The sequence below is a fragment of the Athene noctua genome, chromosome 1, assembly GCF_965140245.1.
Source record: "Athene noctua chromosome 1, bAthNoc1.hap1.1, whole genome shotgun sequence".
Classification (NCBI taxonomy): domain Eukaryota; kingdom Metazoa; phylum Chordata; class Aves; order Strigiformes; family Strigidae; genus Athene; species Athene noctua.
The window spans coordinates 263,710,172-263,781,493 of record NC_134037.1 but is presented as its reverse complement, the minus strand read 5'-3'; the positions used below and the strand labels follow the sequence as shown (position 1 = coordinate 263,781,493).

At 48.3% G+C, this 71,322-nt stretch overlaps 2 protein-coding genes across 2 annotated transcripts; one reads left to right on the top strand and one right to left on the bottom strand.

The window, feature by feature from the left end:
• Window positions 1–15,536: 15,536 nt before the first annotated feature.
• TPBGL (trophoblast glycoprotein like) lies at window positions 15,537–19,718 on the top strand. The gene has a single exon (XM_074933199.1). It carries the CDS (start codon window positions 15,544–15,546, stop codon window positions 16,615–16,617), a length of 1,074 nt encoding a protein of 357 aa, XP_074789300.1. The 5' UTR covers window positions 15,537–15,543; the 3' UTR covers window positions 16,618–19,718.
• Window positions 19,719–29,210: 9,492 nt separating this feature from the next.
• PGM2L1 (phosphoglucomutase 2 like 1) lies at window positions 29,211–70,330 on the bottom strand. The gene is made up of 14 exons (XM_074919337.1): window positions 69,941–70,330; window positions 53,076–53,243; window positions 45,928–46,034; window positions 43,625–43,709; window positions 42,598–42,681; window positions 40,824–41,017; window positions 39,779–39,968; window positions 39,450–39,544; window positions 38,448–38,628; window positions 36,617–36,710; window positions 34,562–34,691; window positions 33,032–33,221; window positions 32,352–32,485; window positions 29,211–30,134 (listed from the first exon to the last, which is right to left on the bottom strand). The coding sequence occupies exons 1-14, from the start codon at window positions 70,049–70,051 to the stop codon at window positions 30,032–30,034; spliced, it is 1,866 nt and encodes a 621-aa protein (XP_074775438.1). The 5' UTR covers window positions 70,052–70,330; the 3' UTR covers window positions 29,211–30,031.
• Between the last annotated feature and the right edge of the window lie 992 nt (window positions 70,331–71,322).

Sequence of the window (71,322 nt, the reverse complement as noted above, 5' to 3'; positions counted from 1 at the left end):
TTTAGCGTCACTTATATTATTCATATTTTCACTTTGCGACCCAGAAAATAATAAATCAGCTCCTGGGGTCTGGGCCAGCACCCCTGTGATTCCCATCTGAGCTCTCCACCTCCTCCTGGCCTGATGGATGCTGCAGAGAAGGGGAGCCTAGGATGATGTTTTAAAAAAAAAACACAAACCCAGGGGGGTCTTACCTTTCCTGGGAAATCATCTTTAAATTTGGTTGTAATTGCACCTCTTTCCCCACCCTGCGTGGCGTACAGCGCTGCTAATGAAGATTGAATAGAGCAGCAGCGTCTGCATGCAAAGCTGCAGAGGACGGTAAATCTGGCTGCTTGTACTATGCACATGAACAACAAATCTAATTGCCATTTCGGAGGGTGATTAGTGCTGCAGCAAGCTGTCAACCAGGGACGCCAAATAAACGGAGCTCAGCAAAACTGCCCTGGGAGGAAAGTTCACCGGGGAGGAAGGATGGAGCAGCTGATGAGAGCAGGGGGGGGTGTGAGATGCCACAGGGTTGGGTGGCCTTTGCCCATGGTGCAACCTCCCATGGGAAACTTCTCCCGGGGGTGGTGCAGGATCAGAGCCCACCCAACATCTCTCCTTCCCATGCCACGCAGCCTTACGGCTTCAGATGAGATTTAACCATCCCCTGAACCCAGGGAAAGGAAAAGGAGCCCTGAGATGTGTCTCCCCTTAAGTCACCACGCTGACCTCAGCCACGCACGAGGCTCTGGCTCCACTTCTCTGCCCCTTGCGTCTCCCCTCTGCCTGTGAAACTCCTGGGATTAAAGGAAACTTTATTAATGGGCACCGCAGAGAGTAAAGCACATGGTGGGAGAGGTGGCTAATCCTTCATGGCTGTGCACAAATCACAGCATCTATTAGCTTTTCAAACGCTGTAGGGTAACAAAAGTAGCCAAGCATGTAACAGTTGAGGTTAAAATTTCGTGCCATACTCAAGTAAACCACTTTTTCCCCCCAAATAAAGCTTTTACGTTTGCAAAACCCTCCAATTAATCTTGACATTTAACCACAAGCTGCAAAACTTAAAGTAGGGAAGGGGTAGTGTTTATTTCCATAACTTGCTGTGCTCAACGTCTCCTGTGCTTTATCAGCACAGAAGAACTTGACATTGGATAAGAGACTGGACCACAGGCTCCCGGTGTGATCCTAGACAAGGTTTTTGGGCCCAGTCCTTATAAAGCATTGCCTTGACTCGGGATAAGTTAGCTGCCTTAATACCTCAAGGGTGGGTCCGTATCCTTCATGAGTCTCAACATTCTCCAGATATTTCCCCTCTTTCCAGGTTTCTGGAGGTTTGTGCTTTGCTTGTAACGGTAACAAGCCAAGAAAGGTCCTGCAGAGGTTAAATGTTGGCACCCAAACAAAATTTTAGGGAAAGATAGCAGCTCCTCCGTGGGTTTAGGGTGGAATTGAGGGCATTTTCCCTGCTTGGATGGGCTGAGAAAGGGAGAAGTTTCAGACATCACTTGGTCAGAGTTGCAGGCATGCTGATTCTTCAAGGACAAACAACAATAACCTCACCTTCTGGAGACTTTGGGGTGAAATTGTTGTTTTTCAGTGAGATGCTTCTACTTGTTGCCTGGAAGGGAAAAAGGAACCAACCTCATGACTGACAGCCGAATAGCTCCAAATGCTGTGTATGTTTCCAAATGCACGTAGGTCAGGGGATCTGGAGGGCTGATCCTGCAAAGTCTGAAGTTTCAAGCAGTCCCACAGCATCTGGGAAAATCCTTGAGGCATGTGCTTATGTCCCTTGGGTTTTCTGAAGTGTAAATGCACCTGAATCCAGGCTAGGAAGGGTTCTTCATGAACCCTGGAAATGTGAAAATGGCTCGGTAGAAATGACCTTGCCTTAGCACAGGGACACGGGTGACATGGGGGACACGGGTGACATGGGGGACACAGATCTTTCCCAAACACATGGGTTTATTCACCTGCGCATCCTTGGACCAGCCACAAGCACGTGCTGCTCCTGTGTGGGGTGCTCAGCGGCACTCCAGAGGCATCGCTCCCTTTCACACAGCCTCAGCTCACCTATTTTCATTTATCTTAATTGAGCTGCATATCATAGAATCACTGAATGGTTTGGGTTGGGAGGGACCTCAAAGATCATGCAGTGCCACCCCCTGCCCCGGGCAGGGCCATCTTCCACCAGCCCGGGTTGCCCAAAGCCCCGTCCAACCTGGCCTTGAACCCTTCCAGGGAGGGGGCAGCCACAGCTTCTCTGGGCAGCCTGTGCCAGGGCCTCACCCCCCTCACAGGGAACAATTTCTGACTTAGATCTGATCTGAATCTCCCCTCTGACAGTTTAAACCCATTACCCCTTGTCCTATCCCTCCATGCCCTTGTAAAAAGTCCCTCTCCGCTTTCTTGTAGGCCCCCTTTATGGCTGAAGGCAGCTTCAGTTAAAAACATCCCATGCTTCTGAACAGCTCTGAGCTGCTCCCTGGCTGCCACCAAGCTCTTGCTGCCCTGGGGTCTCCAGAGTCTCCTGCTTGTGTTGGCATGTCCCGTAGCGAGATGCACGGTCCCCAGTACTCCCATCGCAGGTGGCCCCACGGGTCTACTACCATGTAAAAGCGCGGCCAAAGTCCGTGACCGCTTGCTCATCCCCCAAAACCTTGGGTGTCAGAGGCTGAGGAGTTTACTAGTCCGACCTCCAGCACATCAATCCTTTGCTGCTCAGCCTTAGAGGAAAGAGCATGTGGGTTTTATCCTTTACAGTAAACAGAGCCTTAATCCAGCCTTTAAGTCTGTCTAGATTTCGAAATAATTACAAGCAGCCTCCTAACTTGTATGAAGTTTGATTTAAGACTTAATTTAACAGTTTATCTGGAGAGCATGAAGTAAGCTGGCGCTGCCAATTAGGAGACATCTGTTTTCTCCTAATCTTTTGCAGGCTTCAGACCAGCAAATAGGAACCACCACGGCTGGACCATCACTTCTGCCGGTCAGAAACAACCCACCAGCTCTCTGCGGGGAGCTGCCTCCAGGGACCGTGTCCTGGGGTCTTCAGGGATGAGTAACTCCTTCCAGCCCTGGGGACAGTGGTGACCATGGCAAGGGGTGGGTGGGTTGCTCTGGAGAGAGGTCAAGGACCGACGTGGGTCAGTTCTGGAGAGGAGGGAGATGTTTCTTCAACAGAGACAATGGAGATGGTTGCTTTGAGCGGGACCTTACACCCTGATGGTACCTGGAGAAAGACCTTTAGAAGATAGATGGATGGGACAACCTTGGGTAGAGAGGGATGGACAGATTCCTCTTGCAGAAATAGCTGTTCCACACATCCCTCCTTACTGCAGCCCAAAGAGAAGATGACCACGAGCATCCTTCAGCCTGGAGAGGTGATGCGAGGGAGGGGCAGGACTGCCAAAGCCTAAATAACTGCCCAGAACAAGACACCAGGGACAGCCCCATGTCCCCAACAGCCAGCACAGGGAGGTGGCCTTCCCTGCTCCCACCCGCCATGTGCACCAGCTTCCAGGTGAGGACAGATACTGGCAACCAGAGCTGGCTCTGCTCCCAGGCCAGCTGGTCCCACGCCCTTGGTGCATCACCAGAGTCGAGCAATTCTAGCAGCTCTGAAGTTAATAATAACTCTGGACGTGATCACATCAAGCTTGCTCATCCCTAAAATCTTCTCCATGTAGTGGTTTGGTTGGTTTTTTTTAAAAAAAACCCTCTATTCTAAGCTCAGCATAAAAGCTATTTGGGGGCTGCTGAGAAGTATCTGTCCTTCCTGGTGTAGGGATCCTGCGGAGATGACATCTCCCTCAGCTCCCACGTCATCAGCAGAGAGTTCCCCCGGGGAGGTGACTCAGAAAATGTCTTTGAGAAGTCAAAAGTTGGGGGCTCTCCGTGCCCCCCCCCCTCCCCCGCAGCAGTTTCAGAGCAGCCCTTGCTTTGATTCTCAGAAGGTTTCATTGCAACCTTGATGAAGCTTGTTGAGGTTTTATACGCCAACCATTAAACAACAATAAAACAGCAATAACAGAAGGATCATTTACCAGATGTTATCACCTCCCTTGAACGCGTTTTCTCCTGCAAAGCGTTCTGGCTGCAGCATTTTGCTCAGGTCCCACCTCTGCTGCCCTGCCCGTGGTGGCACGGGTCTCTCGGTGGCAGAGGAAAGCCCACCCTGCTTGAGGAGCAGCAGAGGGAGAAGAGCCAGGGCTCTGCCCCAGCCCAGGCTCGGGAAGCTTTGGAGTGCGGATGCCTCGTGGGTTTTTCATGACTTTGATTCATGGTGCTAGAGATGTTCCTGCGGGAAATATCAGGTTGCCAGCTCTGCTGAGTCACACCGCTGCTTTCAACAGCGATCCCTCCCTGCAAGAGCCTTTCCCACCCAGCCGAGAGCTCTGTCCAACAACACCTCCTACCCCACGGGTTTTTGTTACACAGGGGCAAGAGTGGCAGCTACCAAGGGCCCAGGAGACCAGCCAGGCTTCTCCAGCCTGCCATCTGTCACCACACTCTCCTCAGGACCTCATAAATGGGATCTCTTGGTGCAGTTTGGGCTGAAGGACAAAGACGTTGGCCAGGGATGGTTGCGGGAAGATTTGGATGATGCTTGGAGACATCACCACAGCTGGAGAGAGGCAGGAAAGTTCTCCAAGCATGGATGGTGTGCAGCATCAGCCCTGCCACTCACATCTTGCAGACGAGGCAGAAAGGTCCGGCTGATGCTGGCTTCTCCAAGCACAGCGCCACAAGCCCTGCCCCTGTGGGGTGTCAGGGCAGCTTTTCCATCCCACAGCCACCTAGAGCTCTGCTGCAACTACGTGGTGACCATCCCAAACCCCCAGCCACCCTTCTGGAGCAGCGTTAATCCCCCCTGAAAGAGTTGGCATTGCTGGGCTGAGTCCTGCCCACAACCAAGCCCAACACCTCCTCTTTCCACCTGCGCATCACACCTTTCTCCCAAGTTACCCCTTGGGGAGGAGCTCCCCAATAACATCCACAAAAACCACCTTCTGAACCCCCTTTTCCTCTCAGTGTTGCCAAGGACAGAGTGTCCAAGGCCACAGCATCACCAGCAGGTCCCTCCCTGTGCCACCCTGCAACGTGGGACAGCGCCTGGGTGGCTTCATGGCCTGCTTTGCTGGAACACGTTTTGCCTCACCTTTATTCAAACAACTTATCCCCTGGGTGAAACTCAGGCGCAGGTCTGTCCTTGCTGAGCTTTAGTTTGTGAGTCTCCTAAAAGGCATTTGAAGCTGGCAGATCACTGCGGTTCATAAAAGAAAATGGGATTCATTTTTCTCCCCTGGTTTTTGCTGGGGTTTCAGTCAGCAGCGCCAAGCCAAAGCCCTTGAAGTTTTACAGCTCTCACTAATGCACTGGTACTTCCCAAAGCAAACTATTTATGACTGTGCCACAGAAGGGAAGGTAGAAGGTCCCCACGGCGAGTTATTTATAATCCTGCTGATCGCTGGCCTCTGCTTTTCCCCCGAGCATCCCTTCTGCAGGCAGGAGGCAGGAGTTTTTAAACATTACAATTAGCTCTGTTGTCACTTCTTGCTCAGAAATCATCATCAAATCTCCCTTAGGAAGAATTTGCCATAAACCTCATCTGCTGAGCCCAGGTTCATCGCAGGTGAGCTGCTGGATGTTACCCACTCCTCATCCCTCCCAAATCCAAGGTAGCCTCAAATACTACGAAAATCCTTTTGCCCGCAGGAGATGAGGAACAAAGTCTGAGCTATCATTTAGCGTCTCTGGGGACTACAGGACACTTAGGCCTCATGCTCCGCTTTGCAGAGGTCTTACATTAGGTTGTCCTTGTGTCTGAGGAGGCCACGTCTGCCCGGTCCCTGTCCAGAGCAGGACTCTCAGTGGTGAGGGTCACCTTCACTCACCTGCAAGCAGGAGTCTCGGCCTGGCCACAGCAGCTGAGTACATTTTACACTGCCTTTTTTTTTCCCTTTTGGACTCAGAGAGCACTTATGCCACCTAAATAATGCAAAACCAGGTCCTACCACAGTGTTTCAGCAGCTGAAGAGACAGGGTACAGAGACCTCCCCAGCTCATTGCACCCCAGTTTGGGACTGGCCACCAGCTCACTGGGTGGGATAAACCCTTAGAGCCTTTTCCATGGACCTCTCTAAGCGCTGCTGGACCTGGTGTCCCTCCGGAGCAGATCCAGGCAGGACCCGATATCCCCATCTGTGCTGTGGGGAAATGTTTCTGCACTCCAGGGACATCACATGTGGGTGGCCACCACCGAGCACCCCAACAGAAGCCCAGCTGGGACTAGGCAACACCTTCATCCTCAGCTTGTGCTAAACCCCAACCCCATGACCCAGCAGGTGCAGAACAGGCAGAGACAGTAGAGAGTAAAGCCACAGGACAGCCCCCCGCCCCGTGCCCCCTCCTTTTCATCCTCCACAGTTATTTTTTAATTTCCCATAGCAGGAAGGAAAAGGATTCGCAACAGCCTCCAGCCCATCTGCGCTTGCAGCTCTGAGCACTAATTTCCAGAACCCCCGCAGAGACATCCCTCACCATCATCACCATCATCATCATCATCACAGCCTCGGCGGACAGGACCAGCCTCCCCCATGCCACCCCCCATCCTGCAAGGATGGAGAGGGACACCTCCAGGAGCAGGTTGCTCCAAGTAAGGTGTCCCTGTGACTATGTCCCCAGGTGACAGCCCTGTCCCCAAGGATGCCCGTCCCTCCCTCCTGCCCTCACCGTGCCCACGGGAGGAGCTTTGAGTTCAGCTCTGCCATCAGACATCAAAACTTCACAGCTCCATGCTCAGGGTGCCCGGGAGCCGCAGCACTGAGCTTTAATTAAATATTCTCAAGGTGCCAAGGTGCTATTGCAGGTGAGTGTGTAATTTGTCATGTCTCCATTATTAATCGTTAGCTCCGATATGAGTAATCGTGGCCCCCTCCAGTCCCAACTTTGGGAAAATTTATAGCTTTTTATTTGCTTGGTGTAGTAGCAAGACCTCAGCTGGCTGGCGATGAAAAATATCCAGGGGAAGCACACGTCGGAGCTGCGGAGGGAGCGCGCGGCAGCCCCTCAGCTGCTTGCTCTCTAATTGAGTCACTCCCTTGGCTTCCGCTTGCCTTGAGAATTCGGGATGCTACAAGCAGCTTCACAGCAGCCATCGCCTGGGTATAAAGCTCAGCCCCGAACAGCGTGGGGTGGTGGGAGGTCAGGTTCCCCCCGGGAGCTCCACCGCCATCCCGCTCACCCTCTCCAGCAGACCACGTCATTAACGTGGTTTCCAAGCCACTCCTTAAACTCTGGAAATGAATTTAACACCCTGAAAAGCATGAAATAGTAGGTTCTCTGAAGCAATACGAAAAAATAAACAGGCCTGAAGGGCTCCGGGGGGGTGGTGTGGTTCTGCAGTGAGGAGAGAGACATTACAACAGCGGAGCACTTCGGAGCACTTCGTTTAATTACCCATCCCGCAGCAGCCAGAAAGTGTCAGGCAGATAATTAAACAGCATTGCTGTTATCAGCTGGCCTAGCTGAGGCAGGAGAGGGGGAATCGGTGACGGACGGAGGTGGATCTCCTGCAGCCCAGCAATTCTATTTATTATCCTTTTTGTATGTATGTTGATGACCTATGTTGCCTTATTCGATATATGAACTCCTGCCCATACAGACTGGCCCTGGTCTGGGTGATGGGTGGGAGAGATCCACTAGATAAATAATGCACATGGAATTTTACAGGGATTTTTTTTTTCCCCCCATTTTGGCAGCTCAAATATACAAATAGGGTCTGCTTGTCAGGATTAAGAAATCCTTCTCAACACAGACGTGGGTTAAGACTAACTGGACCCCGACCACATCCCCAAAAACCTTCCCCTTCGCTCCCGCTCCCTGCAGCATCACAGGTGGGGGCTCCCCAAGCCAGTCCAGGTCCTGCTATGGGCCCAGCTGAGGAGGGGTAGATGGCGAGGGACAGCCCATCCTCCAGCCAAGGTCCCACCTCGGTGTTTCCATCTCCAGCACGCACCACATCCTCCCACCAGCCGGGGCGGGGGGCCGCACGGCATGGGAGATGTAAACCTGCCCCCCCCCCCCCCCCCCCAAACACGGGGCAGCAGAAGGGCCAACAAAGCGATTTACTTCAGGACATGCAGCTCCTTAGTCCCCAAACCCTCCGGCTCCCTACAGCTCTTTTTAGCAGGTGGGGAATTTGCCAGATCCTTGAGCTGCATCACACCTGCACGTCCAGGTCAGCCCCCAGCACCGGCCAGACCTCCAGCATCACCCTTTGCAAGAGGGAAAACTCTGTGATCACCCCATTCCCAACTGACGCTGCCGTGTCCCCCTTCCCATGAAACACCTCCCGAGCCCAGGCGTGCTGCAGGACTGTTGTGGGGCTGTGGGACCCACTGGCTGGCCGGCCCACGCGCTGCCAGACCCACGGGCAAGAGCAAAACCCAAGAAAAAAGCCCAGCCAGACCATGACGCGCTGGGTTTGCTGGTACCTGACGCTGCAAGCCTGGAGCCAGGCTGGCACAGGTCCCACATCCCATCTCCGTGGCTCAGCACAAGGCTCCCCTAAAAGCCGGATGGATGAAGAGCTCATCCCTTTCCTCTCTCCTGAAGCAGAGCCACTTCCAAGCTGTTTGCAGCCGGTTGATGTATTAATGCCCAACTTCGGCAGAGCGAGGCTGTGGGAGGACAAGGGCTCGGAGCTGGCAGCCCCGTTTTCCAAGCCCCAACCCAGGTGTCCTCACCAGGAGGATGGTGGGCCCTGGGGTGAACCATTTACAGCTGGTACAAGAGGGTTTGCTTTGATTTGGGGTTGTGAGGACCCTTCTGAAGCAACGTGGGGTCCCCCCTCATGTGCAAACAAGACTGCCAGCCCGTGATTATCCTGTAACCACAGTAGCACAGGAGTCCCCTCCCCAAATGATCCCATGTCACATCCATAAATTCATTTGATCTCCTTTTCTCTCTGCACCTCGGGTGGGTGTCCATGCTGCCTCTTGGGACCGTCTGCCGGAATGATCCCGTTCAACCCCATCGCGATGGGGACAAGTCCCCCCTCCTCGTGATGGGGATGGGGCCACCCTGAGTCACAGGACAGTGACTTTTGGGGACCACATCCAGCTGGCACAGCTCCCTGCTTTTTCTACATCTGGGGGGGATAAAACCTCCCGGATCAGGGGGCTCCCAAGCTTCCCAGGGAACGTGAATGCCATGGAGAAGACTGGGACTCCTTGGGAGGGTCAGCCCCTGCAGGCAGAGGAGCACTGCAGGCAAAAATGCTGATGCAAGCAAATCCAGCACAGCATCAGGAGGAAGACTCTGCCCTCCGGACTATTTTTGGCTTGTTTTTCTTAACTATGGAGCCACTGATCTATGATATTGTCGCTGCTGTGACTCTGCAGTTGGAATTGCATCGAGCCAGAGCTGGAGAGAGGGTTCCACATGGGTCTCGGGGGACCGGTAATGGGAGAGAGCCCTTCACCTCCTGTTTACACTTTAATGCCCATCCAGGTTATTCATTATTTATTGCTAATGTATTTATAGAGCATTACTAGCATGCACGGTGCTTTGCAGACATTTGGGGAAAAGGTCTTCTCTCCTTCGGATATCGCTGTATAAATAGAGCTGTTAAACACAACACAGGCTCTGCTGACCCGTTGCCTTTGCTGTCTGACCACCACAACCCAGCACTGCGAGGTTACATTTATTTGGGGTGAAAAATCACCCTCATGACTCCGGGTCCCATGCCCAGGGGGTCCCGATTCGCTTGCCCCCTTCCTCTCCCTCCACAGCTCAACAGGAACCATCTCCACAACCCAACTCATAGCACAACGACCAGCCCCAGCAGAGCTGCCCGCCCACAGCTGCATTTACAAGTCCACAATATTTAAATGCAAAATCTTTGATACCATCTTAAAATATGCACCAATTAGCTCAACGGGTCCGATTCCACCCGGCTCGCTGGGTGCCGATGAATCAATTAGCAGAAGCGCGGGCGGGTTGGGATCCTGCGGGATGGATGGAGGCTGCGCTACAAAATGATCCTCATCATCCACTAGCCAAGTGGCATATGGGATCTGGGTGATACTAGCCAGGACATACGGACACGGGAGCTGTGGAGCAAGAAGAGGAGGTGGCATGGAGCATCCAGCAGGTCTCTGCTGGTGACCACCCATCCCGGGGAGGAGCTCGTGCCTGCGGCGATAGCCACGGCCAGCCACAGCCCGCAGGGACGTGCTGTCCCCACTTTGTTTCGTCTGCCTGTCCTGGACTGCCTTTTATTTCCCACTTTTTATCTGCTCGTGCGGAGCAAACAGGACAGGGGAAAGCAGTTTTTGCTGGGTCATGGGGAAACAGCTTGGCCATAGGACCGGGGAGCCCCAACCTGACCTCCAGCCCCAGCGCCCATCGTGTCTTTGCACCATCCCTGGAGCAAGACAGAAAATCTGGGACTTTTTCTCCCATTGCCCTGTATCCTGAGGACTGTCCCACGTTGGGCTAAAAGTAGTTTTTTACAAAACCTTTTGCAGTCCCAAGAGGGTGTAAGTAAGGGAGGGAGAGAAATCACCTGGGATGAAGCAAAACATGAAACAGGACCTCTCACTTCAGTGCCCAACCTCTTGCAAGTACAGGTGAGAGAATTTTTCTAAGAGAAACAAGTGTTGCTTCCAACAGCTTCACATAAAAAAATGTAAAAAGAAAATATTCCTCATTTTCCAGCATTATTCTAAGGATCATCCTGCAGGGAAATGAGCAATTCCAGTGTCACAGGCATGAATTTTAAAGGGATGTTGCACTCGGCTGCTGCCAACATTTGCTGTGCAAAGGTTAATAGCTGGGTTCAAACGCTGCAATTTACGGATTATAGGATTTCTTAGCAGCGAAAGGGCTGCTCTTACACTGCCCCAAAGTGTGTGGCCAGGGCAGAAAACCATCCCTTGAAAGGGACCATCAGGAACAGAAAAAAAAAAAAAAAAAAACAACAAACCCCAAAAACCAAAATAGGAGACAGAAGAAGGAGAAATGCCCCATCTACGAGGGCAGAGGAGGAAAAGAGCTGCTGCACGTGGAGAGCTCCATTCTGCTCCTTCCCCTCCATCCCGACACATCTCACGATGATATTGCAACCGGCACATCAACTCTTCCCCACCACCGATGCCGGGGCCGCACAAGGCTGTGCAAGAACATCCCCCTACAAAAACGATTCAGCCTTCGTGCTTGTGGAGTAAGACTTGAAAATGTGCCCGGCAGAGGCACAGTGGCCAAAAAATGATTATTTTTTTTTTTTAAAAAACATCATCTATTATGCCTTCAGAGCTTCCCCTCTACCCACGACTGTGGAACGGGGAGACCAAGGGTCACGGTTTTAACGCTGTTAATTGCCAATTTAGGGCTGGCGAGCACCAGAAGCGTTTCTGCGCCATTCACGGTCTCCCGCTCCGCTGCCCTCAGCACTCCTCTTGGAAGTGTAGGCAGGGAAACACCAGCACCATGAGGTGCCTCACACCCAGAGCTGCAGCTTTCACACTGTCCACAATCCACAAATAAAACACAAGCAAAAAAAAACCGTGGATGATTACAGAGCCAGGGACCCTGGGGTGGTGCGGGGAGGAGAAGAGCCTTCAGCCTTGTCTTGCAGCACTGGGAAATGAGGAGGGATGGAGGGGGAAGAAACGGTGCCCTTACCCCGAGAAGGAGCTGGCCAAAGCGTTTAATGCCTTTTTGTTCCAACCTTTGCTAAAAAGCCATCTGCAACCGACCAACAAGAGCAGTGCCAGCAGCAAAGTAACCAGGGTGGGACGCAGTGGGAGAGGAGCTGGGAAGCCCGAAGGGCTCTGACTGTGCTTGCACATCTCTGGGCCACAAAACCAAAACCAACACAAGCCATCATGGAAGAGGGGGAAGAAGAAGCAATATCACAGAGCAGGTGGCTTTACACCTGATACTGAAGACACAGCACAAGTAATAAATTCTCTTTGGAAGCCTCCAGAAGATAACGAGGTGATGAGTAACAGTCTGTATTGAATTGTAGGAACAAATCACATCAGCCCAACCTAATCTTGTCCTGTGACATGGAGCTGAACCCCTGGCATCAGGGCGATGCAGATCTCCTTGCCTTTAACAGCAAGAAGTCTTTGATGTTGCTTCAAATGCAGAATTATGGGCTGGGGGAGATGGTGTAGGAGGACACAAAACAGATCCATGTCCAGCAGGGGCTCGAAGTGGAGTTTGAATGCCTCCAGGATCCAGTGTGACCGTTAACAACTGGGAATGAAGAGCATCACCCTGGTGGTCAACACCGAGATGTCAGGACTGAGGTTGCAGACTGGTAAAAGGGGTGGAAAAGTGACCTGGGGCCATCCAGCAAGGACACGGGATGGTGCTAGAGAGGAGACCAACACACAGCACCAATAGGCTGGAGGGCAAGAGGAGACCGCGAATCCAAAAGTGGAAAAAGATGGAGCTGTTCTTCTGCTCCTTGGGGTGCCTGGAGGCTCAGTTTGGGGCTCTGCACTTCAGGAAAGCTATGACCCAGCTGGAGAGAGGCCAGAAAAGAGTGGCTGCGATGAGAAAGAGGGAAAAACTGTCTTCACTCCTGCATCTGAAAGGGTAGACAGAGGTTCTGAGCTGGTTTTGGGCTGGTCCAGGCTGAAATGAGGAGCAGAGATGCTACAAGGTGAAACGGAGGAGCACAGCCCCAGAACTCCAAAGGCTCATTTGAGATGATGGTTGCATCCAGCTCCCATGCTGGGGCTTCATCACACTCCCCCCAGGCCCCACACCTGCCATCCCCGGGAGAAGGCCAAGGAGGGCACCATGGGCCCACCAGACACGAGTCCCCACATCCCCAGAGCCACCCCACCACACTTCAGCACCAGAGCAGACGTCCCCTCCAAACCTGGGAGCATCTCCACCCATCAGAGTCAAAGGGTTCAGCTCCCTTTGAGCTGCAGAGAGCCTTGTGCTCCCCCGTAACCTCTAGTGTCACTCACCCACCGTGTTTTACGGCTTTTGGAGAGGGAGCGAAGGCACCTGGCCTCAACCTCCAATTTTACAGCAGATGCTCCTTCTCCGAGGAGCCATGGAGAAGGATTAAAAGGTGCCAGGATTTTCTGCAGCCCAGCCAATGAGAGCTTGCCAGGACCTCCACGTAAAGTGGTGGACCCGGCCCACCCACTGCCTTGTTTTCCAGAGAGCTATTGATTCATTAAATAGAGCGATTAAATGGTGATAAATGGCCCCCAAAGTGCTATTCTGCGCGAGGGAGGAGGCTCCATCCACGAGGGCTGCAGCACCGCCTCAAGCACAACGCACCGCTGCACATCTGGCTCTCCCCACTCCCCCTCCTTCAGAGGGGATGCTGCCCCACGCTTAAATATTTCAATATTTGATGGCACACAATTATCTGACATATTCCCAAATTTATTCTTCTCCTCCCGCCCCTCTCACAAGCTTCCTCGATTTTTCTGTCACTTTAAATATAGGGTTTGCCCAATTTCTGAGAGTGCAGTAAAGGGTGACCAGGGGCAGCTCAAGCCACCCAGACACATCAGCGTCCAAAATTTACCTGGTCCCTGCAAAATTCAGGAGAGCTTCAGGGGGAGGGAAGCCTGGGGAGGCGGGAAAACTCTTTGGGAAAAGGGCAGGATGAGAGGTGAGGGCAGGGAGGAGGGGAAGAATCAAAATCCAAGAGAAAATATGCCCAGGGTGGAATTTTTTTAATGCGACCCCCCAGTTTAGGCCCACGGAGGTATTTAGGCACCCAAAGGGGGTCCAGCACCCAAATCCTGCTGCCGACCACGCTGCTACATCTGGCTCCGGACACAGCACACCCAGCCCCTCGCTGTGCATCACTCCAGCATCCGAAAATCCCATCCCCACCCCAACGCCGACCCCCATGGAACGGGGGTCGTGAGCCCCAGGGTCACCACAGCCTGTGCACCCCCCCCAACCCTGGGCAGCCCCCCGGGCCGGCGGCGAGACCAAAGCAGGCTCTGCAGCGGAGGTAATATCTTTTATTAGCCTGGAGGAGACAATAAAAAGAAAATAAAGCCAGGAGCGCACAACGGGCCAGCGCTGCCTGCCCGACGCCAGTCGGGTTTTTTCCAAGCTGGTCTAATAAAAGCGATGACCTCTCCGTCCCTCGGCGGTGTCTGTCCCGGGAGTGTGGCCCATCCCGGTGGCTGGACCCCCCCCGGGTGCCTAAAAACCTGGGGAGGGGATGGGGACCCACGGGGGGGTGGGGGTGACGTGACCGGGTCCCAAATATCAAAAGCAGCGAGAACTTGGAGGCAGCGGGGATGGCCCTGCCTGCGCCTCTGCACGCTCAGGGATGCTGCGGGGGTGTCCGGCGGGGGGGGGCAGGTCAGGGAACGAGGAGCAGGGCTGGAAGGGGACCAGGACAGCCCCCAAATCCTCCCCGAGTTGGAAAGGGATGGTGACAGCCCCCCCTCCCCAGGTCTGGGGAGGGGAGGGGGGGACACGACACCAGGACAACTCACGGCAGGACCCCCCCAGTTCCCCCCATGCTGGGAAAGGACTGGGACAACCTCCAAATCCTGCCGGGCTTGAAAGGGGAGCGGGACAGCCCCCCTCCGGGGCTGGAAAGGGACCGGGACACCCCCAAATCCTCTGCGGGGCTGGAAAGGGAGCGGGACAGCCCTCACCCCTCCCGGGCTTGATGGGGACGGTGACATCCTCTAACCACCCCCCTCCCCCGGGTTGGTAGGGAAGCGGGCACCCCTCAAATCCTCTCCGGGGTTGGAGGGTGACCAGGACACCCCCCAAATCCTCCCCGGGCTTGATGGGGACCGGGACATCCTCTAAACGCGCCCCCGCCCCTCCACCCCGGCTTGGAAGGGGACCGGGACAGCCCCCAAGATCTCTCCGGAGCTGGAAGGGGAGCGGGACACCCCCCCCAAACCCTCCCCGGGCTTGATGGGGACCGCGACACCCCCTCCCCCCTCCCGGGGCTGCAAGGGGACCGCCCCCCCTCTCCCCACCCCCCGAGAGCGGCGGGGGCACGGTGGGGGCCGGCGCTTGCGAGCGGTGCCGAGCCGAGCGGAACCGAGCCGAGCCGAGCCGTGCTAAGCCGAGCCGAGCTGTGCTAAACCGAGCCGAGCCGTTCTAAGCCGAGCCGAGCCGTTCTAAGCCGAGCCGAGCTGTGCTAAACCGAGCCGAGCCGAGCCGAGCCCCCCCCCGACGGCAGCCGCCCGCCGCGCTCCTCCGCCCAGCCCGCCGCGCCAGGCAGCCCCAACCCGCCCCCCTTCCTCCTCCCCCTCCTCCTCCTCCTCCTCCTCCTCCTCCTTCCCCCTCTCCTCCCCCCTTCCCCCCCCCAGCCCGATTTGGGCAGCGCCGCGGCCGCCGCTCCCCGCAGAGCCGCCGTGTGCGGGCGCCGCGCCGGAGGCAGCTCAGCCCCGGGGGGGGCTGAAAAAAGGCAACTCCATCCCCCCCCCCCCAACCCCCACCCCTCCATCACCTCCCCCCTCCCTTCCGCTCCCCCCGGCCCCCCCCTCACCCCCCCCCCTGCATGCCCGGGCAGCGAGCATGGCCCGCAGGCAGGCGCGGGCAGCGGGCAGCGGGCGCTGGTTGCCCTGGCTCGGACTCGCCTTGTTGCCGCTGGCCGTGGCCCCCGCTGCCGCCCCCGGGGGTTGCCCGTCCGCCTGCTATTGCGTGGCCACCCCGGAGTTGGTGCAGTGTCGGTACGAGAGGTTGGAGGAACCCCCGAAAGAGCTCCCGGTCACCGTGCACAACCTCAGCATCGCCGGCAGCAACCTGAGCGTCCTGCACCGCGCTGCCTTCGCCGCCCGCCCGCTGCCGGACCTGCGCCTGCTCCGCTTGCGCCACGATAACATCCAAAGCATCGAGGACATGGCGCTCCAAGGGTTGCCCGCCCTCCGAACCCTCGACCTGAGCCACAACCCGCTGGTCGCGGTGGCCGCCGGCGCTTTCGCCGACGTGCCGCTGCTGCGCACGCTGCAGCTGAACCAGGCGCTGCTGGCGGCCCCGTTGGAGGAGCAGCTCGCCCTGGCCCTGCGCAACCTCAGCTTGAGGCGCTTGGAGCTGGCGGGCAACGCGCTGCGGGCACTGCCCGCCGCCCTCCTGCCCGCCGGCCTGGAGGAGCTGGACCTGCGCAACAACTCGCTGCAGCGGCTGGCGGCCGCCGAGCTGCGGAGCCTGGATGCGCCGGGGTTGAGGGGCTTGCGGCTCACCTTGGGGGCCAACCCGTTGAGTTGCGACTGCGCCCTCCGCCCCTTCCTCGCCTGGCTACGTGCCGCCGCCGCCCGCGTGCCCGACGCCCGCGGCCTGCGCTGCGCTGGGCCTCCGCCGTTGCGCGGGGCCGTCCTGCTGCGCCTGCGGCCCGAGGGGTTGGTGTGCGCGGCCTCCGAGGGCGGCGAGCCCGGTCAGCTGGAGACGGCCTCTTACGTCTTCTTCGGCATCGTCTTGGCCCTCATCGGCATCGTCTTCCTCATGGTGCTCTACCTGAACCGCCGCGGCATCAAGCGTTGGCTCCACAACCTCCGCGAGGCTTGCCGGGATCAGATGGAGGGCTACCACTACCGCTACGAGCAGGACGCCGATCCCCGCTCCACCAGCACCATCGGCACCCCCGGCCTCTGACGGCACCCTCGCCAGCCCCCCTCACCTGCCCGCCACGCCGCCCCTCGACGCCTCCGCTCCCGCCATCCATCTCGCCCCATCCCCTCGCCATTAAAAATTAACTTTCCAAGGACAAGCCATCCTCGGGGATGGGTGCTGGGGTGCATCAGGGTGGGGTGCACCCTCCCTGGAGGGCTCCACACCAGCTCTCCCTGCCCGTGCCCTAACCCACCCCGTAGCACTGATCCCCTCAGGGGACCAGGCTGGATCCGTTCCCCCCCATCCCAGCGCCCGCGGGCAGGGAGAAGCGCATCCGGATGGGTCCCGCGGGATGCCGGCGCGCACGCAGAGCCCCGCGTCCTCCTCCCGGGAGGACGCTGAGCTGCTTCCTGCACCTCCTCTCCTGCGGCAGGTTTCTCTGGCGGGCTGCGGGCTGCCGGCGGGGCTCAGCACCGCGCACGTGAGTGTTTGCTTGGCGCACCCTGGGAAGCAGCGGGCGAGACCTGAAACTGGCCTCCTGGATGTTCCTGGAGCCTGGACTTGACTTTGACCATGTACAGCTCTCTTTCCTATTAGATTTCTATTTCACAGATGCAAAACTTAACTTGATTTCTCTTTTTTTTTTTTTTTTTTTGTCTTTTTTGCTCCAAACACAGAGGAAAACACACCGTCCAGCTGCTCTCCCCGAGAAGCGACGTGCTTTTCCGAGCCCGTTTATCCATTTGGTTTTGTTCGATGACATTTCCAGCTCTTTCCAGGCACAAAACGATGCAGCTGTGTAGGAAACGCCTCTGCCGGTTGCGTGCATGTTCCCCAGGGCATGCGGGGGCAGCCCTTTTCTGACTTTTAAAATATATCCTAGACTAGGCTGTCTCAGCACTTTGTAATTTAAAACGAGCGAAGCAAAAGCTCTCGACCTAGTTCACCCGCCCGTGTTTGCTTTAGAACCGTGCCTGTTACTATATCCTAGAGCAAATATATTGAAAGCTGCATCCACTCTATTGTCTATTTTCTATAAAGCTTCTTGCCACGATTTCCGAATATCCCCTTGGCTGAGGCGATGTTATTGCGCTTGGTTTGCCGGAGGACAGTAGCCGTGGGCTCCTCTGTAGTTTTGTTGGTGTTTAGAAACTTCTTTTCCCGAGCTGGCTTGGTGGCCAGGGATGCAGAGAGGTTTTGCACGGCTTGTGCACAGAGCTCAGGCTCTACCGGTCCTGATCCATCCCTGGCAGCGGGGCAGGAACTCGGGAAAATTATCCAGGTAATAGGGTTCTAAAGCAGTTTTTACCTCCCGGGTTGTTTGGTACCTAATTCATGAGACACTGGAGTGCTGAGCATCTACGGACGCGCGGGGCTGCGACTCTCAGCGTTTCCCAAAATGATGCTGTTGCATTTGCAGTGTGGCAAAACACAAAATTTTGGTGCCGGGCTGAAAACGGCATTTTGATATATCTGTGTTTGCCTTTCTCTGTACCGGGAGGCTGATGCGGGTGAGCCGGGCAGGGGTGAGGATGGGGGCTGCATCCTCGCTGCCCCACAGCTGTGATGGGGCCAGCGCTGGTGTTTGCCCGGTGCTTTGGGATCCTTGACGTGGGGAGCAGCAGATACCTGGTGTATCGGGTTTGTAAATGAGAGTTTTGTGGGATTTACGGTCCCTGAGGCTGCGTGCGTGTGTACTCAGCTGCCGGGTGAAAAGCTCTGCTGGGGGAAAGCTCGATTATATTTCCACCCCAGGCGAGCCCGGAGGCCCTGGGAAGGATGTGACCTGGTGCAGGGTCCTTTGCATTTTGCCCCTTTGCTTTTTCCCCCATGGCATGTTACCCCTTTACATTTCCTCCCCTTGCAAGCCCAGTATGGAGGTGGGCAAGCCAGGAAGGGGCTGACGCAGAGCCATGCGTCTGGGCTGTGCTCAGGTAGGGATATGGCACCAAACATCAAAATGAGTTTTCCAGGCTGGTCCTGCTGAGCAGGGAGCTGGTTCCACACCAGAGCTGGGTCCTGGCTCTGTCCCAGTTCCCAGAAAGCCCCAGAGACCCCCATGGCTCACCTCTTCAGAGATCAGTAGCCCTGGCAGAAACTTGTTGCATTTTGGGGACGTTTCCCTGAGGTTTTCTCCCCATTCTAGGAGCTTGTCGGCTCTGGCCCCACCTCAACACCCATGCAATGAGTTTATGGAGGAGGAATTTCAGCCTGCCCCTCACCTTCATCCACCTACACACCTCCGTGCAGGCAAAACGCAGCCCCCGAGCAAGAGAAAAGGCACTGGGGTGGATTTGCCTACCTGGCAGAGCAATGCCGTGCCGGGAGCATCACGGGTCGTCCCTCGCTGCGACTCCACCGGAGCAGCATCAATGTCTGGGGACGATGCTGGGAAATCCTGGTGAGATTTAACATCTTGCAGCGAGGAGAAGAAGTGCCTGGAGGGCTTTGCAGGCAGATGGGTGCGTGTTGGACCAGCAGGGAACACAGCACCCACCTGGCAGCAGTGAAAAGTGACCAAACGCATCCTGGCCCCGAAGTCCTTTGGTAGCTGGTTGCTCTGGCTTTCCCCGAGGCCAAAGGGAGGGATGTGGTGACTTTTGGTCCCCAGGGATGAGGACACCGCTCCTTTCGGCACCGAGCAGCGGGAGGTTTGGAGCATCATCGTGCTCCCCATCCTCGTTGGGTGCACTGAGCCCCCGGGGTGCATTCGCCGACCCCCTCCGGGGAGGCAAAGCCCCATCAGCCCCATGAAGGCGACGTGCAAGCGGTCGGATGAGGGTGGGTGGGTAGGAAACCAGCTGTAGGAGAGTAATTCTTGCGGCTAGTTCATGTTAATATTATTCTGTGCAGCACATGCCCCACGCATGACAGATCAGCAGGATTAGGGAACCTTTGGATTAGCAAAACCAAGATTTGTCACCGAGCCGAGACTCAAAAATGTGCTTTTTGGGTTCCCGAAGACGGCCGCATGTTTAGAGAAACGCAGCTGCCGTCATCTTTCCGTGTGGTCCCTTTCCACAAAGGGCTCGGTGAGGGGGATGAGAACCTCCCTGCACCCCGAGCCTGCGGCAGCGAGCTGCTCCCCGAGTGGAAAGTCACCCCCAGAGCTCCCTGAGCCGAGTGAAACGCAGGATATAAACACTACCTGTGATACAAATCAAGCAAAGGATGCTCAGAGCCCTCATCACCCAAAAACTTGGGGAAAAAAAACAGAAAAGGGCTGTTTATGCCCTGCATATGAGATGCTTGTAAGCTGTCGGTGTTTTGCGCAGTCTTTCAAATCTACTTTTCCTTCCTTATTTTCCAAAGAGCTCAGCGGTTTCTTGTGCCGATCCGACCAGGAGGCAGCAGTGGGATTTAGCGGAGGGGAGGGAGGTGGGTGCAGCTGGAGTTGGGCCCTGCCTGCATCCATCCTCCCCCTGCACTCGTCCTTGTGGGCTTTAGGCGCTCGTGTCACTGGACCAGGGCATCCCGCGTGTGTTTTGAGAAGCATTTTTACTCAAGTTTGGTGGAAGTTGCTCCGTGGCACCCAGAGCTGTAGGGGAGACGCTGAGCATGGTCTCATTTAGTGCAGAAGAAGCCAAAAATACTGGCGTGGCGATCGCTGCTTGATTTATTTATCAAATAGAAATAACTGAGCTGGAGCATCGCCCTTGTCCCCACTGACTGTGGGGTTGTGACACCCCAGCACTTGGGCAGGGAAGAAAATCAGCCACTGGCCGCCTCCCCCTTCCAAAAATACACAGAATTAATTCTCTCCAAGTGGCTTCACCGCTGTGAGGCTTCACTCCAGGCTCCTTCATCCTCCTGTTAGCAGGGATTAACCCAAACCTACAGAGACATAAAAAAACCCCAACCAAACCCAAAACCTCTGTTTTTTATTTATTCCTTTAGAAAGAACAAGTGGGAGCTGTTACCCTCCGGCATTGGGGAAACTGAGGCACAAAAAAAGCAGGGCCAATTAACTGATAGCAGGGAAGGATTTGGGCAGAAAAACCATGGAAATGGATTTCAAACCTCAGGGGGGTTAAAACTTAAAACTCTGGGCAGCTTTAGGACCTCCAAGCCCCGGGCAGTCCCTGCTCCGTTTGTCCTTCCTCCAGCTCAGGGGTGAGCCCTGCACCTTGCCGAGGAAATTGGGAGTAAATAAGATCCCGACTATTTATCTGTGAGTGCTTCTAATCAGCCGCCCTGGGATGATGCTGGGGGACGGGGTCTCCCTGTGTGGCTGAGCACTGACACGCTCAGTGCAGTGATGAGCCCCCGGTGGCAGGCAGGGGGGGTTGGGGACCCATCCTGGGAGAGAGGGGCTGGAGGGGGGGGGACACGCTGATCAAAGCCCCCAGCATGAACAGTGGTGTGACCCCCCCCCCCTGCCCGGGGTGGCAGGGGATGGGCAGGACAGGCAGGGATGCCCAGGCAGGGCACCTAGGATTGATCAGAGCCTGCCTGGGGGGGCAGGTAGCTCCCCCCAACCCCAAAGGGCTCTGAGCCCCCACAGCTCCCCCAGCACCCCAGGGCACCCCCAGAGGTTGCAGCCCCACAGCCTCGTGCCCTCCGGGCCACACAGGTCCCCGACATGGGGCCACCTCGTCCTTCTTGGGGTGATTTTTCACGCCGGTGTGTGTCTGGCTCTGGGCAGTCCCCCTCAGAGACCTGGCACAGCACCACTCGGGGCAGATGGAGAAGGATGTGTTTCCACTAATCTACCCCAATCTGGATTATTTTTCAAAATAAATCTGCTTTCCCAGCTGTTTTGAGCAAGTTTTTGGCACGTTGGGGACAGGTGGGATTCTGGGGATGGGGGAGAAGCTGTGTCACCAGACTCCCCGTGTTTGCTTGGAGAGGGGGGACCAGAGCATCTTTGGGGTGTTTTTGGCAGCATATCACCCAGCTCGTGGGGCTGGGATCATCCCACAGTTCTTACTGCAGGCAGGGAGGAGGTTTGCCGAAATTTTCCCCCGTCAAAAGTCACTGAGAAATTATTTCTGTTGAGGGACAGAAGTCCATCTCTCCCTTCACCATCTCCCATCTGAAGCAGAGCTGGGATCTTCTGCAGCTCCAGTTGGGATAAAAATGCACAGAAAATGCCTCTGGCCAGGGATGTCCAGAATGATCCATGTCAGCCAGTTTCTGGGGGTTTGGGGGGGTCTCAGAGAGCTGGGGTGAGCAGGATCAGCCAAGGGCAGGTCAGTATTGGTCCTGCATCCTGGGTGAGGATGCGGCGGCACAGATAACCCAGCTGAGCTGCCCCATCCTCACAGCACATTTCCCCAGCACTTGCCAGCTTGACATTTACAAATACCTATTTTTAGTTGATCTTCATCACTCCTAATTGTTCAGGCTCCTCAGCCTCAAAGGACACATCTTCAGCTTGGATGGAGACAAAACCAGTTCCCTCCCTCCTCCAATCCTTCCCCCTCCTGCAGTTTACACCAGTGTGACTGGCGCCAGCCGTTGGCCCAGGCCTCAGTAATTCTGCCACTTCACAGTGCTCACAGCTCCATTCCATCCCCAGAATGGAACAATTTGCACAAACCCTCCTGCTTCAAAGGAAGCCCCTGAGAAGGACTTTCCTGTGATGCCCTCTTGGGGGAGTTTTCCATGTTCTTCATGAAGAGCAACACAAATCATGTCTGTAATGCGCAAGTGGAGATCCTGCACCCCAAAGCCATGGGGGATAACTCCTCTGCATGGGCGGGATGGGCCCCTGAGCCCCGACAGCCATGAAGATGCTGCTCTGTGTGGGCAGGATGGGCCCCGGAGTCCCCAACCCCATGGAGATGCTGCCCTGCATGCAGAGGATCAACCCCTTTCCGAGCCCATGGGACAGGTTTCCCGAGCAGGACAGCCTTTCCCTTGGGAATGGCCTGAACTGGCAGCCTCAGAGGTGGCTTCCATACTCCACCTGCAGTCACCCAGGAGATAGCTCAGACTTGGCAGGAAAGAGGAGCTGGGGACCACGAGCACCCCAGGAGCTCAGCCAGGTCCTGCCCAGCTCCCTGTCCCTTGCAGGCCATGGGGACATCCCTGCAGTGCAGCGGGGGATCTTGTGCCACTGGGGTAAGCACCCTAAAGACTAAATCCTAGGGGATTCACCTCCTGACCCGGCCCTCTCAGCTCGGCAGGAACAAGAGCTGCCGATGCCCAGCACAGCAGCAGCACCCCGGGATCGGCACTGCTGCCACCCCCTCGCCAGGACCCCGTGTGTCACCGGCTGGTGCCCCGTGAGCAACCCAGGGGCCAGAGCTGGTGCTCAGGGGACGAGGACTGAATGGGGCTGTACCGCTGGGCTTTTAGGTGGTGGTGCCTCAGTTTCCCTTTCAGGTGAAGGGCCTGCCCTTGACCTCAGGGACCACATTTTGGGGGCTGCTTGCCCTGCTCTGACCCCAAACCCTTTAAAGGGACGTCAGGTGCTCGAGTGTTCTCCATATGTTGCTGCATGCATGTAGAAAACGCGTTTAGCTTTCCCCCCCATCACTTCTGGCCACCCCAACGGACCAGCCCGCGGTCCTCCCCCCCAGAGCACCCAAGACACCAGCCATGTCCTCTGACGGTGAGATGGATCCAACCAGCAGGACAAAACCATGAGATGTGGGCTCCAGAGATGTCTCACAAGCCCCTGGAGAGCTGAGCCCAAGGGAGAGGCCCCGCAGATTAGGCTTGGCACGTCGGTAATTAATTTAGTTACTAAATTAACATTTAAATTGACAAGCCCTGAATGTGAAGCCAGGCACCGCCGTGTGCCAGGACTCGCCCTGGCCGCTCCCAGGATGATATTCCTGCATCCCAGTGCTCGGGCAGCAGCACGGGTGGGACCCTGGAGCCTCCATGAGATGCTCTGGCCCCCCCGACCCGCTCACCCTGCCCTGGAAGCGGCCGCGGGGGCAGTTCCCGCAGGAGCTCCCCGCTCAGCAGAACCTGGTCCCAAGGTCCTTCTCTCCCCGCCGAAGGACACCCCGCTGCTCTGCACCCCAGCTCCAGAGCCCGGGGGGGGCTCGGCCCGGCCCTTGGTTGTCCCCCCCACACTTTGAGAGGGGCCCAGCTGCAGCCCCCACCGGGGCTCGGTCCCCCTGCACGGGCTCACGGTGACATCCAGCGCCGGTTCCTGCAATTACAGACTGAGCCGAGGCTCAGCCACTGCTGACCCATGCGGATCCCCTTGCTCCCCCCACCTCCAGCCCCAGTAAAGCCCTCCCTCACCACCTCCTCCTGCTCTTTAATTGTTTTACAACCAGGTTGCAGGGGGGACGGTTAAGCCTCGCCCTGGAAAGCGCCGTCCCTTGCGCTCTCAGCGCAGCGCGGGGGCTAATTCAGAGCTACTTCTGGGGAGCCGGGAGGAGGAGAGCAGCCCTGGGATGGGATGGGGGCGGGGGGGGCAGGATCTTCAGCCTTGGCGAGGAGAAAAAACGATTCAGACACAGAGCCCCAAGGGATGAAGCCTGCAGCCATCACTGGAGGGATGCGAGAAACCTCCTGGACATGCCCCAGGAACCATCTTCTCCCAACCCTACATCAACTTAAAATATTAAAGCCAAGCTGGGGTGAAACAACCCTTGTCTCAGAGTTTATCAGTGAGCACAAGAACCCCCTAACAGCCCCAGCACAGGGTGAGCTCCAGAGAGGGACCAGCAAGAGGATGATCCCTCCTCCCTCACCAGCTTTCCTGGAGCCGAAACCTTTCTTTTGGGCAAAACCAAACCCCCCCAAACTCCCACCTCTCCTCATTCTGGCTTGTGCCCGCCCATCCCAAGGCCCCCAACATCCAACTCCCTCCCCGCCTGTTCTGTGGTGGCATCAGTGGTGACATCAGGTCACCCTCCGTCCTTGGTGCTCAGCCCTGGGACAGCTTCAGGGCCAAGCCCCTTGGAAACGGTGCCACAACTTGACAGCAAAGATGTCATTTAGCGTCATCGGAAGGACGAGGCTCTGACCAGCTTCTTCGGGATCCCTGTTGTTCCCAGGGCTTTGGTTATCACAGAATCATGGAGATTGGAAAAGCCCTGCAGCTCCTCCAGCCCAACCATGACCCTCCCCCTGACCGTTCCCAACTCCCCCAGATCCCTCAGCGCTGGCTCAGCCCGACTCTTCAACCCCTCCAGGGATCCCGGGGACTCCCCCCTGCCCTGGGCAGCCCATTCCAACGCCCAACAGCCCCTTCTGCACAGAAATCCTTCCTCAGAGCCAGCCTGACCCTGCCCTGGGCAGCTTGAGGCCATTCCCTCGGGGCCTGGCGCTGGGGCCTTGGCTCCAGAGACTCATCCCCCCTCTCTGCCCCCTCCTGGCAGGGAGTTGCAGAGGGCCAGGAGGTCTCCCCTCAGCCTCCTCTGCTCCAGACTGAACCCCCCCAGTTCCCCCAGCCGCTCCCCAGCAGACCTGTGCTCCAGACCCTGCCCCAGCTCCGTTGCCCTTCTCTGGCCACGCTCGAGTCATTCAATGGCCTTTTTGGGGTGAGGGGCCCAAAACTGAACCCAGGAATCGAGGGGCGGCCTCCCCAGTGCCGAGCCCAGGGCTCAGATCCCTTCCCTGGCCCTGCTGGCCACGCCAGTGCTGACACAAGCCAGGATGCCGTTGCCCTCCTTGGCCCCCTGGGCACACTCTGGCTCATTCTCACCCCCCCAGCCCCTCTCTGACCGGCAGCTCTCCAGCCACTCCTCCCCAGGCCTGTAGCCCTGCTGGGGGCTGTTGTGGCCCAAGGGCAGCCCCCGGCATTTGCCCTCAGTGAAACTCCCCCAGCTGGGCTCAGCCCATGGCTCCAGCCTGGCCGGGTCTCTCTGCAGCCTCCCCACCCTCGAGCAGACCAACACTCCCACCCAACCGGGTGTCACCTGCAAACTGACTGAGGGTGCCCTCGATCCCCTCGTCCAGATCACCAATAAAGATGTTAACCAGGAGCGGCCCCAGCACCCAGCCCTGGGGGACACCGCTCCTGACCGGCCGCCAGCTGGATTTAACTCCGCTCACCACAACTCCCTGGGCCCGGCCATCAGACAGTTTTTACCCAGCGAAGCGTGTGCCCATCCAGGCCTCGAGCAGCCAATGTCGCCAGGAGAATGCTGCAGCACTCTGAGCAGCACACCGTCAATATTCCTCCTACACCAAGTCAGGAACAATTACCCACCCACTCCAGTTTTGGGGTAATAGCGTTTGACTAAAGACCAAAGAAACATGAAGGGTTGCTACTACAAAGAATATTTTATTACTTATAACACTTCATTCAGCTAAATCCACATAGCAATACACAGAAATTCTTCAGAAAAGTGCAAATTCTCACTCTGTTTTTGTAATATGCCCTAGTTTTACAGAACAGACACAAGGTAAACGAGAGTACGGATCCAGAACTCCCCAGGATTCTAGACAAGGAGAAAGATGCAACTTCAGATCCTCGAATCACCTCGTACAAAGCTACTCTTGAGGGGCAGGGGAGAATGGAAAGTGTCCTGCCTATCACGATGGACTGTAACCACCCAGGCGTCTCCATGCAAAAATTCTCTTTCTTGGAGAGAGAAGGCCAAACAGGGTGGGGGAAGACAGAATGATGTTTTAAAATTCAAGAGAACATCCAAGTGCCTTCTAAAGCAGATCACCCCTTCCAGCCCACCACGAATGACAAAAACCATCAGTCCACCTGGTGGCTTCACCCTCAGTCCTCTGTCCCACAGAAACACGCTCCCTTTAATGAAACAGGAGCTCAAATCCCTCAGGAGCCAGGCAGAGAGAGGACACACAGTGCAACCGGAGTATCGCTAAATCAGGGAATAATGCCAAAAATCTCCACATGTGGGTATCCTCCGAGCAAAGCTACAGCAAGAGCTCGAGATCAGCCAAGAGCTGCCCAAGGCAGTAAAGGAGCCCAGGCAGTGTGTACTGCATGTTGTAAGTCACCTCAACGTCTGAAACACAAACATGGGGAGTTTTAATTTACTCCGTGGATGAAGCAGTTAAGGTTTTTCCCCTCTTCAAAAGAAAGAGCTGGGTATTTAAATTAAGGAAAAATTAGGAGACCCACTCAGGCGAGATCCTAGTTCTCCAGCCCAAGGGAAACTTGGCTCCTGGGAGCTGCCTCGTGCCGGGGCTGCGAGCGAAGGGCAGGGCAAGCGAAGCAGAAGTGGCTTACTGCCCGAGCAGGACCCCGCGCCAACGGGCTACGCTACTCCAGGCTACGACCAGAGCTGGGCTTGAAGCTTCCAGCCAAACTCTCCTCTGTTAAACCTCCTTCTCTTCCACGCAAGAGTTTAGGATTCACTCATGCCGTGGCAGGACGCATCCTTCAGAGGTGCCAGAAGAGATGCGAATAGCACTCGAGGCTACTTAAACCACGGACTGAATGCTATTAGCACAACTAGAATAAAAAATTTGGCCACAAGCTCTGTATCATAGACACTCAACCTTGCCTGGCGAATCTCCTGGACTTATAAAGGTCCTGTCCTAGGCCTACGGAAACACAACTTTATCACACATCTGAGAGAGACATGGATTAAGCCTGTCACATCAAAAAGGGAAAAAGACAAAACCAAGCCCTACTAATTTTATCAAATGCTTAACACAAATCGTTGGCTGTACGGTTACAGTTTAAGCCAATGTCTTGATGTAGACCAACCTCTGACAAGGCGGATGGTAACGGGAAGCGCCTAGTAAACATCCACAGAGTACTTTGATCTATTATCTGCTTCTTACTCAAGTTTGAAAAGCCTTTGTTCTTATCTGAAAAATAGTAAAGAACAGCTGACAACTGAAAGAGGGGTGTGCACAAGCCCAAACTCGAACACAATGTATAACACACAGTTACAGGGTGATGAAATAAGAGAATTACAGTCCTTCACAGTAACAGAAGTAAGGGAAGCAAGATCAGAGGGAGGAGATCAAGGAGGAGGTTCCACAAATGGAACAGTATAAATATATCAAACAGTTCAAATACAGTAGGAAAACAACGGTAGCAGCAGTTTAAAAACAGCAATAGTTATTATACCCTTAAAATACATTCAACACATCGTGCCTGTTGCTGTCATTCCAAAAGCACTACTACATCTATAACTTACTGCTCAAAGCTATCGGCGAGAAGAATCTTAACTCCCCGTATTTTTTTTTTTTTTATTCAAGATATTTAGACTAGGAACAGTTACCAACTTCCAAGAATGCTGATTTGAAAACGTAATCACGATTTTCTCCCTCACTGCATTTATAGCACTTGCCTACTGATATAAAGCAGATCTCTCTGGGAAATTGCAGATTCCTGCTCTTCGTAGAAGCATAAACATAACTCACGAGACGAAACTCCTAATGCTAATTGCTACGATATACACACAGCTGGCCTCATCGCACACACACTACGCTTTTTACAGTGTTTACCTTTGTTCAAAATTATGTTCCAAGTCACTTGTTCTCTTCTGTACTACTAGCAGGCTATTTAAAAACAAAAATCCAAAACGCCTAAGGCTTTAATCTGCTGCCAGTGGAACAAACCTCCTTCAAATCCAGCGCAGTCGGGATCCAGATCTGCACCTTTTTTGTGAAAACTCAAGACAAAGCAGCAGTTAGAAATGCCTTTACACCTTCCGAGACCTACCCAGCCCTGTACAATAACGTGGGCGCGCTCTAAGTGTAAATGCTTTCACCCATTTTCCCCACCACATCAGTCAAATGTACAATCAAGAAAAAAAAAAAATCATCTTGGCATTAGATACATTTCACTCAATTGCAGAACAATTTGGAAATATTTTCTCTTAAAATAAAAAATAAATAAATATCAGTGGCAAATAAGAATTTGTGCAACACAGACCTTCTTGCAGTACATGTACATTCATATACAGCAAAATACTTATCCACGGTTATAGTGCAAAGCTTCTGTCAGCATGAAATACCCAATACCCGCACAGACACAGAAACCTTGGTGCTCTGTAAAGCCATCTAGATGCAACACACACAAAAACACTCTGCGCAATCCTACGGCATCAAGCTGTAAGGGTATAATAGGATGGAGGACAGATTCAGCCATGTAACAATAGTGGCAAAACAATGGCTTTAACTTCAGGGCATCTTCCGTTCTTCTCAGGTACCCTTCAACACAGCGGTTAAGTGTTCAGTTTTGTTTTATTTTTTTTCTTTAATTATTGTGAAGTGATAGCGGGGAGATGTTCAGAACATCACTGACTTTATTCTGAGGGGTTATATTAGCAATGTAGCAGCACACATTAACAAGCAGTATTCTCAGTTAATCAATATGCAGTTTTTCTTGAAGTGCTGTTTCAGTTCAAGTATCTTCCACAGCTTTTCTGGGCCAAAACACACGGGTTTTATTTTCTGAAACCCTAGGTATCTACATGAGGATTTCTGTAGCAGTCTATTTTTCTGGAAAAAGTGATTAGCAGTATCACTTTCTCCTCAAGCAAAGGTAGAAAACAGACAATGGGAAGTTGCTGAAGATTTGTGCTAAGAGCTAAAGAATAATAGTATTTGTAAACTGTTATTCTAACAGAAATTAGCTTACAAGACATGACAAAAAATAATCATTATTTAGTTACTAAAAAAAAGTCTATGGTCTCAGTGTCTCATCTCCACGTTCAAAACCAAGAAAGTCACTAACTGGAATTTTCATACAGTTACTACATTTCTGAAACCTTTATTTAAAAAAAAAAAAAAAAAGCTTAAGACCCTTCAGAGATGTGGGACAAAAAAAATTGTTACAAAGCTTAAGGTGGTTTGAATGGGCAATTTAGCCAAGGAACAAACAAGTTTGCATTCCTCTGGAAGCCTCAGAAAGGCACTACACAATTCAACCCCCAGGCTGCATGTGTTGCCACTATTGTTTCACTATCGAGTAAATATTTTAAGATACACACAGGAAATACAATGCACCAAGAGCACCTTTACCAACGGAAGGATACTTAAGTAGCTGAAAAAAAATGTCATATTGAACAACTTGCCTAAACGAGAAATGCTAAGCACTGAACTCCAACGTTTTTGGAAATTAAGACCTGTAACAATGATACCTACACCCACACACAACAGCTAGGAAGAAGCAGTTTTGTCAGTTTGGAGTGATCGCTTCCTTCAACCACTGAGACTACCCGAGTTTAAAACCTTTTTTTTGTACAAAAAGGTATTGGGTACCTGAAATTAGTTTAAGACCAGATCTAGTGGCTAAGATCTGCCGCCTTAAACCTACATGGGCTGTTCATTTGCATTGGTGCAGGTGAATTTGGTCAAAAGGACAGGAAATTAGAATAATAAATTCCATCCTTTTCTCTCGCTTTCTCTCTTTATCCCAATTTTCTAGCCCAGACTTTGGTGAAAAGCCTGACAAAAGAATGCTGCTTCTTTACAGAATAAAAATGTAGCTGTTTAACACGCGCACACACACGCACACGTATGAAATGGAGTTCTGTTCTTGGTTCCTTTGTTTCACATGACGCAGTGCAGGCGGTCGCTTCTCTGAACACCAGTTACAGGAGGTCTAAGCTGAGCGCCAGATCAGTCCATTCTTATCAGGTTCAAGAAAATTCTCAATCAAAGCCTCGATAAGCTTCTGAAGTTCTTCTTCCAGAATGCTTCTGTCACTAGAAAGAGCACAATACCATGTCAGAGGTTTGATAAACACTATAAACATTTTTTTTTTTTAAAACCAAAAAAGAAAAATGTAAGATCTGATGGTGATGGACTAGCTGTTATGGCTCCTACCAGCATCAACGTGTGGAGACTCCAACCTGCTTGATTTAACATGGTACTTTTCAGTAGGGACTATTGCAGCATTCGTTTAAATTCATTTAATTTAAAAAAATAATCGCCACTAGAGGGCTCTAGGCTAGCAAAGGGGACGCTAATGACTGCAAAACCAGTGCAAGACTGGTCAGACAGACTGTAAATGGATTAAAAAGGAAGAATGAGCTACTAACAGAAGAGTTAGATCCCCTGTATTCTTCTCTACCCAGCGTCCAGATGCCCATCCAGGGTATGTGATTGTATTTTGACTCAAGGGCAATTTGGGGGATTGAGTAATCAGGCAAAGTGTCACAGCTCACAAGAAGACACCGTAATACACTGATCCTTTCCCTATTTAAATGTCCAGACATTCGTTTGAGTAAAAAGACAACATCCACAGGCACAAACACTAATGCATTGCGACACTCCTTTAAAAAAAAAAAAAGCCTAATCCCTCTCCTAGGCCAGGGGTCTCACTGGAGAGAGAGGAACTCAGTCTGTTTTTAATGGAGAACAAACAAAACAGGCTTATTTACATTTGCTTTGCTCACTTGTGGAACTGGCAATATATCGTTGCCCTTCAGGTCACCACTTCCTTTTAAAGAAAACACCCCAAAATGCTGCAACAACAGAGAATTTCCTGAGGTTCAGCTTTTAAGAATAATCAATAAACAGCAAGTCAGAGAAATATTTGCAAAGCTATTACGGAGAGGAAAGCCTTTTGAGGTTCCTACAGATGGTTTACACCCGGAACAAGGGAAGCTTGAAAGCTTTTCAATTTCATGTTCTGGATAATAATTGTCACTAACCACAGGTATTACTAAAATTAAAGGTATTTTTCTGACTTACCAGCAGAAGTCCAAATGATGCAACAAATCCTCAGGTAGTGTTTCTCTCCCCACTATTCTTACCCATCTGGCCTTCACTTGTGTTTAGGTTAAAGGCAATATTTCTAGCATTTATGTCTTCCTCGTTGGTGCAGCTCTTTGCCTCCTTATATCTCACATTTTTTGCAGCATTTACAGCAATTGGTACCTTGCCCACTCCCAGGTTTATGGAAGCATGTTCTAAACCGAAGTGAGAATTTCCATACCCACGTAACGAAGTGCATTCACATGCCAGACAATCAGAAAGCTCTCCGACCAAATAAATACAAGCTTCTGGCAAGAGCTGCCATTCAGAGAACTGGGATGTAGAACTCCTAACGCTCCTCTGACCTGTTATTCCATGGTCAATCCAGAACAATTTAAAAACATGGTTCAAAAGATGGGCTGTAGCTATGTTAATAGGCTTCATGTGGCAATAAAAGATGTTGTAAAGAATACTTCAGCAACCTGTGGAAAGCTGTCTAGGCATGGATCTGCGTATCCCCTCACGTGCACGTTTTCCAAGCAAAGGGACTATCCACTGACTGCCTAAATCTGACCAAAACATTCCGTGATAAAAATACACTCACCCTGAATTCCTGCCAATAAGTCGAAATAAATAGAGAACCAGAGGGCCCTTTATGTTATTTTCAATTCTCTGCTCCACAGAAATGTTGGGACACAAGTCTAAAAGGAGGGCTACTCAACTTAGGTTAGGAATCCCATTCAAGAGCCTGCTTCTCTCTGTCAGCTAGACTGAGAACCTGGGCTCCTCGTCCACACTGCTGATTTCAGTAAAACACACCCTGTTTTTATTTCCCCCCTTTTAAACAGAAAGCAGCTCAGTCCAGGTGGCTGTCAAAAGGGCACAGACCTCTAGCTACTATCCAGTAGCTCAGAGCAAGACAAATGCACCAAGAATCCACCTGGGTTTAAGCATACTTGCCAGCAGCAGCACAACTTTGTCACTTTTTAATTCTAAGTGAGTGAGGAATCGGGTTAATAAGAGAAGTCTCCTACTGTAGCAGGTGCTGAAAATTCAACTCTTGGTCTTATCCACTGCCGAGGGGATCCCTTACGAGCTGGGGTGTGCATGGTTGTGGCCAGTTTAAGAGAGGCTCAGTCTCTGAGGAGGCAGAGAGGTGTCCCCCTCCAGGCACACTGACCTGTGTGACACCGACAGCGCGTGCCCGCGGGCCGGCTACTGACCTCTGCTCGGGCAGTGCACACATCTCCGCGTAGTACTTGATCTTTGGTTCTGTTCCACTTGTCCGAAGGGTGGCAACACAACCATTTTGAAACGTAAAAGTGATCATCTGGCTGCTTTTACTCACTGGCAGCACCTACGTAAAACAACAACATTTTATTACAGAACACCCCAGCTAACACCAAAGAGGATTTTTTATAAATTTATTCTTTTTTCAATACAACATTCAGTACATACAAAGCTAAATAACGTGCTGATGTCCCCTGCGGTGTACATCCACAAGCCAACAGACTAAACCAAGTTATTTCATCCTGACAGGCCTATCGCTTCGATCAGACTCAATACTTCAGGGTAACGGGGACTGGAATTCCCACTCCCACTGGAATTTCAACCAACACCTGGAAGTCTGCTAGACAGCTCCAGAGTTGCAGGAGCATCAAGTTCACTTGAACTAATGCAGTTCATTCGTTGTTATATCAAAACAGTCAACACAATAGCCAAGCCATTTCACATTTAAGCAGTCTTCTCCCCAGTAAATGTTGTTAAGCAGTCTTAATAGATGATGGTAATTATGCTGCCATCTCAGCTGACATAGTAAGTCTTTCTGTGTAGTTCTTGGTGTGTTTAACTTTCAGTCTCATCAAAACCAGAACCCCTCCTGTAAAAATCCTTTGTAACTCACCGATTTCTTATTTGGCTGGCTGCTATCATAGCCAGTGGTAATGTCTCGTACGTGTAATATATTGTAAATACCACAAAATTTTGGGTAAGACTGAGGGGCATCGAAGTTCCGAAGTTTCTCAAATATCCGTTTGATAGTAGGAGGATCGTAGCACAAGAAATAGGAAGTCTTTGATATGTGGTATCCATACCTACAAGCAGATCAACATTTTCAGTGATAAGATTTAGAAGTTGTCCGCACATCTGGTATCTAAAGCAAGCCCCTGTTTGGAAAAGCAATAACAGAAAGAGAATGCAGTTCTCACAGCTGTGGAAACAGTATTTATAGGTAAATGTTTGGACTCTGAAGCAGATTTCACTGCATTACTCAGATTATCTTAAGCTATTTTTAAATTCAAGCTAAGGTTTCAGTTCCAAAGAAATAAAAGCCAGCCATTTGGCTAAATGCAGCCTTAGTAGCCCTCGGGAAATTAATATGCAGTATCATTCCCACACCATCAAAAACTGCCTGCCAAAGCAAAGCAAGCAGCCACAACAGATTATTCCAACAGCCTCCGAGGCAGGTGACTGATTATTTCACCCAAGTTAAAACTGCTATCCCCAGTCAGACCGAACGCGAGCACTCACGAGGTGCAGCGACCACGTGCACACGTTGGAATTTCAGCTGTTCTTCACCATATTCCACCCACTCCTCATTCCACAGAGATCCTTCTCTGCGGCTTCAAAAATTGTGACTGGAAAATGAATTATTATCGCTCTGACAGCTTTTCAACCCAGCTGTGCAGAATGGGTTTTGCTACAGTTTGCATATGACAGAGCAAACTCCCGAGTGCCATGAAGAGATAAACGCCGACCATCGTTTGTGCTCCCTCGTTCCAAGGTTCTGAGGGCCACAGTCTTTCTGCTGGGCTGGCAGGTAAAGGAATGGCATCTATGATTTGCTCTAATTGCACCACCAGTTCCGTTAAAGCACAGGAACTTCTGCTGATGAACTGGGCTTGTCACAGTGCGTGACTTAATTCTGACATAAACATGTTCCTTATGTTATTGCTGTGAATTGTGTCCATAGCTACTGAACACAGGCCATTCCTTCAACCTCTGTTCTGTTACAAATACCTGCAAGAACAGCACAGGACCTTCTAACAATCCCCAGAGCGTGTTTAAGTGAAATTAGTAACTGTTTAAAGAGAAGCACACAGACCACAACTAAAACTACCAATCAGAAATAAGAGAAGTAACATAGCATGAATTAAATAAGAGAAAAAAAGCTTGCCCTGCTGGAACGCTACACAAAATTCTACTCTTTCCCAATTTATTGCAGAAACATGATAGGAAGGGCCTCTTTAGTCCTTTGGGAGATCTGACATTCAAGTGGTAGCTGTAACACTGACGACTGCAGTCCATCACAGCATCAGAAAAAAAGCCAAACTACAATAACAAAATGTCTGAGGGATGCATTAAAAATATTTACAAGATTATGCCCAGCTCCAAAACAGTTCTCTAGAACACGCTAATGAAAAACACAACTTACGTTTCATATATCTCAGTGAGTTTCTGTGCCAGCGTTAGGTTCTTGTCTTCCAGGTAGGTTGCCATTTCAGCTATGACCACAGCTGCGCTTACACCATCTTTATCCAACACTGATGTGCCACACATGAAGCCTAGAAATAAAAAAAATTGATTGTGGAAAAAATGACCTGGCATATTATTACATTGATTTAATTGATTGAAGGTTTAATCTTTTTCCTGTAAAAGAAAATTGGCCGATACATGTAAGTTGGTTTTATTACTTTTCTAAGAAATCTAATTAACTTAGGGGTTATAGAGCTGCAAAGATACATGCTATAATCAATTAATTCCAGATTGATAACATCTGCATCTCTGAGGAGATGACAACCCCAGGCACCACTACAGGCTCGGGGAGGGGTGGCTGGAGCTGTCTGGGGGAGAAGGGTCTGGGGGTTCTCACTGACCAGCAGCTGAACAGGAGCCAGCAGCGTGCCCGGGGGCCAAGAAAGCCAACGGCCTCCTGGCTTGGATCAGCACCGGTGTGACCAGCAGGAGCAGGGAGGTGACAGTCCCCCTGTGCTCGGCACTGGGGGGGCCACACCTGGAGGGTTGTGTCCAGGTTTGGGCACCTCAATCCCAGAGAGATCTGGAGGGGCTGGAGCGAGGGCAGAGGAGGGCAACGAGGCTGGGGAAGGGCTGGAGAATCAATCCTGTGAGGAGGCAGGGCAGGAGCTGGGAGTGTTCAGGGTGAGGAGGAGGAGGCTGAGGGGAGCCCTCATCCCTCTCTGCAGCTCCCGACAGGACATTGCAGAGAGGCTGGGGCTGGGCTCTGCTCCCAGGGGATCAGGGACAGGACAAGAGGGAACGGCTGGAAACTGCCACAGGGGAGGCTCAGGCTGGGCAGGAGGAGAAAATGTTTCCCAGCAAGAGTGGTCCGAGAGTGGAACAGGCTGCCCAGGGAGGGGGGAGTCCCCATCCCTGGGGGGGTTTCAGGGCCGTTGGGATGAGCTGTGCGGGATGTGGGGTAGGGGAGAACTTTGTAGAGTCGGGCTGAGGGTTGGACTCGCTGACCCCGAGGGGCTTTTCCAACCTGAGTGATTCTGATTCAGTAAGATCTCTCAAAGTACAGCACTAAACAAGAATTTGCTTGTTTTGTACAAGCACACCGATACTGCAAAGAGTCTTGCCTGTCATTTGAACCAAAGGAACCCCCACAGATACAGCCTTGGTAACCCACACACCAGTGCTCCCCAGTACTGCCAAGACGCCGTGTTTCTAAAGGGATGTGCGAGCAAGATCCTAACTCCTTATGGTTAAAAGCTTCTTTAATTTTGTGAATAAAGCCAGCACGGACACACACCCTCTTCAGCGGGTGCTTCTTTTTTCAAATGCCATATTACATGTGAATATGCTGTCCCAGAAAGCTGCCGTTTGTCTGAAGAAGTGGAGAATTCCTGTAGCTGAAACGCTCACTACACAGTTCTCTGCAGATAAGTGGTGTCAGCAAGATGACCAAGGTAAGCAGAGTGCTCAAGGCAAGGTCAGCAGGAATATTCACACGCTTCCATAGGTATTTAATGTAATTCCTGCACATCTCTGGCTTCCTCACATATTGTCCTGAAGCATGAGGGGACAGTGTGCAGCTCCTGGAGGAACCACACTACTGCTGTGACAGGTAGTGTGGCCAAAGCCACCACCTCCCAGATCCACAGAGCCGTTACAGCAGGGCCTCGCAGAGAGGACCTGGAAGACACTGAACTGATTAAGAACAGATCCTGCACTTAATCTCAGCTCAAAGGCCACAGATGGCTTTGGCATCTGAGGGCTTTCCACCTGTATCAGAGCAGGTTTGTATGGGGCTACTGCACAAGCACAATACCAGAATCAGAGATTCATCTATCAGTTGTTATGACAGTTGGCAAATTGATTTGATGAGAGCAGAATTTCAAAAGTAGTAAGCGCAGAAAGAAAAATAAATTTCCTGTGTTTCATTTCATAACCAAGACCACTCCTTTTCAGTCACATTCCCCCCCTCCTCAGTTCTCTAAGTATCTCTAAATGATATTAGCATCCATACCAATAGACTCTTCAAATGCAAAAAGAACTTCTTTTCCATTATCTAGGAGATCTTTTACTCTGCTTCCAATCCACTTAAAACCAGGGAGTGTTTCCTGAAACAGAAAAAAAGAGTGCATTAAATATACATTTTTCTAATTTAGTTTCAAGTCAAAGAAGTGTAGCTACTATTCCCTTCATCTTCAGGATGCTTCAGACTCAAAAAGAAAAAAAAGAAAAATATTATCCTGAATTTTAGCATCAGTGGGAAAGACTGCTGCAGAGTCAAAACACTAAAGCTTAAGGACATTTTTCCGTTTTTCTCAAAATCATTTCCCTGAATTTAAATCTAATTAATTGACAGACAGAATATGGACAGTAAAGACAAACATTAGACAAGTCATACCTTCAGTTTAGATTACAAATCTAAGGCAAAGAGACACTGGAAAGCATTTTACTAGTGAATACTCAACGAGGACATGAATATCAAATCAAGGAGTAAGCGTGTTTGAGAGACTGTGGTTCTCTCTTAAGATCTTCCGTGGTGCTTATCAGATGAGACAACAGTACAAGGTTATTCAAAAGGAAAAGTGACAGAAACGTAAACAGCAATTTTGGGTGATAGGAGGGAAGAGCACTCCTTGTGCTCTTCAAATCATGCAAAAGCAATCAAACACTTAGAAACTGTCCTTCTTGGAGAGAAAGAAGGTACAAAGAGGGGAAGCTTTTAGAGGAGACAAAGGGGTTCTGTAAATTCCTACTTCTTTTCCTGTCAAACGTGTCCCTTCCCAGAAAAAGAAACAGTATTTAGTGAGAAAATGAAACTCACTAAAAGGCAGTGATATTCAACCCAATCAGGCATATTAAAATGGTTTTCAGAGTTGCTTTCAGTTTCAGTTTTTAATCCCTCAGCACGTGGCAAAATTTTTTGTTGTATCGCACACGGATTTAACTAAAACATGTATTAAACAAGGCCTGGATCTTTGTGTGGTCGTGCTAAGCTTTAGCCATAACAGATGCAAGTGCTCTAACATCCAGCAGGCTCAGAAATCTGAGCAAGTACTTAATTTGAATGCAGGAACTAAACAATAACTGTCAGTCTGCGGGGGAACCTCCCTCCATTTTCTCTTTTAGCAAGTCCTTAATGAAATTACATTAAAGATCGGAACATAAGGGTTCCTCTGTCTGTCACAATTTGAAGTAAAACCAAATTTAAAACCTACTAGGGATCTGAGCACCTGAAGGAACACTGTGTAACCTGTGTTTGTTAGAAATCCATCAAAAAGCACTCCATTTTTGTAGTAAACACGCCAAGTTGCACACACCTTAATTCTATTAGCCAAGAATTTATCTCTAGGAAAATAACCAAGACAGCAGCATTTCTATTATATGTAATCCAGGCTTTAATTTGTGCCACGTGTTACGGTCTCTTCGCAGCTTTGCTTAAGTTGATCTCACAGTCTGCATTCACTGTAACAAGTGTTGAGAAACACTGCAGAGGCTGAAACCAGGCTTGCCCGGGTAAAACAGTGTTCTCTGCAAGTTGGAACACTGAGAAACTCCCAGCCAGAAGACTGGAAGCCATCTGTTTATTTTTCCATTTTGTAAAGTCGTAAGCAGAGGGGCTAGATGGAGAACATGGCAGAGTAAAATCTGATTGCCAAGAAGACACAGAATCACAGATTATCAGGCTGGAGGGGCCCTCAAGGATCATCTGGTCCAACATTTCATGGCAAAAAAGCAGAGTCTAGAGAAGATGGCCCAGCACCCTGTTCAGCTGAATCCTAAACGTGTCTAATGTTTAGGGGAAAAAAAAAAAACAAAAAGAAAAATATCGTAAAACCCAGACTTACTTCAAAGTGAAATCCCTCTTTAAGTGCAATAGCCCTCAAAATTTTTGAGGAGACTGTGGTCGCTAACATGTAAACATTCTTCACATCAGCATCTTCGGAGCAGTTTTCCTTCCAGCAAGAAAACATCCACCACCCAAACAAAGCTGCTAGCTCGTTGCCAGTGAACACCTTCCAGCAGCCACTGCAGACAGGATAGAAAATGTTAAGAGCTCTTTCAGGTTTCCCAGGAGCATCCACTCAGGGGGAAATGCTTTCTGCAGTCACTGGAACAACAGGAATCCGAGCACACTACTGACAAGCTGCTCTATACAAAGCCACCGTACCAACAGGACTCCACATTTACCACGTCTCAATGATTTACAAGCCCAGTGCATTCTGTTAGCAAGCAAAGATACCAATTAAGTATCCTTACTGTCAGCTTTAAAACAGTTCAGGTCTTTTTAATTTATCAGACAGAAGTACAGCAGTCTATACGTTGCAGTCAGGCAATGCCTGAGCAATCACGTATTATAGACAGTTACACAATGATCAGAATTTTGGCCTGTTAGTGGAAGAAAAATAATTTCTATTCAATATGAAGATGCCAGGGGGGGGGAAAAAAAAAACAAAACAACAACACACCAAAAAACACCCAAAAAAAGCCTACAACAGCTAACTGTCCCAAGGCAGAATTTGTTTGCCTAATAAAAACACCAGTAACAAAAAGATTTTACTGCCTTTAGTCACCATGCAACTTTTCAGTTAAGTTTTATTTGGTCATTTACTGTAACACTGGATAAATTTTTAATCTTTTCTGAGTTATTAACTGATTTCATTGAAAAGACATTATTTCAGGTGGAGCTATACCAAAAGATGAAGCTAGGAAGAAAAATACCTGAATAACTAAGTCACAACAGGAAAGAGTGGGTTGAAGGTGTGTGCCCGTCTACCATTTGGGGACATTCTGCAATTTTCACCATCTCTTCTGCAGAAAGAGGTAAAATTTGAGGGCCCATCACTTACTTCTGCTGTTCTGCCACTGCTAGTCTGTCTGCATCTGGATCAGTAGCCACTACAACTCTAGCATTTTCTTTCTCTGCAAGCCTCAATGACAGCTCCTGGTGGGAAAAGACGGGGGGGAATGAAATCATGTGAGAAAATAAATCCACAGTCTTCCTACTTACAAATAACATGGAGTGAAATAAAATCTCGTATAGTTTGCCCACTGTATTAACAAAGCTGAAAGTCAGGTACTTCCCATTCTCATCTTTTGTCTCTTTTTTTTTTTTTTTTTTTGCCAACAAAGTTTCATATCTAAACAGAGAAATGTGATGAAGTAGAAACAAAAATACCAGCACAGATTCTCCTTCTTCAGGATTTGGGCATTTGACAGTAGAGAAGTCTGGATCTGGATCTTTTTGTTCAGGTACTGGAATGGGGGGCTGAAAGCCAAACGCTTTGAAAGCCAACTGCACGTAGTCATGTCCAACTCCATGGAAAGAGGTATGAACAAACTTCAAATTTGTTTGCATGTTTAGCTCCCTGAGAAGGAAAAAAGAATTTCAGTAAGATTTCAGTTATTTAACAAGAGTACTTTCATGTGGGAAAGCAAAAGAAAATGCAATTACACTTTGTACTATTCTGCTGATTTCTGCATTCATTTCAAAGTAGGAATGAGTGAAAAGTGTTCATTTGGACTTTCACTAGAAATTGCTGGGTTAAAGCCTCTCCTGGAAAAGTAGATATTTACCTTCTGCTGAATGGGCTGAAATTCTCCCAAGAATGAACTGTTAATTTCTGCATCAAACCCAAGCTCTTCCACCACCCTCAAGATCTTGCTCTGGCTCTACTCTACCTACATTATACATCCTCCTCCTTTTATTTTTGTCATCTGCCCCACCCAACCTTTAAGTTAATCTTCTCACCTCTGTTCCACACATGTACACCTCACCTTTACTCTGAATTTCTGCCTTTTATTCACAAAATGGTTCACATCAGGGTGCTTCACTGGAGCTTAGTGTCCGAAGGTTTTATTATCAAGTATGGTTTAGTCCTAATTTAATGCCACATCAGAGGAGGGACAGGGCGAGACAGAACGGGGAGATGACCAAAAATTATTGCCACCATGAAGAGCACAGAACAGCCGCCTCAAGCAGACAGTGATGTCTGTGGCAGAGTGGAGCACTTGGCTTCTGTGAACCATAAGGACAGAAATCGAGTCGCTGTAATAAAAACCACTACAGGCAGGTCTGAAAATATTAAAGTTTTGGAAGACTGCCCAACCCCTACACTCAAATCAGAAGCTTTACTATCGAAGTCTATCTGTCAGCAGTTAGTTTTCCACATGTCACCCAGAGCTTATTTAAAACCATCATTTAAGTACATTTTGGTTTATACCTATGATAACAGATCCTTTTCAGATCCTCCATGTAACAGTCACAAATTTTCTTCAGAGGATCCTGTCTAAGGGGACTGGTGTCTACTAGATTCTCATTCCAAGAGCCATTCCACGGTTCAACGCACTCTTCTATACATTTTATAATTTCCTTATCGTGAGGAGAGGTGATCTGTGCTCCATTTTCCCAATAAACCTGGTATAAGTTTAAGGAAAACAAGACACAGTTTATTTACAAAGATTATTAACTTGATAAATTCTTTTAGCTGTAGGATTCTGCATACTTCCTGCTTCCTGAAGCCATACAGAAAAGGCTTGCATCAGACTGGTTTGAACCTCAAAAGTCATTTGGAATCCCAGTTGATGTGATGATAGCTACTCAGCAGCACGATCTATTTTCAAGAAAGGTGGTATTGAGCTGTTATGACTGAAATCATCAAGACGTGAGAAACCGAAACCGGGCACTTACATTTGAGAGAGTGTTGTGCAAACTGTAACAGAAGAAAAACATTACCTTCTACATAACCTGGCATTCCTTTTGAGAAAGAAGCACAACTTGTTTTTGAAATCAAAGCAAAACAGATAAGCAGTGTGCCAAGGTACATGTTTTTCCATAACTGAACAACTGCGATCTTTCAGCTGGAAACACTATCAAATCCTGAACTATAAGAAGTCTTTGTTAGAGAATTATTTAGATGCTGATTTTCCCACAGTTTGTTTCCAATAGCACGGTTGAGTTCACAGTGCAGATCTTCTACTCAGACCAATCTGTCTCTCTTTTCTTACCCACTGGCTTTCACGAAACCCGTAAGTAATCAGTTATCTGCAAAACTATGGGTTTGTCAAACTAGCTTAAAATTGTCCAAAACCTTCAGGAGCTGCTGAATTCACACGGGAAACAGTGAAAGATAAAATGATTCTTGTGAAGGACTAGAAAAAACAATAACCTGATGAGAATAAAATGCTTTATATCAGAAGACACAAAGAGAATAGCTTCCTGATAAATGAAGCACCTGGAAAACTGATGTTGCTTATTTTCTTACTCATTGCTATAGTTACACAAAAGTAAACACTGGTGAAGTACTCTACAACTTGCGCCACAGAGGACAAGTGCAGTACAATCACCTCCAAGAGTTATCTTTGTGCAGAGCAAGTCTGGTTTTCCTATCATTGCCATTACTCACCGATCTGTTACTAAGCTTCTAGAATGCTAAGCTTAGTAGAAGTTTAGAGTTTAGTTCAGATTCTTATAAAGTTTAGAAAGAAAATACTGTGTTACAATACTGCATAAGCAGTATTTGCTATTTTGGATGGTTATACTATTCCAAGCTTTCAAAATGAAGCCACCCATCTCTTTCAACGCCCAGAAAAACCTTACAGGAGCAACACACTACTACAAAGTTTTATTATTCAACACTTAAACCGTCACCATCTTCAGCACAGTTACCTACTATTTGGACTAATTCACCTAAGTCCTAACTTAGTTTTAAAGTAATTTTTAAGTCTAAGACAGGAACACATCATAAATTGCTTAAACATTTCTTCAGCTGCTGATTAGACTCTGGAATGTCACAAGAGACGTGCTCAAGATACACAGTGTGGTTTTAAATTCCAGTCGCAGAAGAAAGCGTGTGTAATTCAAGTTATAGAAGGATTAATTACTTGAAGTCATTTCTAATGTACACACACACGTGCTCCAGAAGCTGCAAAGGCACGTAGGTAACACCGGAAAGGAGCCGGCTGTGACATGCTATGAACTTCAAGTTCAAGCCCTACCTTGTATCCATTGTCCTCCTTCCTGTTGTGGGATGCTGTGATCATCACACCAGCCACAGCTTTGAGCTGCTGAACAGCATAGGGCTACAAAGGAAACCCAGAAATGTCAATTGACTCAGGAGTTCTGCCGCTGGCACAAATAACATTATATTATTAGGACAGTTATGCAATAGGATGCTACGGGAGAAGTGGCTCTTAGTGTTTCACCAGTTTATTTGAAATTGTAGACATGAATGCTCCTCATTCTGTTTCCTGTAGCTAGTAATAGAAAGAAAACTTGTATTCTCTTGCATAGGAACATTATTCTATTTACTAATTACATAAACACAATTGTTAACTGGCCAACTAAAGAAAGTCTACGCTCAGATTGCACATTTGAGCAAGAGAAAACAGTTTGGAACAGAATGAAGGAATTCACCAAAAGGCTTGTTGAAAGACACGTCATGGGTATTTCCAGCTAAAGAGCATCTGATCCTTTCAGCCCTCCCCTCAAAACAAGACCCACAGCATACACAGCACACTAGAGAAGTTTGCAGAATAGAAAACAAGGATTTAAAACCCTGCAAAAAAAACCTTCTGTGGCTAGAACAGAAAGCTGGGGTTTGAGATATCAGAAGTAGAGACAATCCTTCATCTCTTCCACTCTAAGGAGTTCCAGTCATAGTCCCTATATATGTGTGATATTCCCACACATAAATATCATCTTTGGCCCTTACGACACCCAGGTGGTTACGCACCAAATACAAGAGGCGCAGAATGCTTCACCTGTAACTCACAGAGCAAACCCTGGACTGCAATAACTGTTGCCCTCACGCAGCAGCTTAGGGTGAAGTGTGATTCTATCTGCACACAGGACAATTCAGCAACATTCTTGTTACAGCCTCCTTGAAGAGCCAAACATACCAAGCAAGCTGTATTTTTTTTGTTTAAATAATGGAATTTGAGAAGAAAATTGCTAGTTCATGTTTTTAGTAAATTTTAAAGACTCCCTTAACTGGTTCAACAATACAAAAAGAAGATGACTCACCACAAAAGGTGTAGGGACATACGTGGAAAAGAAGTATACGGGTACATCTTTAGCCAGCAGGACTGCTGCAGTGAGTTTTGCAAGTCTACCAACATGCAAAAGAAAAGAGTCAGTCATCCCAACTCCCCCCAACAATCCAACAGCCATATGGCGTTACCATAACCTTCCCTTCATTTGTTCCTGAAATCCCTCTATTGTTTTTTAGCTTACACCAAGAGTAGTATCCTACAGTTTGTAAAACCAATGTAATGCAGTTTTCAGGCTGTAGAATCCAGGTCAGTGCTTTTTTTTTTTTTTTTTTTTCCCCATTGCTTGAGGAGCACAAGGCACTTCAGTCAACCCCGTAAACAAACCAGCGATATCAAAACCAAAGATACAGAACGTACTGGTGTGACACTTGTCCTTTATTCAAGGACAGAACCAATCTCCCAGAAAGTTTAAAGTGCCAGATGTCTGCAACAGCAGGGTTGGAAAAAAGGTTCAGCATCCCACACCACAAAGCTTGTTTGCCAGCCTTGCTCAGCAGCTTCAGACAAGATCCATGAAGCAGATCTATTCCTAAAATATACTTCTGCAAACCCGCACACTCTTATTCCAGAAAGTTTAAGAACAGTAACAGCACCCGTGTTTTTAAACCTTGCCTTTATAATAAACTTTTAAGCAGCAGGGAAACTCATTCTCTTTCAGGTAACTGTTTGATATGAAGCTGTTCTTTTCAGGTCAGGTACACACAGCTTGGCAGTTAATGGGAAGTCTCAGAGTCAAAACAGATGAGAGATTAAACAGCAGAAGTTTGCTTTTCTCGCTCATTTTTACAGGCAAACAGGAATACTTGCTTCCTTATCTCCCATCATGAGTGTACTGTAGTCGAAGTTTCAGTTACTCAGAATTTCACTACAGCGCCTATCAAACGTAACCTGAAACCACTTTAAAAGAGTTTAAAGAGCTCAGCTGGTAGCTGAAGCTTCTGAAATTTTGCTCGTGTATCACAATGATTTACGTCAACTTAATTACAGGATACAGCCAGATGTCTGTCATCTCCCTCGGCACTGGAACTGATGCAAAGAACGGGGCTCTCCTGCTCATAGTGCTGGATAAACACGCTGATCCAATTCTGGGGTGGTTCAGTTTGAGTTTAGCACTGCTGTAACTCTGTGCCATCCCAAGAGGGGCAAAAGAAACACGTAGCTGAGAAATGATTTGCTCCTTTGACAGGTGAAACACTGCGCTCTCACCGAGTCTGAATTCCGAGCTTTGTGTGGCTGAAAAGGAATGGCTTTTGTATACTTTCACATTTTTAAGCTGTGCTTAACCCAGACAAGTTGGGTAACAGCCTTGCAAACACAGCGTAATAGAGGAGTTTAAAATCCTTATGCCAAAGCCTGGTGGATAACGTGCCACGTGTATCTGAAGAGCAGGCAGGCAGGTGAGGAGAGGCAGAATGCAGGGGAACGGAGAAATTTTTAGTCACTAGAGTCTGTGATCTATTATACCAAGAGCATTTACATCCCTAGAATATGACATGTTGACAAAAATAATAATAAAAAATAACTACATTAGTTACAGCAATTAACTACAATAACTACATTAGCTACAATAATTAACTACTCATTAACTAAATAATAATTAGCTACTGGGTTGGGTTTTTTGTAAGGCATGCCATAACATCATGTGTTTTGCTCCCCCAACGACAAGGGATTAGGATTCCTTACAGAATTTAGGAAGCAGTTCTTTCACAGATCCTCTCTCCCCTTTTCTTGCAAAGAGCACAATTTGGCATCACTGGAAGTTTACATTTTAAGGATTCCAAGTAAAATATTCCCAACGTGGAAATACACCGAGCTCACAGACTAGCATAAGGGTACCAAAATACGGGGTTACAGTAGGCTGCAGGTAGAATTCTTCTGCCCCAAGCAAGCTTAAATTGGATGCATAATACAAAGGAACAACAGCGTTAACAATAGCGCATTAATACTTAGTGATTTCAAGCTAGATATTAGTATTCTGAATTTACCTTCACATTCAAATTTCTCTCCGGGCATATCAACTTCTTAACGACTGCCTAATGTTCTTGTGCATTTAGACTGTAAATTCTTTGGTGAAGTGACTAGCCTTACATTCCACATTTGCTGGCAAGTGGTATTACAGAAGCTTTAGTTCATGCCTCTCTTCATTATTATTTAAATGGACTAAGGGAAGGGAAAGAGTGTGCACAGTTCATGACAAAAATATTCTGATAGAACGGAATGCATTTAAAGCCACAATTTAATTTCTAGTCTTGCAAATGTAATCAATACTCATACTTCTTACTGCTGCAGTTGCTGGTCACCTGACCTCGTGTGTCATATCCAACAACAAAGCCTCTCTGCTTAAAGTCTGAAAAACACCTCTCAAGATACTTGTAGATCCCCTGGAAAGAAAAAAAAGAGAGAAAAAAAAAAAGTAGGGAAGAATTAGCTCTAGTGCAGCACACAAACATTAAAAATTATTTTTTACATAGGATTTATAACGTCAGTAGGCAAATTATAGCTCAGCAAAAACGTCAATAATGATATTCACAAAAGCAGCATACTTCTTTTTCTCCAAAGCGTTCACAAAAAGAAAGCAAGTAGATAAACAGCTGCGGGAAATAAAACCAGTACAACAATAAGTGACCAAACAGCATAAACAGAAAGCTCAAGCCAGCAAAACCCTCAAGCAGCAAACACTTGGTTTCAATCTGTACTGTGCTGTTACATATTCAAACCATCTTCAAGACCCAGTTTAGAAAAATCCATTTTTTTGAAAGTCCATCCACTGAGGCAGTAGAAGGTTAGCAGCAGTCAAACACCTTTTCTGCCCTGCTTCCATGGGGGGAGTTCTAATTGTGCACTCAAAGGATGCTTCCTCCTTACCCACTTCTTCAAATGAAAGTTTATTACTAGTGACCTGTTCCAGGTAGACAGATTAAAGTCTTAAAGTCCTCTATTTATATAGTGTGCCGATACAACAGCACAAATACAAGTAGAGTCTTCTATACATCGAGGCAGAGCATTTCCAATGGCAGGGTATCAGAGAAGACCCCCGTGTGCAGGGAGAAAAAAGGGGAGCATCAAGGGAGGAAAATGTTAAAACACATTGGGGGCGAGGAGAAATATGCACCAAAACGTACACAAGAGAAAAACAAACAGCCCCTCAGCCAGCCACCCCTTCTTTTTCCAACCAGGAGGAGAGAGGTGCTCTCTGAAAGAGTGTGTTACGCGGTGTTGCAGCCTCACCTTCCCCGGGGCCCTCACACCCATTCACTGCCCAGTTAGAATCTCGCTGGAGATCCAGCAGAGAAACAACCCAGGATGGATTAGCAGGTTTAGACAAGAAGATGGATGCTCTACGGCTAATGGAAGTTTCCGGAGGCTCCAGCCTTCCCCAGCACCCTGAACTTACCACAGCCAAGCTCATCTTACAAAGGCTCTCTCTTACAGGGTATAAGCTTCCTCTTGATAGAAGGGGGGCGGGTGTTTTGCACTAGAATTGAACAGATTTTTTCCTCCAGAATTAAGTGCAATTCTCTGCAATGTCCTTATCTGGATCTGACTCAGCATCACCGATCTCTCCACTGGAAAGTCAGCCTGACTCCTACCCATGAAATCCAACTGAGCTCATTTTTTTTTTTTAATGGTTATTTCCCTTTCCGCCAAAGAATGTACTTCAAACACAAACAAGTGGATATTGGCATCTCTTTGGAGAACCATTTCAGCCACAGATGTAGTGTTTCTACAGAGGGATTCACGGAGAGGAAAAAAAAAAACAAAACCAAAACCACAAACAAAACATTTTAAATAAATAAAAATCTTTGAACCCTGACAGAACTGGAAGCTGAGCCATGGCATGATGGCCAGCTGAAATCACCTTCACACCAAACTGAAACGTGTTGATATACAAACATGTTCACGCTGCCCTGACAACTTTAAGAATTTTCATTCACAGTTGTAAAGCAGTATGAGACAGAGGAATGGGAAAAACTTGCTCAAATTAGACTTGAACAGATTGACTAACACTTAAAGAGATGAGCAACAGATTTCTTATCAACAGATCCTTATTTAAGCTAGCAGTAACTTGAGATCAGAGGAACAATGCAGAGTTTTAGCTGTACTAGTTCTTCAAATCTCAAGAAACTACACAGAAAAAGACGTGGAGGAGCAGCAGGATCCTATTAGACAAACTGGTACTCATTAGAAGCAGAAAAAAAGAGGCATATGAACTTTTTGAGAAGCAGCATGAATCAAGGTAAATTCAGCTAGAACAACTAACACTCTCATCCACATAAAGTCAGTACACTACAGACAACACACCACTCTTTACAAAAGCACAAGCGTTACACACGATTTCCATTCCACACCCCCTGCCCAGGAGCTCTCCCACAACAGGGGCATCCCCAGGATTCTGCACATCAGATTTCCTCCTCACCCCTTAATTCCCAACAACAACCACCATAGCTGGGTTGGCTTTTTGGCTCTAATACATCTCCCAGCTTTCTGTTCCCTCCATTCCTCAAACACAGAAGCCATTTATTTTTGTTGCAAAGTAAGGGCCTATATTGATTTTTATAGTAGATTTGATCTTCTGTACTTTCTCCCCCGCACCTCATCCCAGCTATTTCTGCCTGAGATTTTTTTGGCAGCTACTGGGTGCCACTACAATCTAACACTCTCCCCAAGGGTGAAGTGAGATTCTTCTGGACATCCTCTTAAATCCGCTTCGCTGTTTGACAGGGATCAAAGATTTCATATGAATAACAAAAGGAACGTCTTTACTTTCTGCCATGAAGAAGTTTTGCTTGAAATTAAGACAACACAATATGCAGTATGAGAACAAAATACCTTAAGCTTAGCCAAAGATCCCACAGCTGAAATTAGTCTAGTCCTACAGCACTTGTTTACTATCCAAATACCTTTATTAAATAAATAAAATACAAAATTTTAAATATTAGGGAATAAAAAGGAAATTAAAATAAAAATAAATTTTAAAATGACAGCGAGAGGAAGTGAATGCAGAGGCTCTCCACTACCTGAACCATCTACTCAATTTATTTTTCTCCAGGTTCCATCCACCCGTCCTCAGAGGGTCGTTAGTAACTCCAACACCTCTTGGGATAAGTCCTTTTTAAATTAAGTTTCTCAATTTAAAGAATTCCTATTTCCTTTTTATAAGGATAGTGTCCCCATCCAATTTCACCTGGGGTAGCTACTGCTTCTAAATTGAAGATACCCAACATCTTGCCATTATGTACCTGGTGAGAATGAATAACTTATTAGCAAGTGTCAACATACAAATGTACAGCCGTCTCGGTGGATCTAAAGCCAAATTCTCTTTAGGTGCACTGAAGTATTACAAATATTTGTAGCACTGCACAGTTGAGGTGATTTCTCTATATAAAATTCACAGACACATCTAGTCTGCTTCTACTGCTATATTTTAAATAATCCTCTTGTGTGTCCAGTCCCTTATGATCAAGAGAGAAGTGATGATATCAAGAATGGGATGGACAGGTTGTTGGTTGATGAAATCAAGAGAGATAGTAACGGCTTTATGAAGTCCAGTATCTAAACCCTTCAGCTATTACCTTTAGCTTTGCTTATGTAGCAACAGGAAACTCAAAAAATGTTCACAATGACAAACCAATCGTCGGCCGGGGATTACTTACCTCTTAATGAAAGCAATCAGTTCAGCAGGACAGAAGCAATACTTGGGCAGGAAAATGTAGGCTTTATGCCTAGGCTGTGTACCTACGATCTTCAGACGAGTCAAAAGCAACTGCTGGATACTCTGTACCATTCTGGATCTGACTTCTCGTGGTATCAATATCATCGTGCAATGAAGAACACAGCATGCACTTAAGCATGCAACTTAACTAAGGTTTATTTTAATTGACTGAATTTACACCGAAGTCTGGTTTTTTGAATGGCCATTTATTCTTGTAGCAGGTAAGGACAAAGAGAGAGAGACGGAGTTGCCCATTTTAAGATTAGGTTCAGCAAAACTTTAATGTCCTTAGCTTCTGAAACAAGAGTACTCAAACAAAGAGATTAAATCTGATGCTGTTTACTTCAGAAACGAGCTCTAATCCTCTTCACAGAGATTGCTTTTTCTAACTTGATATACAGCTTTAATAAACAACTAAAAATAGAAGCTCCACAGAGGGAGCAAGCGAATACAACCCAGTTTGGTGCTTCCAGAAACCGGTAATACCCATGAAGCTGAACTTACAAACACACTCCCCGCTGACCAAAATGAAACTTTTCACTTTCTGCCAAGAATGTGTATCAGTCACCCGACCCGAGTTCAGTCCTGCTTCCACGAGACCGGCAACACAAAGGCAGCACGCAGCGCCCAGGCGCTCGGAGCGTGAGCGGCTCCAAGTTCAACAGACTGCACGGGCCAAAAAGTAAAATCACTGTTTCTTCCTCTGCATTATCCAAATGTTTACTCTGCCTCAACGCAAAGCGGGCTTCTTTAAAGCGACTTTACTACTCTTAACGATTCCATTGCTGGCAACAAAACTACTAGTTTTTAAACGATTTTTTTTTTTTTTTCTTAATCACTTCATTTTTTCCACTGGACCACATCAGCACGTTTTGTTCATACCATCACAGTATTTGTGGCAGATGAGTTTGGCATACTCAGATCAGTAAGGCCAGAATTAAAGGAAGCATCATTCTAAGATGTGTCCAGCTTATAGGTTCAAAACCTAAACAAAGCTTTCTGTTAGACCCAAGATGATACTGAAGAGAAAAAAAATGGTCAGATAGACGGTTGGGTTTCAAACCCTGCAATGAGTTCCAACATGTTACTTCTCTTTTTTCCAAGGCCTGTATAAACAGCTGATTGGAATTTGGTTTCACCACAAGAGTTTGGGCTCCAGTTGTACAACTCTGACATTAGCAGTATGTCAAACAGCTCAGGAGTCCCAGCTATTCCAAGTTTTAAGCACACCACTTCACCCTGAGCCAACAGAAAACAGATTATTTCTGTCATGTCTACTGAGGGACTTCTGTCAGAGTACAACCTCCGTGTTTTAAGTATTAAATGAGAGATTTTATCATCCCTTTGTAAATCATGTAATAAAACACCTTTTATCATAAGGCTGAAGTTCCATTTATAAAAAAGTACTTGACAAAGTAGATAAGGTTTAGTTGGTTTGTCATAACAAAAACTTTTTATTGATGTTCCAAGTACAATGGTTACAAATATATCAGTTCATTATATTTCCAACAGTCAAGACTAAAGGTGGGAACAGATAAGATGTTTAAGTATATTTAGTATGTTTCAGTATATTTAATATGTTTACAGTCCAAACCCATTATTTTATACCCATGTATTTTTATGTTGATAAGGAAATACAGAACATCATTTACTGACTCAGGCTATTGGTTTTCAAAAGGATTCAACAGTTGCCTTTCCTTGCCTCCCACTACCTTCAGTGGGGTGAGAGAAAGCCGTACTTTGCAGATTAAGAATCCAACTCCTTTTTGCTTAATATTTACCACAACAGATAGTCATTCTTGCACATACTTCAAGTCAGGAATGATAGTTTAACAGGACTACAACCCTAGATAAATCAATGTTCAAATTCAGACTCTTCTTTCATGTGCTCCAAGTATGGATAATATCAGATCAATTGCAAACGTACTCCGAATCAATTTTTTAATGAAGTTTAGTTGTGAAGAGTAGTTATTCAATCTACTTGTTTGGGGGAAAAACTGATAGAGGAACACATCAGCTGAAAAGCATGCTGGTACTATACAATAAGCAAATTTAAGAACAAACCCACTATAAGGCAGCAATGTAGAAAAGGAGCATGGCCTGCTTTTGATCAAAAACTAAATCAACACCAACTGTTCCTTCCAAAGGTGTTTATCAAAAAGGTGAGGAAGGAAATAAGACAACTGGGGACCAAGTTCTTGGAGAAAGAATGGATCATCTGTCCTTGAACAAAACAGTGCTTCAGTGAAAAAGCAGAGATGATTAAGCCTTATATGCATCAACAGGTTGATTCATTCAGACAATCAACACACAACTCATTAACACTGCTTGGAAGAGAAGCCGGGAGGGAAACTGAGAATAGTCTGATCCATTTTCCAGCCCTCTTCGGGCACGCAAGACCAAAGCCAACAGAGGAAAAAGTAAAAGATATTGAAGAAGTCCAGAAAATCGTATTTCTGGTTGTTAAGCAACTTAAACAGCTCACCTAAAACATGGTTCAAGGAAAAGATGTGTCAGAAGTGAGGAGTCTGCCAGCAGTCTTCCCCACCACAGCACTGCTATCAGCTGTGACCCCATAGCAGCCTCTGTCCAGCTCAACAACACGTACCAGTTTTTGTGCCCTTCTAAATGGCCATCTAGTCCCAGCAGAGCCTAATCTCTGGCAGAAGAGGAGGAAATTAGGACTAAAGCCTCCCTGGCCTAAACTTTACCTCACAGGCAGACCCATCCCATCAGACTCTTTTCAACAACACTAAATACAACTACCAAAGTGGCAGTCAAGAGCTACGTCTAAGTTCCAACATGTGTCTGTCTGTATTTAAATCAAGAAGTCCATCCTAAAATACTCCAACAAACTTCAGAGAACTAGTCCTCAAAAAGATCAACAGCTGTCTACAATGCTTTCTTAGCAAGTAATTCTATAATGGTATCTTTAACCCAAATACACAAATCTTAAATCCTAGATAAACCACGAATCACTGACCCCTCTGATACAATAGGAACATAAGATTTGACATGTGAGAGTTTAAGTTCATATCTCAAATTACTTTCTTGCATCTCTACTTAAAAAAGCACCAAGAGCTGCAGACAAAGCTACACTAATGCCAGGGCACTTAACCACAGTATTTTCTACAACTATCCAATCCAGTTGTAGGTAACACAACGTGTGTTACTGGAAGGATTCATCAGAAATTAAACAGTTTACAATACAGATGTTCTTCAGTCTGTCTATATTTTCTTTTTCATCTTACTTCCTGTTCATTTTCTTAGTAAAACCTGCTATTTTTGTATATAAAATTTGGCATACAAAGTTGTATGTTTGCAACTTTGGCTAAAAATGGAAGAAAAGGCTTGTTTGGCTAGAGGTTGGTTTGCTTTTGGGGTTTTCTTGTTGGTTTTTTTGTTTAGTTTTTGCCAAATACTAAAAGTTCTTAGGACAGCTAATGATTTCCAACTACAGAGCAGTAGAATAGACTTTAATTACTGGCCAAATTCCAGTGGAGGTGATTATATTCTGCCTCCTAGGATGCCCAGTTAAACCTGTTCAAGCTACTTTATTTTCTTTCAGCGCTAAATATTTCATGCTATCACTCTCCTGTTGAACGGCTGCCGCGTTTCACCCCCAGCTTGCATTTCACCCGTACGCTGTACGGCCCAAACGTTTACCGTGAAACCATTCTATCCTCTCCTGTTTAACTACTCGGCTTACCTGTGTTGACTGGATCACCGTGAGATCATTGATGTAGCAAAAGCCTGCTCCCATGGCAGAGCGAAGCCCAGCAGTCCCAAAGGTCAGCCTGCAGCAGAGACGATCCCGTAACTCTTTATGCTTTCCATTCTGTAACAAGCTTTCAATCTGTTCTTTCGTTTTTTGGTTCTGCAAAAGAAGATTAAGGTCTTCATTTAGTTCTTGACATCGGGATCTGAACTATAAGCTTATTGTTTTCAAACCCATCCTATAAAATGCCTGTCGGAACAACCTAGCCTTCGTTGTAACTCAAATTTCTATTGTATTCTCCTTTCTGTAACATCCTTATTGATAAAAGATTTAAGAGCTCTTGCTGCCGTTGATATGATGATGCTTTTGCCTAGTCATTAACACACCTTCCAGCTACACGAAGCTTGTAAGTGAGGAGCACGGGCTTTAGAACAGGTTTTTCCAAGGCAAGTAAAACGATTCTCGATCTGTACTGCTGAAAGACAGACAAGAATTCCTAACTTCAAAGCAGTATTTCCTTCCTCCCCACCCGCAGGAAAGGTCTGTAAACAGGTACAGTAAAATAAAAGTGACACTGTAAATCCAAAAATAAAGCTTGTCTTTTCAAATTCCACTAATCAATAGTGAAGTGGGTACAAGAGAGTCAAAGCCCCTATTTACCACAAACTCTTAAATAAAAATAGGTATTTCTGACAGAAAATCCCAGTCCTTTTTGACACTTTCCCTTCTCAGTATATACACTGCATATGAGTGGGTTAAAAAAAAAAAAAAAGCCCTAGTCTTAAAGGTATAACATGCATCATTATAACAGTCACTTTCACTACTCTCCAAACTTCGATTTTTAACTGTATTTAGGAAGGCCTCAAGAATCTTTTCAGTAAAACCCTGATAATTAAAAAAAATTTCCCCAATTACTTAAACATTCAGAAAGCATGCATTTCCCACACAGCGTGTGATACGGCCCCTAAACAAAGAATTCTCCAAAGTATCTTTAAGAGCTAGCATCTTTCTGCAGAAAAAAAAATAAATTCTGTTCCTAAAACCAGTACTTATGTGAAGTGAAACATAACTTTATTGCTGGTCTTAGAGAACACAAAGGTGACAGTTGCTTTACAACTCGCCCTGAAAACCAGAAAATATATGCCCACTAACCTACTCAGAGGAAATATTTAAAAACAAAATTCTAAATAAATCAGTTAGCTTGATGTATATCTATATATAAACAATCTTATGGTCATATGGAAGAGTCAGAGGCATTTCACACACGGTACATGATACAGCCACTAAACAAAGGATTCTCCAAAGTAACTGAATGCATCTTTCTGAAGAAGAAAAAAAATAAATTCTGTTCCCAAAAGCAGTACTCATGTCAGTGAGATAATTCTTTGGTTGGTCTTAGAGAACACAAAGGTAACAGTTGCTTTACGATTTTCCCCCAAAACTAGCAAAATATATACCCACTAACCTACTCCCAGGGAACATTTAAAAACAAAATCCTAAGTGAATCGGTTAATTTGATGTGTATCAAATACATCCTATAACACGTTTGTCGTCGTTTGCAGCTTTGGCTAAAAATGAAAGAAAAGATTGGTTTGGTTGGAGGTCGGCTTGTGTTTTGGATTTTCTTGTTGGGTTTTTTGTTTAGTTTTTGCCAAATACTAAAAGTTCTTAGGACAGCTAATGATTTCCTATGAACAAACAAACAGTCTTATGGTTCATATGGAAGAGCCAGAGACATTCTCCCTTTCCGGTCTCACCGTTTTGTAACCGACAGCTCCCTGCCGTCACGTGCCGATGCCTGCACAGCGCGTATCGCAGCGGGGACTCGCCTGTCGGCTGCTCTGCCATTACCTGACAGAGGCTGCACCCCGTCAGACCAAAGGGCTGGCGAGTCCAGCACCCTGACAGCAACTGTCAGCAGATGCCTAGAAAAAGGGCAAAAGGACAGCGCAACCACGGCGGGAAGCTGGGCAAAGATGCAAGGGTGAGCTCAGTATTTATTACGTAGGGGAGTTCCTGATCTGCACAGGAGGGCTCCTTGTACCAACAAAAGGGATACAAACACCAGACAAATCGGGACAGAACATTTTTAAAAAGGTTGTCATCCCCGTGCCTTTAGCATCTAAAACCCGTGACTGAAATGAATGGCCGCTTGACAAGGAAAACGTTTGGCTAAATAGAACAGTCGGAAGCAATTCTGATCCGAAAGCCATTCCATTTTAAACAGTCACTGCATTTATGAAAGAATAGCAAGTGTTTGTCAGTTCCACGCATAGAGAATACACTTACCCCCATCCATAGTTGAGCTGAGGGAGTGATTATCCACACCTCTGAGCGGCTTAATTTGAGTATTTACCATAAGGTAGGAAATGCTACAATCCTTTGAGGGTTTTAAAGTCAATTCTATGTAGCACACAGTATGTTATGCAGCAGGGTGGGTAAGAGACACTGATTATTGAAATCTCCCTCTGTCCAATCAGTATCTTCCTAAACTTTCATCCCTGTCAAAGCTATGAAATCCCAAGTGTACAAAACGCACCTACACACACATTACTTCTTCTTCAGAATTATTCTGCACTCTCAGGTAATGCTGATGCTAGGAAATAATGGGACAAAATAAGAAAACTTGATATTAATTACCCATGATGATTAGAATTGGATAGTCATAGCAATACCAACCACACTATCCTGGACATGCTTGGGGAGCCCTGGGGGAAAATGAGAGAAGTTGGAAAGAAAAAAACAACCCAATGATAGAAGAGTATTGATGCCTCTCCTGTTACGTACCAACAAGGAGCAATTCACCCACAGGATGCTGTTTTGAAAGAAGAACTAAATACCCCTATTTTGTAACACAGGGGTTTTGAAAGCTCTGTAAATTCATTTGGTCATCAAGAAACTCAACCTGCCTCATGACATCCAGTTTGGACAAGACACTTCCCAGCTCCTATGAACACTGCATAGCCCAGGCAATCGACAAACAGCTCTAAAAAACAACGACTCCAGCTGTGTAACAGCACAGCTCAGGCTGCACAAGTGCTTCTCTAAAACAGTGTTGTGCCAAGCAGGGTCCCAAGGAACAGTTAAAAAAGGCAAATGGAATCTGAAGGCAAGGGTGAAGCACCTCTGACATTTAAAATAGAGGTCAGCCAGCTTCAGTTCCCACGCTGCCTGCCACAAGGCAGCCTCTGCAGCACAGGGAAACACGGGAGGCTCTTCAGGAGGGTTTGAAAAATGCTGGGAAAAGCACAGTGATACGACCTGCACGCTTTCATTCAGATTAAAAAAAAAAAAAAAAAACCACCCTCAATAAAGTTTCAGATTTTTTAACAAGCTATTTCCAAATGTTCATAACAGGCCTTGAACACCAGCAGGATGAGATGTGAATTTAAACCAAAGTTTAATTTCTTTGGGCCTTGAAATAAAAAGGCAAGCCATTATTGTTCAGGCTCTCAGATGGCTCTGCAACCAAAGCAAGCCATTACTCACAACACAGCTGAAAAAAGCCTAAAAATAAAACAAAAGCAATGGGGCACAACAAATATTAAATCCCAGAAGTGAAAGCTTCTCTTTTTGCTGTTCATAGGCAGTCAACCAGAAAACAAATGACTAATCTGAAAAGAATCTGAGGCAAGACTACATGAAAACCTCATTTCACACTATCATAATTCAATACATAATTTTGCTTTAAAATAAGGTTATTCAATTACACAGCATCTTTAACAGCTTTTTAGGATATGCCATACTGCTTGCCTGCAAAAACAGAATCACGTGTAGTATATTACATAGTTTATGGTCTGGAGTTTTGCAAAACCAAGGCGAGACTTTCCTGAAGCAACAGCGCAAAAATTTACTTCACAAATAGATTAACATGCATTTTTTATTGAAGTTACTTTATTTATTTCTTAGGGAACAAAAATAAGTCACCCAAAATAGCATCCAAATAACATTTTAATTTGCTCAGGTCACACTCAGCTAAAATTTCCTGCAATCAGAAAAGAATAAAGGATGAAAAAAAAAAAAAAAAACTTACAAACTAAAGAAGAAAGTCTCAAAGCTTTCCACAGATGATCTGAAACTCCCGAGGTGACAAAAAGAAGGAATTTTACAAGACTTGGTGCAAATTTAGATGCGGTGATGATGTGTCTCACGCTCCGGCTTACACATTCAATAGCATGAGAAGACTGATCTCAAAACTGCAGTTATTGCAACCGCCTGTGGCACAATCCTCACTGCTTTTCACTGTTTCCTGCTGTTCATTTTTTCTCTGAGTTGGAACTTCAAAGCCTACAGAACAGCTTCTTGCAACATACTGCTTGGGTATGAACACCATTTACCATACTAAACTGAGAAATTCAAAAGGCACTGCAGTCAGGTAGGGCTAAAAGAGCTAAAGTAGCTTCCACCATTGAAGTTTAACCCTATTGCAAATTCTCAAAAGACAAAAAAAAAAAAAAGGGGGGGGATTTTTTTGCCGTTATGCTTCACAGTTATGAAATAAAGTAACACATCTGAAAGTTTCACAGTAGCTCTTATGAAGGTTCATTTTTCAAAGTGTAATTGTTGTAATGTTAAAACACACAACAGACTTTAACATTAGAGACTGGGATTATGAAGGAGGTCTAAGCATACCCGTACACAAAGTGGATTTTCTGAAGTCCCTGGTATCGCTGCACAGTCACTCTCTCCATCAACACTAACCTTCCCGTCACGTGAAGCGGGACGCACTGGGAAGGTGTATCAGATTAGTCAAACCATGCAGCATCCTTTTGTACTTCTCTAAATTCTGAGGAAACACCATCAATCTCACCTACCGATGAAATTACGTGATGCTGAGGCAACAGACTTACCTAGAAGCTTTAAGTAGTTCATTGAGCTGCTCACGGATCGGGGCAACCCCAGGCACAAACCCAGGCTGGGCCAGGAGGGGCTGGAGAGCAGCCCCAAGGAGAAGGACTTGGGGGCTGGGGGTGGAAACTGCCTGTGAGGCAGCCCCGTGCGCTGGCAGCCCAGAAAGGCCCCGTGTGCTGGGCTGCACCCAGAGCAGGGGGGGCACAGGGCCAGGGGGGGATTCTCCCCTCTGCTCCGCTCTGGGAGACCCCCCTGCAGGGCTGGGTCCAGCTCGGGGGCACCAACAGCAGAAGGACACGGACCTGCTCCAGCGGGGCCAGAGGAGCCACGGAGATGCTGGGGGGGCTGGAGCCCCCCTGTGAGGACAGGCTGGGAGAGTTGGGGGGTTCAGCTGGAGGACAGAAGGCTCCGGGGAGACCTTAGAGCGGCCCCCCAGGGCTGAAAGGGGCTGCGGGAACGGGGGGAGGGACTCGTCATCCGCAGGGAGGGAGAGGATGAGGGGTGATGGTTTTAAACTGTCAGAGGGGAGATTTAGATGAGATCTGAGGCAGAAATTGTTCCCTGTGAGGGGGGTGAGGCCCTGGCACAGGCTGCCCAGAGAAGCTGTGGCTGCCCCCTCCCTGGAAGGGTTCAAGGCCAGGTTGGACGGGGCTTTGGGCAACCTGGGCTAGTGGAAGGTGGCCCTGCCCATGGCACAGGGCTGGCAGTGGATGGTCTTTAAGGTCCCTTCCAGCCCAAACCATTTGCCAATAGTTATTTTTTAATACATAGAATAACAGATCACTGCTTAGAAGATAATTTCTCAAGTTTCTGAAGCCAAGAAAGGCAGCAGTACGGTGTTAGTACCAAACTCAATTACCTTAGAAACACAAACTCAGAACAACTGAAGTGCCCACTCTTAACCACTGCCTTGATTAGTACATCAGCAAACCCCGTTAATCACAACTCAGAAGCCTAGCGTAAGCAAAAGAAGTTCCTTAGAGATTATCAACTACAGTGTCTGGATGTTGGTTTTAATATCCTTAAAAAAAACACCCAAAGAGCACAAGACTGCCTAAAGCTTCCTGTTTTAAGCAGAAATAAACTTGGCTGTTTCATACAAAACTAGTCATTTCTTAATAAAAGCAATGCTCTAAGATAAACTTGCATCCCCAGTGGCTCAAAGCAACTCAAATTCTTCTCATGGATTTAGTGCTTTGGATAGCCCCCGGAATTTAGTGCTTTGTCTACAGTCAAGCGGTACATGAATGTTTGGTGATATGAAAACAGCATTTATTTCAATACCCACTAAACGTGCCAAATCTCTGCACTGCTGGCCAACAAGACTTTCCAGAAGAGCAGCTGAAGCACCCAGAGAGAGCAGAGCAGCTCAGGGAACGCGAGTCAGGGTACAGACAGCAGGCGCTGTGCCAGCAAGAGCAGCATCGCTGCTGGAGGCACAGAGGTGGGAGACGAGGGCGAGGGTGCTGGGGTGAGCTCAGTGCCTGTAGCCTTACCCCACCAACACGACTTGTGGCCTTTCTTAGGGTCCCCCAGCTGCTCCAGAAGCCCTGGTGATTCCTCTGGATGGACACCCCGAGGGGTTCAGGGGCTGACTAGCCAGGTACTGGTTTCTCTTTCACTGTCCTGTGAAGCTGAGCAGGGAACATCCCAGGACCTAGGCTGTGGGTGCCATCCCACGCTAAGGAGTGGCTAGGGAAGGGGGAAAAAGAAGAACCAGAGTCCATTTCAGTACCACGGCGTTGGCAGGGTCTGCCTGCTGCAACAGGAACATGTGTGCACAGGCCTGAGCCCAGCACCGGGCAGAATGTGTGGCAGGAGCAGCACTGATTCTCCCCAGAGAAAGGAGAGATGGTCCCTTCAAATCCTCAGAGCCCCACGTCACCACTGGTTTTCACAGGATTACAAGGAAAAAACATCTGGTGGAGAATAGGGTCCTTCAAGCCCCCAGGGACTAACCTCCCAAAGACAAAAGAAGGCAGGGACAAGGGCAGCACAGGGAGAGAGGTGAGAGCCACAAAGCCACATCCTACAGAGATGGGGCACCTCTGTTGTCAGCCAAACAGCTCTGCATGCATCTGACAAGCAGCCACCACGCCACAGGGCCCCACCCCATGCAGCCACACACACAGACATATATATATATAGGTCAGGAGGCAGGACAGGGCAGCAATCAAGAGGCAACAGATGCTGTTCCTGCTGCTCAGGGTGGGGAAGGGGCCCTGGCCACTGCCAGCAGTGTGCTAGGAGGTGACAGATAAGGTGACAGCAGCCAGGAGGCCCCTAGGAAGAGAGGCTCGTGCTACCTGAATGTCCACTGCTGGAGCCAGAAAAGGGACAGGGAAAGGAAGAGGTGCATCTGGCTGGTGACTGGGCTAGAGATGGGCTTCTGACTGTGGCTCTCTCCTTGGTCTAGCAGGGAGAAAATCCAGCACCAGTTCCCCCAGTCTCACCTCACAAGATGAGTGCTCCAGCCCCCAACTACCTCAGGGCCCCTCTGCTGAACTTGTACCAGTCTGTCAATACTTATCTTGTACCGGGGGGCCCCAAACCAGATCTGGTTCAGGTGAACAAGTGCTGGGTAAAGGGAGAGAATTCCTTCCCCAGAATGGCCCAAGATGCTGTCAACCCCCTCCGCTGGCAGGGGAGGCTGCTGGCTCCTGCCTGCAGACTCCCAGGGCCTTTCCAGCAGAGCCCAGCCCCAGCTTGCAATGTCTCAGGGGTTTCCTTCCCTGTCCTCACTGAATTTAATTTAAAGTCCCTGCTACAGTCCATTCCTCTGGCCTGTCTACTTCCCCCCGAATAGCAGCTCTGCCCTCAACTGTCCGCTTCCCAAGCTGGCAGCACCTACAAGTGTGACGTGAGTGCCCTCAGAAACATTAATCTACCATTTTAAGATAAATATTAAGAATACTTCACAAATTTACAAATAGCTTTGAGGCTTGTCATTTGATACATGGGAAATAAAGAGCAACCAGAGGTCAGGCAATGTTTTCCTATCCCATTTCAAGGAGACTACCAAGTACATTCAAGGAGTCCTCTCATTCTCACAGAGGGGGGTTTTGCAATACTAACAAGCTGGGAGGAGAGAGAATGAGACTACCAGAACCCCCTCTTCAGCACTTCAGATTCACTGTCAGAAAGAAACGGAAACAAGAAATATTTGGGATAGAAACACACACAGGCTGCTGCATGGGTGTCTGAACACGGTTCTGCACTTACATGAGCACCAGGAAAAAAAAAAGTTCAGCATTATTTTTTTCCTGTAAAATTATTACACTAACATATATACATGCCACTCTAGGAAGCTAGCACTGCTTCCTTACAAAGTGTTTTTTGCAAGTTACCTGTGTTGCTTCTGATTTTAGCTCTCAGTCAGGAAGTTTATACAACCTGTATTAGTGGGAGTTACATTTTAAAGTGGGTACAATGACTTTTAGAGGAGGGGAGGGGATGAACCTGCTGGGAATGCAAGATATACTTTAAACAGCCACTTATAAAAATTGCCAGAATCAGATGTAGGGCAGAAGTGTGGGGTCATATCCCACAGCAGCCCAGTGTAGCAGCTGAGACCCTGCAACATCAACATGTTTAAGAAAGGCTTGAGGTTTTATTAAACAAAAAGATAGACTCTCTGCTGAATTCGCTTTTAAACTTCATCTTCAGTTTTCCATGTATTGTACAGCTGCCTACTGAGACAGAATTACACTTTGTAGCTCATCAGGATACATCATCTCCAACAACTAGAGAATTAAAATACAAGGGCATTAGCTGAGTATTTCTTACTGCTTCTTTCACTCCCAATCATGTTGTTAATGTGTACTCACTGCCAGAGATAGGTTTCAAAGCTAATATCCTGTCAAAATAAGTGGCAGTTTACAACTCTCACAGCAATCTCCTTTTGTTATGCAGACACTCTTTGCATATGTAGCCTGGAAGATGGGGAAGAAAAAAAAAAAGTCTCAAGTTTGCTTAGAATTCAGTAAATTTGACAGCCACAAATTAAATGCATCAAGCTTTGCCAGCCAGCCTTTAGTTTTTAATCAGCAATTGTTTTACGCTTTTTTTTTCAAATAAAATCAGGGTCAGTCCCTAAGATCCAAACACACCCGAGTATCTATTTGTAGGAATTCCTAATGAAGAGGAACAGAGCATTGGCTGTGGCACAGCTAATCACCTCATATACACAAGACCAGCAGTGGCACTTGCATCAAGTTCTCATCTACAATTTCTCTCTTAGAAATTGTAGGTTCTCATTTCCTCTTGCTAAGAAAGAGATGTTTGTTTTCTAGTCAGCAACCGCAACATTTTAATGTGAAAAATCAGTTGGGTAACTGCAGGCAAGAGGTTACTCAGGCTAGTCACTGGAGTGGGAGGGGGAGAGGGGATGGTAGAGCAAATCCCAGCCTCTACATGTGGCTGTAGGTACCCTGCTTGAAAGGTAGAAGGTGCCCTGCGTAACACTCCTTGGCTCTGCCAACACACTCGGGGTACATTTACAGTGCGAGTTTGTGTTTTATTCCCAAATCCTGGTGCCTCGGAGAGCCACGACACCTCTGTAACAGCAACTACGTGTAGGGAGCCCATGAGAGTGGAGGAAGTCAGGTTGAAAGAACATTTGAAGTATAATCTACATCCTTTCTGCCTAGCTGGAGTGAACTCTGGAATAGTTTTTGCTCCGTGCACCCAAACCAGTCCTCCAATATTGTCCCCAAAGGTCCTATACCTCCCCCATACATCATACAACCCACATACATGGGGCTCAAGCCTTCAGGCTACCAAAACCATCACCCCACCAGCCCCGGGAATTAACAAGAGCGACGAGTTCCTGAGGCAGGGAGGCTGCACGTACCATACAAGATGGCCTTGGTCAAGCACTACGTAGCTTTAGTAGTGCCCATCCACCCTGGAGGGTACGAGGCCACAAACAACATGACTACAGCCACACTGTACCACAAAGAGCACACACAGACTGCACTGCCGATGTGCTACTTCCCTCCGAGAGAGGGGGACAGGTACCTGGTGCTGCTTTTTCAGGAATGCTAAAACCTGGAAATCTGTATCAGTGAGGAAGTGTTGTAAAAAGCTCCAAAATAGAAAATCTCCGATTAGAGACCCACAGTTGTGTTTCAGAGAAACAGACAACCCAAGACCAAACGCTGATGGCAAGAGGAGTGGCAAACAGAAGTACAGCTCGACATGCTTTAATTTAATTCTGTGGCTCAGCGTACAAAACAGGAAGAAGTCACAGGCAAAACAGGTCACATCACCACGTTGTCCAACAATCTGAGATAGTTCACAGCACAGAGATTTCACTTGGCTCTCTGCTCTTCCTGAAGGTCATGGTAAGATTGCATCCAGCAAACGAGAGAACATCTTTCTGTTGGCGTTCATCTCACTCTTATTTTTATGAAAGATATTTTACACTTTATATAAAAAAATTAAATCAGATTTTTGTTTCACAGAACAGGACCTCCAGAAGTCATCTTTTCCAATGCTGAGAGCCAGTTGCCCAGCACCCTGTCCAGACAGCTACCGAATACTTCCAAGGATGGAGACTCCACCACCTCCCTGGGCAACCTGCGCCAGGGCTCAGTCGCCCTCATGGTAAAAAAAGTGTTTCCTGGTGTTCAGAGAGACCCTCCTGTGTTCCAGTTTGCGCCCACTGCTTCTGGTCCTGCCAGTTAAAGAGGATGTGCTACTTCTACAGTAAACTAAGGAGATGGACATGAACGTATTTTGTTCCAGTGTTTAACTGAAGTGCATAGTGCAGGACAGACCCTGGCAAAAATCTGTTGTTCATGTCAGGAAGAGAAAGGAGCGTGAACTGCAGGACTTGCAGAGATGTCTTCAGTGCCATCAACAACTTGTGGATGCAGGGTTTGGCACTGGACATGGCTTTCATCTCAAACATGTGAAATATTACCTCCACCCAACTTGACAAGCATTTTTTTCCTCACAGAATTTAGCCTTCAAACCCACAAATCTCCACAGCACAAGTCTGTAAAACTGCGCAGTAGACAGGACCTGCTGCTTTTAATTCTATTTTCTCTAAACAGTTCTTTAAATTGCTACTACAGCTATGTAGTTTCTCTCCCCAGCATTATCAGTTGTTAGTATTATTTTATTAATATTTGTTTCTTCTTGCTTGAATGGTCCATGTCACAAGGAGGCACCAGCCTTGGTGATGTCCTGGCTATGTCCCTGCAGATGGAACACTGGTGGTGACCCCTATCACAGGGGAGTTGGTGACAGAGCCAGCCCCAGATGGGCTGTGCCAGGCAGGGGAGGGCAGGCTGGCCGTTCCTCCTTTGTTGCTTCTCCTGTGCATCACAGCTGGACACCCAGAGAGGGATGGGACCAGATCACAGCACGCTCCTGTCCTCTCCCTCCAGAGAGAAGTACCCTGCCCACATCCCATCAGCCATGCCAGGAGCCGGAAGCTCCTCACAGCCATGGGCAGAGGGAGCTCCCCATCCTTCCACCCAGAAGAGCTGTGGGCTGGGACCCACATGAGCTCCTGGCACCATCACTAGTGACACAGTGGCCAGAACACTGGTGGTAGCCCATGTCACTGCAGGGTGGGTGACATGGTTGGCCTAGGAGGGGTGACTCCTGGCCATCAGGGAGCCATGGGATGGACAGCCTTGGCAGGAGGCTGAGAAAGCCCTGGGCAGGGAGGCAAGGGAAGTCTGAGGTGATGGAATGCAACTCCTTTGGTTGTTGATTCTCCCCTCTTTGACAGCTGCAGCCCCAGATATGGACACAGCCAGGCCAGAGTCCCTGCTACTCAGCCAGAGAGCTCTGCACCCTTCTGCAGGGACACTGACTTAAGGATAAGGCAGTACAGACTGGGTCTGTGTGTGCATCATGGACTTACTGGAAGCTCCCCACAGCTGAGGATGAAAGGATCTCTGTACCACCCACCATCTCCAAACCCTATCATCCTCATCTCTGTACCACCTGCATTTTCCAAACCCTATCATGGTCCTCCAGGCAGCTGGAAGCTCCCCACAGGCGAGGACAAGGCAGCACTGCACCACCAAACACCTACATACCCCCATCACCTTCTCCATAACCCATCGTGGGCCTACAGGCAGCTGAAAGCTCCCCACAGCTGAGGACAAAAGGATTCCTGTACCACCCTCCATCTCCACAGTCTTACAGTCCGACAGGCAGCCGGAAGCTTAGCAGTCATGAACAAAGGCAGCACCACACCACCAACCATCTCTGAATCCTACCACACACCACCTCCACACCCCACCAAGGACCTACAGGCAGCTGGAAGCTCCCCACAGCCATGGGCAAAAGGGTCTCCACACCACCTACCACCTCTGTATTCCACCACCTCATTGTCCTGCAGGTAGCTAGAAGCTCCACACAGCCACAAGTAACCTCCTCACCACCCTCCACCTCTGTACCCCTCCACAGCCCTACCAACAAGGTAGAGAACCCCCACAGCCACAAAGAGAGGAACCTTTCCATCACCCACCTTAAGTACATACAATACCTCAAAGTTTCCGATTCATGAACCCACTGGCTGGTTCTTCCAGCTTGTGCTGTCTTTTTCAGTGACTTTTTGGGGTTGTTCCTTGTTTCCTTGTATGCATGCATCTTTAAATATATGTGTGCATATATATATACACACACATACAGGATATGCACACAGATAGATATATATATAAAAAGTGGAGCTATGAATAAGTCTGAGAGCCAGGAGGAACCCTGTTAGGTGGAAAGCACCAAGGCTGGGTGCTGCAGGGCTCCTTGGGAGCCAGCTGCACAGGCCAGCAGACAAGCCACCCCTTTTATATTGGCCCAATACAAAATAAGAAAAAAAAAAAAAAAAAAAAACACCTCACATGCCACTTCTTTACAGTTATTTCCATTGGTCTTTTTAAATAAACTGAATTGAAGCTTATTGTAGTAATGCTTTATAGCTCACTGCTGCTGAAGTAGGCCATTTGCACCTTCCCAGACTGTTCCCACTAATGTGCTGGCCCCTTTCTCGCGTCAGAAAAACCATTTATGCAGCTGCAGCGAGTGTGATCAATACAACAAATCCGCTCCCATCCACCCCCCTGGATCCATTCCCTGACCAAGCACATGAACGTGGTGCCAGCTCAGGGGGAAGCAACAAGGAGGGGTGGAACTACCTTCCTTCTGCAATTCTCTCATTATCATCTGACGCAGAATAAAACCCATCCGTTTCTCAGAACATTTAAAAAATCATTAGACCACCCAAGTACGTGTAGACCAGCAGTTAGAAAATCCACAGAAGATCCTACATCATACAAAATACTTACATTTATGAACTCAGAGGTAACTAACACAGGGAATTTCCAAGTTATACAAAGCAAGTGTTAATGCTCAAATCTTATTTCCGAGATCTGAGCTTTAGTGTGTAAACACAGAACAGCGATACCCTTTCCCGTCTCCATGACAACAGCAATACAGCTTATTTATCAATACAGAGAGTAATGACATGAAGCATTACATTTCAAGACTATCCTGATGGACTTCATATCATTTAATGTCTTAGAACAGGCACTAAAACACAGTACTGGTGTTATTGCAGAGTTTCCCCCATTTCACAAAGTTGTTTATGCATCTGCAGTAGTGTTGGTTGTACCAAGATGAGTTTTGTGCCCCAGTCTACACAGAATCAACTATTTCAATAATTCACAAATTTATCTTCATGTTTTAATGTTACAGCTTGCAACACATACATGCAATTTGGAAGAATTTCTGTTCTCACTTGTGGACCATTCCTAGCCTTTATTTTCCCATTTTTGTTATTAAATATTCACTTAAAGGTCTTAATAAGAAAAAATACTACAAGCTGAATGACAGGAGTTACTGTTCTTTAACTACCAAGTCCATTTCCTCTTGAAATGCATCTTAAAAGTCACAAAAATTTAAAAAAAAAAAAACATTGAGGGGAACTCCTAAAAAGCCCCAAAACCACGTTGTTAGCAAGTAGGAAGCTATCCATGCTACATTTGTGCACTGACAATGAGTCCATGAATTAGTAAAATAAGAGTACGGTGAAAGGGGCCTGCACAAACAGCCCCTGGAGAACTAACTGAAGTTTTTCCCCTCCATGTGACCTTCTAGCAGTGTCTTGGTGATAACCACAAAACATCCCAGTCTCCCAGGTGCACTCCACCACAACAACCACCTCCCAGGAACAGTCTGTGTACAAACACTCTGCCATATCTTTATTGAAGATGAGGAAAGCTACACCACACTGAGCATGCCCAGGAACAGGAGGCTTGTCAGTGATCCTACAGGGCTAATTAATAAACCAGCAGCCAACAGCTTGAGCTTAGGCTTTGTTTTTACAGAGTGAGGGCTTAAGAGGTGCCTTGTCGCCTTCACTCATCATTTACTCCGACTTTCAGGCAGAGTTGTGAATGTTTCTTTGGGACCAGGCTTTTTTCATGAAGTAGATCAGGATCTTAATCATATTGGTCTCTCCCACCAGCTGCTGAGCCAGTATCTGACCCTCAGACTTACACTGAAACCTCCTCTGCTGCCAGGTACAACAAACACACAGTTACTGCACCGACCACACCTCATTTTCACACCGCTCTCCTGCGTAGCACATTCTTGCCACTCTATAAAGCCACCTAAGAAAAGCACATAAAATCACTGCTACACCAAGGTCCAAAATTCTAACATTTTCTCTAAAACGAAGCAGTTTTCTTGGAGACAACTGCTCTAACACAGCTTTTGACACAAACCAGACTCCTTTAGGAGACTCAAGGCAGATGTGGAAGTACAATAAAAAAGTTAGAGTGGATGAAGATGAATTAACGGGAGAAGAATCTAGAACAGTGACTAATTGTTCACATAGTTTACCAGCGAGGACCAAACAAAAGGCGGGTGCCTTGTGCCTCCAAGCCTGTCTCAAAGACAAAAGTAAACACACAGCAATTCAGGAGAATGGGAAAGGAGGGAGATTTAGTTAGCGAGCTTCCTTTAAGAGAGTTGCTAGAAGCATTAATGAAGATGCACGAAACTGCTGAGAGAGGAAAGCAGAAAGATCATCATATGGTCAGGTTTTCTCCACCCACCCACACCCCAGCCTGTAATCAGTTACAGTTTTAGAAGAGGTTAACACATATACCCAGATCAAAAAGGATGAATAGCACAGCTCTAAGAATTAATTACAGCAAGTAATTTTCAATTAAGTTAGAGGACAAAAGCTCCCCACAGCTAAACACAGCTGTGAATGTAGTGCATAGATTTAAAAAAAAAAAAAAAAAATTGATCAGAGGCAGCAAAAGTCCCTACGGCCAAGGAAGCTGTTTGATAAGCAGCAAACCCACAGACACCTCCTAGTTCCTAGGTTTGGGGTGAAACACAAGGGCATCAGACAAATAATTCCTCTTCATGCCATACTTGCTGGTTTCACCACCCACATCCCCTGTCCTGCAGCCCCCAGTCCTGCAGGAGCACCCAGTCTGCCTTCTCCAGGCGATTTTGAGTTTTCAAAATGCACAGGAACTCTCTTTGAAATCTCTCCAAGCAGTAAATTCAAGCAGCCTTGTAGAAAGGGTCATGATTATCACCTAAGGAAGCAAGATAAACGGGTACATGACTCTTCAGTTTGTATTGTATTGTTTAATTTCAGCCTTAGAGAGAGCTACAGAAACAGGAATATTTCACTATTGCTGGTTTTAATCAAAATACTTTTCTCCAGAACCTTAACATTAAAAAGCGTAAGTTCTCCTACTTCATACATTTTAGGATAAACATATATTAATCTTTAAAAAAAAAAACCACACCAAACAACAAAACACCTTTCAATACAGTAACCAGAAACTATATTGATTAGAATTCAATCCGGGTTATATCGAGTGTATTATCAGGAACACTATTTCCCTTTTCCACTCCTTCCCTCCCCCATGCCACTATTCCCAGATATTTTCACAACAGCAGCTCTGAGCTCAGAATGCGCAGATGGCAAGTGTTAATTCCTGCAAAAAACGAAAGAAGAGAGCATATTTCCAAGTAGCAGAAAGCTCATCTAAGGGCCATCACATAGAATCTACTCGTAGCCCTCCTGCTTTGATCCTGACAGGATGAAACTAAAAGAGGAAGCAATATAAACACATTGACTATCACTCTCATTAAAAGAAAAAAAAAAAAAAGAGGCCACAGACAGAAATCTAAACCACTGGTGCACTGGTAGTTTAGCCTCCCCCATATCCAAGATATTTTTTTAAAGCACAGGCCATGATGTTTGGACAAACCAGCTTACAAAAAAGTAACCTTCCCTTTCAACAATGAGTTAAGCAAAATAATCTCCAATACCATTTTATTATTATGGCCCTAAATTTGCTTTGGATGGGTTGATCTGAGCAAAACAAGCCTGTCCTCCTCCTGACACCCCGTCGGAGCTGAAGAGGAAAGGTGCGTGCCAGAACTTAAACCTCTGGAGCCTGTTTGTTTTGTTTTTTTTTTTCCTGGGGAGGGTGTTAAATTCAGGAAGCTAAGGAAAACAAAATTATGCTCTTTGACTCTAGCTGCATTTTAAGCCGTTAAATCTGATTTCACAAGACGCCCGTTTCTGTCTTGGCGAAGAAGCAGGAGCAACACGAAGCAGGTGCCGTGCTCCATGTGCCGGGAGGATGACATCATGCCATCCCTTCCTCAGGTGCAGCCCCTGGAGGGCCGCATGCCTCACCTTTCCCCTCTCACAGGTGACAAATTTCTCAGTCACAGCAGCCTTTACGGATTTGGCCTGACCCAAATCGCGATTTTTTTGAAGGGCACCTGCCACCCCCCCAGCCCTCCCCGGATCCCAGGGGAAAGCTGAGGGAACACGGAGGGCCCCAGGGAGGGGGAAAGGACCAAAAGCCACCCTCGGCACCAGGCAGGATGGGAAGGAGACCACATAGGCGAGGGGAGCGACGACAAAACAACCCGGGGAGGGGGAGGAACCGCCACAGGGGGTGGGGGGGTGTTCCCGCCGCCGTCCCCCGCCGCGCACCCACCTTGTCCCAGCTCAGCCACTGCCACACCGCCTTGTCGAGCTGCGCGTCGCCGGTGCTGCGGGCGATGAGCACGTTGGAGTTGACGTCCCCGGGGGCTCCACACTCGCCCATGTCGCCGGCTGGGAGGGTCGCGGGTGGGAAGGGGGACAACGGCGGCGGCTTCGCTTCTTGGCTTCGCTTCTTCACTTCGCGACGCCCGCCGCGACACCGCGCATCGCCTGAGGGAGGGGAAGAGCGAGAAGAGGCGGGCCGCTGCCCCGGCGCGGGGGGGAGGCGGCGGCGGCCGCTGTTGACCTCAGCCCAACGCTCCCTACGGCGAGTAACGGCGACCGCCGCCTCAGCCGGCAACACTCGGGGCGCGCCCGCCCGCCCGCCGCCCCGCCCCGCCCCGCGCCCAAGCCCCGCCCACCGGCCGCCCGCTCGACAACAACCGAAGCCACGCCCCCCGCGCCGCCGCCCCGCCAATCGCGACTCGCCCACCCCACCGGGAGGGGCGGGGAAAGGGGCGTGCCCCGCCTCCGGCCGGGCCGCGCGGCGATGCATGATGGGTAATGTAGTCCAGGCACCGCCGCGGGCCGCGGGGCAGGCGGGTAGGAACTACAAATCCCGGCAGCCCCCGCAGCGCTCCCCCAGCGCCTCAGGGTGGGGCCACGCGGAGGGGGTGCGGGTCAGCGGCTCTGCTCCCCTCAGGCAGGCCAGCGGCGGGGGACCCGGCGCTTCGCGTCGCATACCCTCTCCGGTAGCCGTGTCTCTCCTGCAGCGGCCCAGGCTCTGTTTTGTTCCTGCCTCGGGGTGTGGCGGTAGCGGCCCCACGGGCGGGCAGCCGTCACCGATTGGTGTCACACAGCGCTTGGCCCTCAGGAGGCCTGAGCAGGGTCAGCACAGAGTGAGAGAGGGCTGAGTGGAGGCACCCTCCTTTTGCTTGATGCAAAAAAAAAAAAATACACTATACGGGCACTCTCTGCCTCCTGGGTGATCTATATGGGGGGAATTCTTTGTATCAGCATTAGCGTGGCCAGCAGGGCCAGGGAAGGGATCTGAGCCCTGGGCTCGGCACTGGGGAGGCCGCCCCTCGATTCCTGGGTTCAGTTTTGGGCCCCTCACCCCAAAAAGGCCATTGAATGACTCGAGCGTGGCCAGAGAAGGGCAACGGAGCTGGGGCAGGGTCTGGAGCACAGGTCTGCTGGGGAGCGGCTGGGGGAACTGGGGGGGTTCAGTCTGGAGCAGAGGAGGCTGAGGGGAGACCTCCTGGCCCTCTGCAACTCCCTGCCAGGAGGGGGCAGAGAGGGGGGATGAGTCTCTGGAGCCAAGGCGCCAGCGCCAGGCCCCGAGGGAATGGCCTCAAGCTGCCCAGGGCAGGGTCAGGCTGGCTCTGAGGAAGG

Coding starts and splice junctions, on each gene's coding strand:
- TPBGL (XM_074933199.1), top strand. CDS start 15,544: ATGGCCCGCAGGCAGGCGCGGGCAGCGGGCAGCGGGCGCTGGTTGCCC.
- PGM2L1 (XM_074919337.1), bottom strand. CDS start 70,051: ATGGGCGAGTGTGGAGCCCCCGGGGACGTCAACTCCAACGTGCTCATC. Junction 53,244..69,940: donor AGTGGCTGAGCTGGGACAAG/GTGGGTGCGCGG, acceptor CTTCTTTTGCAG/AACCAAAAAACGAAAGAACA. Junction 36,711..38,447: donor AAGAGGGATTTCACTTTGAA/GTAAGTCTGGGT, acceptor TTTCTGTTTCAG/GAAACACTCCCTGGTTTTAA.